At 40.5% G+C, this 71903-nt stretch overlaps 3 protein-coding genes across 9 annotated transcripts in view; 2 read left to right on the top strand and 1 right to left on the bottom strand.

The window, feature by feature from the left end:
- Window positions 1-5928, bottom strand: part of LOC130163839 (bestrophin-3-like) — a 10012-nt gene extending 4084 nt beyond the window's left edge. Inside the window, exons 1-6 of the mRNA XM_056368268.1 lie at window positions 5777-5928; window positions 4889-4983; window positions 3006-3093; window positions 2464-2609; window positions 1757-1911; window positions 156-233 (exon numbers count right to left, since the gene is read on the bottom strand). Coding sequence (XP_056224243.1) covers window positions 156-233; window positions 1757-1911; window positions 2464-2609; window positions 3006-3093; window positions 4889-4983; window positions 5777-5928 — 714 coding nt within the window. The remainder of the gene's footprint in view (window positions 1-155; window positions 234-1756; window positions 1912-2463; window positions 2610-3005; window positions 3094-4888; window positions 4984-5776) is intronic.
- An 8775-nt stretch (window positions 5929-14703) lies between these two features.
- Window positions 14704-60335, top strand: shank3b (SH3 and multiple ankyrin repeat domains 3b). 5 transcript variants are annotated; one of them, XM_056368267.1, is made up of 28 exons: window positions 14704-15080; window positions 23636-24117; window positions 35343-35514; window positions 35681-35884; window positions 36589-36660; window positions 36896-37004; window positions 38440-38591; window positions 39178-39307; window positions 39545-39582; window positions 39813-39929; window positions 40053-40130; window positions 40503-40569; window positions 40697-40919; window positions 41893-42068; window positions 42188-42301; window positions 42427-42502; window positions 43513-43595; window positions 44063-44187; window positions 44330-44462; window positions 45601-45681; window positions 45767-45784; window positions 47101-47231; window positions 47672-47765; window positions 48097-48711; window positions 49157-49450; window positions 49803-51108; window positions 51274-51317; window positions 52223-52359. In XM_056368267.1, the coding sequence occupies exons 3-27, from the start codon at window positions 35347-35349 to the stop codon at window positions 51302-51304; spliced, it is 4635 nt and encodes a 1544-aa protein (XP_056224242.1). In that variant the 5' UTR covers window positions 14704-15080; window positions 23636-24117; window positions 35343-35346; the 3' UTR covers window positions 51305-51317; window positions 52223-52359. The 5 variants fall into 5 exon arrangements, with proteins under 5 accessions (XP_056224242.1, XP_056224241.1, XP_056224240.1 ...); XM_056368266.1 differs by lacking the exon at window positions 51274-51317 and having other exon boundaries at window positions 14706-15080; window positions 35789-35884; window positions 52223-60335; XM_056368262.1 differs by lacking the exon at window positions 51274-51317 and having other exon boundaries at window positions 14708-15080; window positions 52223-60335.
- A 729-nt stretch (window positions 60336-61064) lies between these two features.
- On the top strand, window positions 61065-67697 carry tymp (thymidine phosphorylase). Of its 3 annotated transcripts, none has more exons than XM_056367027.1 (10): window positions 61065-61090; window positions 61903-62026; window positions 62243-62445; window positions 62707-62805; window positions 63306-63435; window positions 63519-63637; window positions 64463-64625; window positions 64870-65097; window positions 66160-66300; window positions 66464-67697. In XM_056367027.1, exons 2-10 carry the CDS (start codon window positions 61909-61911, stop codon window positions 66619-66621), a joined length of 1359 nt encoding a protein of 452 aa, XP_056223002.1. In that variant the 5' UTR covers window positions 61065-61090; window positions 61903-61908; the 3' UTR covers window positions 66622-67697. The 3 variants fall into 3 exon arrangements, with proteins under 3 accessions (XP_056223002.1, XP_056223001.1, XP_056223003.1); XM_056367026.1 differs by having other exon boundaries at window positions 61083-61106; XM_056367028.1 differs by lacking the exon at window positions 61065-61090 and adding an exon at window positions 61156-61232.
- The last annotated feature ends 4206 nt before the right edge of the window (window positions 67698-71903 follow it).

Here is a 71903-nt window from a genome sequence, read left to right as displayed (position 1 = left end):
TAAGAGAAAGAGAAAATACTGTCCATCCGTCACTCTCTCCCTCCCCTCTCTCTGAGGGAGATTCAGAGCTCTGATTCAGTTACACTAATGATGGAGGATGATTACTGATGTGATTAGATGATCTACATCCGTTTTAAACATGATACAGGGCGGACCTGTGTGTAGACCAGAGGGATGCCGACCCAGTCATAGCCGAAAAGAGTTGCACACCAGGTCCTGAACCGATTCATCTCCTGAACAGAGAGAAGAGATAGAAAATTCAATAGGGTTGGCAGTTTGGCACCAGCTGCCTCCCCCCAGATTTCTGTGATTCAACAGGCTGATTGGAAAAAGAGTCTCACCCTCCCCTTTGGGAGTAAGCTGAGTGTCACATTACCTACATGTCTGGTTTATGCGGTCACAGACTAACAGGGATCGGGCTCTAAATTGGTTTTGAAGGATGGACAAGTGTGTGTTTTGAGTGCTTAAGAGCCTCTTTCTCTCTGACAGGATGTTTGTACCATAATGGGACACTTCACTTTTGCACTAATCTCATGCCAGAGTAGCACTTGGGGACTGAAGCACCTACAGCCAGCCCAGTTATGCCCCTACAGTCGGCCCTTTGGTTGTCCCAAATTACTTTTTTGCACTTAAGGCAAAAGTGAACCCCAACCCTAATGGCATAGCTACAATGCTGACAGACCAGACTACAGATGATTGATACGTGTCATTTCAAACAAAACTCTGGGACCTGTACCTGAGATCTGTACGTTTCCTTCACAACACATTCACATTTATTTTTAATAAAGCATTTGTATTTGCATTTCCAAAGAAATCCAACCTTGAATTGGTGATTGAACTTTAAAAACTGCACCAAAAAAGCTGAGGACTCAAACAGTCTTTTAGTAACCCATCTGGCAGCTGCATCTGCAGCCTGATATCCTGCAAAGTGAAGCAGGTTTAGCAGATAGCGGCGGTGTTTTGTAATACTCATAAGTCCTGTGTGTGTTTGGGTGATAACAGCTGTTCCATATGATCTGCATACAGAGTAAAAATCCTTTGTAGAAACAGCCTGTTTGCAGTTAATAAAATATAATCCAGTTCAGGGTCGGACTCTTTGGCTTTATTTAGAGTTAATTTAGAGTTTTGTGTCTTGGTTTTCTGTTAATAACTTTTTCTTGTGTTACAGTTTTTTAAGGAGCAAGTGTTACTACAGCAAAGTGGACTGTACTTTTGTTAGCCAAGATATTAGCAGTTAGCAGTAACTAGCATTTTGTGCTTTACATTCTGACACTGTTTTTTTCTTCATAGAGAAATAATTTTGATAAACTTTTGTGCGCAGTAGTATGACAGGTAGTAAAGTTTGTTAATTTTTTGGCTATAATTAATGAGCAAGGCGTATTTTCTTTGTGAGGGAAGTCCTACTGCTAGTAAAACTTTGCTAGCATACTGATCTGATGTGGGATGTTTAGTTTATTGATTTAATGTTAATTTAATGAGGAAATAATCTATTTTTGACATTGCCCAAATTATTCAGATAAGAAATGTTAATTGTTAAAAATAATGTTTTATCAACAGAAGTACATTAACTGGTTTTGTTTTGTTCTACTAGTCAAGTTTTATTTCTGTTTTTGGACGCTATACTATTTTAGCTTCGATAAGCTAATTTTGGTAGCAAAGTCTTTTAAGTTATTTTGTTCAACCCTCTAAATGTCTAAACATTCAAACGTTAATATTTTTGACACAGAATATAAAATATTTGATCCCAATTCGTCACATTGAGAATATTCTGCAGGTCGATGCTGTCTTGGATGCGTCCCTCCTGTCGAGCCTTAGACGCCAGGTTGGAAAACCAGACCACCGGGATCCAGTACTTCAGGTGAGGGGAGCGGATGTTGTCAAACACCTTCCTCTCCTCTGGAGTCATAAAACCTACAGGTGAAGAGACAAGCAGGTAGAAACACTGTGATTACAAGAGAACAGCGGGAACAGCAGACTGGAGGAGGAGCTTCGTCAGCGGCGGTTTTCGTCAAACTGAAAAAAGATGGATCAGACCACAGAGCTTTACATTAGAGATATTTTAGAAACAGACAGACTCAAGATTCAGGTTGTGTTGTCTGATGTTCTCAGTCGGGTCATCACCATCGGCTCTGCTCTCCTGCAGCTCTAATCGGCCGATAACGAGACGATCCCTGGGGCCACATCAGACGGTTACGGGAAGGACGAGACGCAGTCGGGAAGGAACTGAACTCCATCTGACTTTCTTCATTTCAGACACACTGACACAGCAGGAAACACGCAGTCACACACAGGTACACACTCAACACACACACACACTGGATACACAACACATCCTGCGCAGGATTGGCTTGGAGGGATTACTGAACTGGTTTGAACATTTCTGTACATGCACAAAACTGAGTCTGTTGTGTCATAACCCGCCCGTCTATATCTGGTTTCAGTCAAACTTTGCTGAACACACACCTGCCTCCACCACGTGGTCCATGGTCGGGAAGCGTTTGCAGACGGCGGTGCTGACGGAGCGGAAGATGAGGAGCGAGGTCAAGTTGACGTAACGCACCATCGTCCTACGCAGCAGGCGGCCATATTCATCTTTACCCTGGACACAGCTGGAGGAAAACGCAGCGACATAAACAACATGGCGTAAATACCGACTCGGTCTATTGATACGTGCTCTTCTCTTCATTTCATAAATGTGACCTAGTGACCGTCTGTGCAGCTTTCAACAGGTGGTCTCTCCAAAGAACGTGATCCTGAGGTGAAGATCATGTGGAATTTGTAGCAACCTCTGATGTCGCTAATGTTAGCCTCATAAGCTACATAACTACCTGATGTTTAAATTAAATTACCCTTGCTCATTCCACACTGTAGATCTTCACCTTCTGAATGTAGTAACATCTGCAGATTTGTTTGCATTTGTTTCACTCGATGCTCTTTTATATCTTAACGGTATTTAAGCCAGTTCACGAACCGTACATCTTATTCTGAGAGTTGTTATAAAATACCTGGAGATGTGGAACATGAGTCTGTCAGGCCAGGGCAGGTTAACAAACTGATTCCACCATCGATTCACCACCAGAGTCACATAAAAACCTGAAACACAAGCAATAAATTCATATTAATTCATTCATTCATACATTTCTTATACTGTAAAACAAGCAAAAAACAATTTAATATTTTATATGTATAATAATATTGTATCTTAAACGAGCACACAGAGACACAGAACAACCACAGAGATGCAACTACTGCAAAACGGCCACAAACAATTCAGCTGCATCGGCCGGGGGGGGGGGGGGCTTTTTCCATGTCTGTGCCCGGGGGACTCATTGTCTCATAATCCGTCCATGTTTGGTAGTTGTTTTGTTTCGGGTTTTTTTTACAGCGTATTATGACTGAACATGTATCATATTATACATTTTGTTTATTACACCGGATGTTTGAAGTTATTTTCCCCTTTGCACTGAGGGAAAATTAGGCTGTTTTCACATGAGGGAACTTACAGATTGTGTGTGTGTGTGTGTGTGTGTGTGTGTGTGTGTGTGTGTGTTCTCTCATCAGCTACACAAGCACTCATCCTGCTTTTAACCCCTCTCTGCTCTGTAATGATCTGTTTCCATTAGCAGGCTGCTAATGAAGCAAACACTCCATCTATCTGTTCCTCTTGCTTCTCAGGCGTAGAGCAGAGTCACAGCTAGATTTTAGTTCTTTCGTAAACCTCTAATTTACATCCATTTTCCTCCACTTATCCGGGTGCGGTCGCGGTGGCAGCGGGCTCAGCAGGGTGTTCCAGACGCCCCTCTCCCCTCCTGGGGGATCGTGAGGCGTTCCCGGGCCGGAAGGCCATCTCCCATCGCCTGTATTTTATGGACTTTTAATTCAGTTCAGTCGTTAGTCTTCAGGTAGTTTTTAATCACCACATCCTGAAGTATCCAAAAACAACACTCATTTGTCAGTGAGTGTGTGGTTGAGTGTTTAGCCCTGGTCTCAGAGGACTAATATTAGCCTTTCTTTTTCTGTGATAATTAATAACAACACATCCAGGATCACCTGGGATCACCTGTGGGACGCTGTGGCCTTGACTTGCGAAGTATTTTAGGATCCTCACATCACTGCGACAGCTGTCAACACTAAATTAGTTCAGACTTGTGGCTCCAAAGTGTTTTCCACACTAAAGCTCCTATTGCAGGCCTTATGTTCCCTTGTTTATTAAACCACAGGTGTTAAGTTAACTACCTGGTCAAAATAACTTCACCAGGGGTTGAACCTACAACCATAATGGAGGATGATTTAAACGCACCCTTCTTGCTCTTCTGGTAAGTGGTGATGGTTGAAGATACACCCAGATGTTTCCACCATTAACATGTTTCTTAATGTTTTACTGCCTCCCATTTTAGATTAGAGTTGAATACTGTGAATTGAGATCCATGTATGTCCAGGGAATTCTTGCCCACACCTGTTCCCTTTTCCTTAATCCATAAATACCTGCGTGAACCCAAGATTTTTGTCAGATTTTGTGTTTGTGTGTGTGTTCACCTCGGACTCAGACTTGTGCAGTTACTGAAACAAAAAGGTCTTTTCCAGTCCTCATTCACACTAGAAAACAGTGGTGGAAATTTACAAACATAAAAATTTTATAGTGCTTGAACTTAGAGTATTTGAATTTTTCTGATACTCAATACTAAGTTCGAACTTTAGTTGTTCAAACCTTCGAAGTTCAAATCATTTTCAACGTATGAACCCTTGTAGTATGAACCATTCCCCGAAGCATGTTATTGCTTCTGATTATTTAACTAACTGTTCAGTAAGAAATGAGGATGACGGTGTAATACAGTCAGTTCTGTGACATACAGAAACATCTCTAGGGAAGTCAGGAAACTGTACGAACCCAGGACGAAGGTGACGGGGATCTGCTCTGCGTATTTGTCACAGTACATGGAAAGTTTCTCAAACAGTCTCTTCTGATTGTCAGAGAGGACGAACCTGGAGGACAGAAGACACAGAGGTAACACCCAACAGTAACTCATGGACAACCAACTGCAAATAAATTTTAAGAGCGCCGGTGATGGAAAGCAACCCCCCTTTTTTTTTGCTGTTTCTATCACTTTTTTTACGTCTACCAGGGTTAGCATGCTAACCAGCTAGCTCTGGTCGGACTGGCACATCTTGTCACTTTCCGATACCGAGTCATTGCAGCGTCCACTCTGTCTTGAAGTAGTAGCTCTGCTCAGACGACGTCTTATAACCTCTTGTCTTGTAAATGCAACAATGGCTGAAGCTCTCGGCTAAACTGGTAAGTTAACAGCTGTGTTATGCTAACGCTAGCTACGTAGCAATAGCAATACTTGCATTTAGCCAAAGCTTACAAAAAGCTTACATAAACAAGAGATTTACCTTTTTCCAGCATTTATTATCATGGTCTTATTTTGTTATAAATATAAACCTACAGCTCTGACAGTGAGGTGATAACAATGAGACAAATTTACATGGATCACATGCTGCGTTGAGTCCTGTGAATCCCTCATGACCTGAGCTCTACAAGTACAAAACTACAAAACTACCAGCCTGTACAGAGAGATAATTACTGAGTTAAAAGTAAAAAATAATGCAGACCCTAGAGGGATCACAAATGGAGTATTATAACTTTAAAGAAAACATTTGTATAATGCACAGATCCGATGTGCTCCCGTTCAGGGGCTTCTCTTGTGTTGTGTACTCTTTGTGTGTGTGTGTGTGTGTGTATGTGTGTGTGTGTGTGTGTGTGTGTGTGTGAGACCTGTATACGAGGCTGAGGATGGTGTAGAGCAGAACAAACAGGGTGAACTCTCGGTACAGCAGCTTGTAGATGCTTCCCTTCCAGCGCAGCAGCAGCCGGTGGAAACTGAAGAAGGTGGCATTGGCAACTTTACTGGAATAGGTGACGGTCATCCTGAGACGACCTGAGACGGACACACAAACAGATGGATCTGAACAGTCTCTCTTTCCTCTGATTTTCCAGTGGCAGCCTGGGTAATTAATTCCTTATTGTAACATTACAACAATTGTTGTGAATCTAATCATTCATTGTTGTTATTCTCCTGGTGTTTTACTCACAGAAAAACTCACAGACGTCTTCGTTTTGCCTCAGCGGTGCTTTTCATCAGGCTTCTTCTTTCCTGATTTGTTTTTGCCAAGTGCCAACTAGCCACTGCCGCCCCCCTCCATCTCTCTCTCTCTCTCTCTGTCTCTCTCTCTCTCTCTCTCCCACTCTCTCGCTGATGCTCTCTCTCTCACTGTTTCTCTCCCCTATGATGCTGTCCAGTTGCCCAGTAATGCCAGGCAGCACACACACACACACACACACACACACACAGGTTCAGAGTTATATTGATGAGCTGGCGAACTAAATGTAGTCATGTTTCAGCTGTGTGCGCGTGTGAGTGTGTTGGCATAGAAAGCAGTTGAGGTAAACATGTATAAACAGAAACAGAAACGCTGTTAGACATGACATGATGTCATACCAGTAAGTTCAGACCAACCAATCAGAGAGAGGCAGCATCATTAATTAATTGTTTTTTTTTTTTTACTTTTCAAAACTAACAAAAGAAGGAACATAATAGTAATCAAAATCAGGAAATAAAACAACGAAGATATAAAGCTTCTGCATCAATAGAGTCAAATAGACATATCCATTGTGTCGCTAACGTACCCGTGCTAACTGTAGGGCAGTGGTGAGCAAACAGCGATCTGCGAGCCAAATCTGGTCCTCCAAAAAATACAAAATATTATCTAATAAAGAAAGTTATAATTTGATGATCAAGTAACACCACTGGTCAGCTCAATGCCATGTGACTTAGTAAAGAGGTTACACCATTGGTCGGCTGGCTGAGTGTTGGAGTTTCCCCACTGGTTGTTGCTCTTTCAAAACGATTTAGTGCAAATTTTCATCTTTGCTGTTAAATTTATTGACTTTTCAGACCTTCCTTTAGAGAGAGAGAGAGAGCGTGTTAAACTTGTTTTCTTCACAATTTTTGAATATAAAATCACATTGAAAAAATATTGGGAAACTTATAAAGATCATAATTGGATATGTGTTGTTTTTTTTTTTTTTACAAAAGTTAAATTCTTGGTTTTTGAATTTCGCTATTGTTAAAATATAATGCAGTATTTTTTTTTATTATTTGCCATTTAACTATGCAAATGCAAATTACATAATAGAAATGATAAAATAAAATAAAATAAAATAAAATAAAATAAAATAAAATAAAATAAGAAAGTCCGTTGTTTGTCCAGAGGTTTCCTTAGCCTCCAGACCAGCAGGTGGCAGACGCCCTCACAACATCAAGAGGAAGGATGACAGACCCCAGTAGGAACGTGGCTCTGCCGTGTTTCAACGCTGTTCTGCGGTCAGTTTCCTCTCCTTCCCCGCCTCCCTCTGAGCGGTGTCGGCTGCTCTCAGATCACCGTAGCTCCGCCCCGGAGGAAAGCTTTTGGCGGTAAAATCGAGCCGTGACGCAGAGTCAGTCAGACTCGGGTCAAATTGCAGAAGCCAAGAGATCAGGTGAGTCAGCCCGGTTTAGTCTTTACATGTTTATGTGTGTCGCTTGTTCGTGTTGTCATAAACGTGTCTGCCATTGTTAATTCACCGTTAGCTGTGTGGAAACACTGGCACTGCAGAGTTATTGTGTTAGCAAACAATCAATGACGCGTTAGGTTAGAAAACACGTTCCCACAATCTTAAAACTAACATGTGACTTATCCGCATTAAAATGTCTCGAAACGACAAGTCTTGTGTTAAATATTTTTTTGAATTTTATTTACATTTTCCCCGTTATTTTAATCACTATAACGGTCCAGTTTGATTTGGTCGCCTATCAATGACGTCATATTCCCTTTACGGAGACGTCAGTGCTGTGTTTGTGTGCTAGGAGCGTCAAAATTGACTTTTTATCCCGTTTTAAGTCACATTTCTAAAGATACACATTTAAGAAAATGGTTGTTTTTAACTTTTTATTTTAACAAGATTAAGGATTTTAGTTGTCAAACGTTTGGATCTTAAGTTATCAGAGAAACAAGCTGAGTAAACACTCGGCTCCACCTAACAGCATTGGAAAAATAAGTAAATAGATAGATAGATAGATAGATAGATAGATAGATAGATAGATAGGTACTTTATTATAATTACTGATTTTTAACATGAAGCTGTTTTATTCAGTGTTTTTACTTTTAATTTAATTACCAGGTCTGCTTGTTCAGGAGAGGAGGAGAACTCTGAGTAATTCAGCTCCTGGTAAAAAAACCTCCTGAACATTTGGATCATAACTTATGAGAGAAATAAGCTACGCAAACATCAGCAGCAGCAGCTCAGCTCGCAGCCCCTACAAGACAATTTTTAACATCAAACTATTTTATTTATAGTTTCTTTTACCGATAAAAACCTGAACGATTGGCACTGAAAGAATCCTAACCGGGAGTAGCTGGCTACAGTGACAGTAATAGTGGTAAAGACAACAACTCCCATGATGCCACGCTACTTCACAACATCACCAAACCAAATGATTCTGGAAAAAGTGGCCCTCAATTAAACTGAACTGTTGACCTCTGCTGTAATAACTCAAACTGAGGTTGATGAAAATGTACTTAAATGACTGAGTCACCTGCTTAAATTTTAATATTTGTATTTTTCACCTCATCACTTCTTCTGTTTTTTCTGTCCTGCTGTTTTGTCTTGTTCTTCTACCAACAAAACAAATTTTGCCAGACTTCAGTTTATTCAAATGAACAAATAAAAATGTGAAGGATCAGTAAACACCTGTCTGACGACCTGTTCTTCCTCTGTTACACAGAGTGTATGTTGCGCATACTCAGAAGAGCCATGCTGTCCAATGTGGAGATCAAAGCGAAAGTGAGTGACATGACGCAGTTTGCTGAGAAAGCGTCCAAGCTCAGCCAATCGGAGGGCACGATCATCAGGCAGCATGACACCTTCTTCAACTGCAGCCAAGGACGACTGAAGCTACGAGACTTTATGGTAGTTTTAATGATCTGCTGGTTAGGCAGAACATTTTAAAAATGAATTAAAAGTAAAAATTAAGGAAAATTAAGAAAACAAACAACTAAAACAAAACAAAAAAATTAATGAAATAAAATTATGAAATGCTTATACATAAAGATGAGAAATTTAAAACAATTACATAAAATAAATACAAAATAATAATAGATTAAAAAAACATACAAAGTCATTAGTCTAGGTATAATACTGACTAATTTGTTTGTTTGTTTGTTAGAACGGCTCAGGTCAGCTGATCTTCTACGAGCGTCCGGACATTGATGGACCCAAACTGTCTCGTTACTCCATCAGTCCGACCAATGACCCACAGAGTCTGCAGGTAAAACGCCAACCTGTGTGTGTTTCAGCAATAATATGTGGATAATCATTCAGGTTACTGAGTGTGTGTGTGTGCACGCGTGTGTATGTGTGTGTAGAACGTTTTGTCAGATGCCCTCGGGGTTAAAGGCGAAGTGCGGAAGGAGCGTCGACTGTTTCTGATTGGTCAGACCAGAGTTCACCTGGACACAGTGGAGGGACTGGGACACTACATGGAGATGGAGGTCAACACACACACACACACACACACACACAAACGCTAAAAACAAGTTTGATAGTGATCGCCATCTTGGCAGTGCCCGACTCCGCCCCTAACTCCCAGCTAATCCAAATATGGGCAAAGAGGAGGGGCATGTGTTAAGCCAAGACTTCGGTGCATGTCAGCATGTCAGTTTGTGCTCACCCACCTCACACTCAAAGAGGCCACGCCCTCAATTCTCCATAACTTTAGTCCTGAATAAAATGTAAACAGGTGAGTTATATAAACAGGTGTCATGAAGGAGGAAATTAGCTCTAGAGTCCAAAACCGTTTTTGTACCAGGCTGTAAACATGTTTATTTCTGCTGTAAAGTTGGACATTTTAACATGGGAGTCTATGGGGACTGACTCACTGTTGGAGCCAGACTCTAGTGGTCGTTAGAGGAACTTTGACTTTAAGCTGAAATTGTGTGAGATTTCCCAGTGGAGGCGAGAACACAGGGAGCAGCAAGTTACAGAGGCGAGTCAACCAGAAAGACAAAGCAGGTGCGGAGAAACTGTGTGAACCTGAATGCAGCAGACTGTAAACTGACCGACCACCTCGGTATAACCTGTGTGTGTTTGTGTGTTCAGGTGGTGATGCGACCGGAGCAGACTGTTGAAGAGGGACAGCGGGTGAGTTCAGACTGTGCGTTAAAGAGTCTGTGGCGATGAAATATGAACCAGGAAGAAGGTTTGATCAGTGTGTTTCATTTGGTGGTGTGTGTGTTTTTTTTTGTTTTTTTTAGGTGGCTGAGGATCTGATGCAGCAGCTGGGTGTGTCTCAGCAGAGTCTGGTTACTGGAGCGTACATGGATCTGTTACTGAAGGGACAAACAGAGACATGAAACAAACACTCACCTGAACTGAAGACGGCGTACAGCAACGACTGAACAGTATGTAGAGTAAACTCATCAGAGTACAGTATTCATACAGTTACCTACAAGCTGCGTCCCAATTCGGGGGCCGCATCCTTCGGTCGCTGCATTTGAGACCCATTAAGTCACAGCAGCGCGACACATTTCAAAGGCTCCTTCAAAGAGTTGGGTTGTCAAGGTTGCTAGGTGACAGGAACTGCGCTTTGTGATGTAATGGGAAGGGCGGGCCACAGCTGGTGACACAAACCGATGATCCTCCGTAGGCTAGAACGTTTCATTTCGCTTCGGCCGCCGTGGACCGCGTCCCCCGAAGGATGCGGCGCCCGAACCGGGACGCAGCTACAGTAATCGCACTGTAACCACAGCAATGATTATAGTAGAGTTTATACATTCTCTAAATGTTTTCTGACATCTTTAAGTTTGGAGATAAAGTCCTGAAAAAAAATTTTTTCTAAATAAATGAGCTCAGTGTTCAAACAAAGATCTGTTTGTGTTTGAATTTATTCAACTTGAGCAGCTTTCTTGAACCCTCCCACCAAGAAGTAAAAGGAGTCTCTAACATGTTATTTTCATGTGTCACCGGATGAAGGTGTTGTTTAAAAGCCCTCTTCACACTGTCAGGAATAATATTCTAATATTTTCTGTTGATGTAAAAGTCAAAATGTAAATGTGTTGCATTTGGAAATAGTGGAATCATCTAATACAATATTCACAATGTTCATTTTTATTTATGGAAAAAATAACTAAATAAATAGTTTGTTAAATCTTGTATCCGGTGACGTGTTTAAGTCTGACTCTGCTGTACGAGCCGAACAGCACCTGAACACACCTCAGATATGTACACGCACGTCAAACAGGTCTTTAATCTCCTGCAGGTGGGCGGTTGCCACGGTAACCATACAGTGAGGCTATCAGTCGGTGTGTTCAGCCTGAAATTAAAAATGTAAATCCCCCCCGAAAAATCCAGATCTGCAGCTTGGTGGGAAACTTTGATCCAGCAGAGCTGAAATCTCGCCCGGAGAGGAGAGGAGAAACAGGTTTGTGGTTTTAATCTGAAAGTCATATCCTGTTTGGTTTATCCTGTAAACACAAACGTCTCACCTGCAGGTTGTAGACGAAAACACTGACTGATGATCAACCTGTGAAGTTTGCTCTTTCTTTGTTGTATTTAACTCACAAACCAAACTTTTAGGAACCAAATATTGAGCTGCTTCAATCCACCAGAGGGCGCTGTAACTATGCAACAGGCAAACAGCACTACAGCCGAACAGGCTGTTTGTAGTGTGTGTGTGTGTGCATGTGTGTGTGTGTGTGTGCAGGTCTTGATCTGAGTTTCATCAGGAAAAAAATTAAATTTTCTGTTTCTTCAAGCGTGCTGAATAATTGATAATTGATTGAGATTGATAATTAATCGGTTATTTTTAAAGTGATTAATCCATCCATCCATTTTCTGCTGTTAAACCAGAGCCATGTCATGTTAAATGATTAATTCATGATATTATTATGGGTTATTGTTGGGTACGGCAGCTGAGGAGTGACAAAAATGTGATATAAATGTTAATATGTTCATAGTCCTTAAAGTTCCTGTTGGTTTTCAGTGATAACGCTCATACTTCAGATGGTTAAACTGGGATTAAAGTGCATTGTATGATATTAAAATGTCACTCTTCAGTGTCAGCCGGTCCACTTTAAAGAATGAATGCATTTCTGTTAGTGCAAGGCAAACTGCATTGTGGGTTTTGTGGTTTATTTTCTCTGGGTAAATCTACTGCAGGTCAAGTTACAGTTAATGAACCTTTTCATGTGTATAACACCTTTCGATAATACTTGAGTAGAAATTATTAAAACAATGGAACAAAGTTGCAAATCAATAAGTTTGAAGGGAAACTAAAAGCTGATGGACATGTTAGTAGCTGCGTTTCCGTTCGGTTTTGTGCAAAACAGAAGCGATATTAAGAAAATACAACTGCGAATGTTCTTTATTTCTGTTGGATGATGTTATGTGGATTCTCTTGCAATATCATTCCAATTAAACATGGCGACAGCATCTGCTAAGTTTTGGGACGATTGCGTCCACCGCAGTTGGTGTTGTAGTATTTAATGAAAGGCGGCGAGGGCGTCCGTTGCACCTAACGACCAAAAGACAAACAGGGATCAGGGATTTTCAGTCTGCAATGATTTTGAATGTCGTGAATACTCATGACATTTGTTGAATAATCTGTTTGCAACTTCAAATTGCGCATTAAGCAGGTTAACGAAACACTGGTAGTAATAAGAGTCTGAAGTCGTGTAGCCAATATCATCAGGCTACAGTGTCGTTGGTCGATGCTGCGCACGTGTTGTCAAATTGCTGAACGTGCGTCTTCATTTGTTCCCGCTTTATTTAGTTTTGAGTTTACGTTCGTGGCGTAATGTCAAAGAGGTTTTCTTAAGCTTCAGTTCACTGAGCTCTCGCAGCCACTTACACGTCGCTGTGTCACAAACCTGTTGTCTGTTGTCATTGAGAACATTTAGCCTCCATCTTCTCTCTCTGTTGTCTCAGTCCATTCAGGAATAAATGGATTTTACTTTAACTGTCACTTCCTCTCAGTCACAGCTGATGTCAGCAGTAGATCTGTGGCGGAGGGAAGCCAGAGATTAGAGGTTTATTGCTGCTGATGCTTCACTTGTGCAGATGCACTGACATGAGTCCTTGAAACAGGAAAATGAGAATTATCTGATGTTTATTTCACCTTTTTTTTTTTTTTTGTGATCACAACACAGAAAAACTGTCAAAGAGTTTTCCTATGATCACAGTAAAATTACTTCATCATCAAATCAAAGCTGAAGTCAGTATTAATGCATGAAATGTCCCAATCACAACAACTTTCCATAAAATGTGCTGTGGATATTCAGCTTAATAATTTTGACCTTTCTCGTAACGCCACCATTGGGAGAACTTAAATTAGGTTTAAATAGACTTGAGTGCTGACATGCCTGTTTACGATGCAAATTTGAAGCACTCCAAGGAAAATAGTCCCGGGGGGGGGGGCTCGTTGGCTGAGGGGTTAAAGAGCTTAAAGAGGTGCATCTTATTTGGTGATTTTTAAATGTATAAATGCTTTTTTTTGTCCGTTTTGTTGGTTTACAAGTAAGAAAATGGTTCGCAACCTACAGAGCGCATTGTACTACAGCTGCAGGTCAGCTGAGTGGATCAGAAAGCGGCGTAATACAGTGAACTTGTGCGTAGGAATACGGTAGTTAGAGTGCCAAAGGAAAGTGCTGTTTTCACGGGAAGATAAACCACTAAAAAAAATATACATGAAGCGACCATTGACACGGATATTGGATTGTTTCGATGGGCGTTTTTACCTCAGTACCTCACACAACCCTACTTCAAATGAGCCGAACTATCCCTTTTAATGCTAACGTTAGCTACATAGCTTTAGCGAAACTTACAAACAGCTCCTTTAACGGTGACTCTGAGAACTGCTTGGAGCTGCATTTCATCTCGGTGTCTCCTGCCCTCTTGTGGCCTGAAAGGAGCACAACACCCAGCAAGACACCTGGAGGTGGGAGACCTGCAGGTTAAACCCGGGGCGACGCACCTCGCAGCCCTGGTTCTGTCGGGTCTGCATGGATCTGTGAGGAACACGAGTGTCTAACAGGTGAACCACGTCACGTGCTGCCCGTGTGCAGAGGGCTCAGCGCCATGAATGAGGAGTTGTATAAGGCTGATTATCACGGTCGGCGTAAACAACAGCCAGTGATCCTCAGCCTCCAACGTCTCTCAACGCCTGAGTGACGGGTGAGAGAGGTTCAACATGTGGAGAACGCTCGGTGTGTCATGTGACCGCTGCCACGTGCGCTCCGAGTGGTCGACCTGCGACTTTAGAAGAATTTCATTAAATCGAGTCTTTTATGAGATACGATCAAAATCAGTTTTGTTTTGTTTTTTTTTTCTTCCTCTTAAGCACCAACGCTCATCATCATTGGCCGACGATGATGATGATGCTGACACTTGGATGCTGAGCCCCCCTTTTTTTTTTTTTTTTTGCTATTGCATCGTTGCCATGGTGACGGGGCCGCTCCTCCACACCCACGCTGCTTACCCCCTCTCTCTCTCTCTCTTGCTCCCTCTCTCTCGCTCGCAAGAGAGGGAGAAAGGGAGAGAGTGAGAGAGAGTGGTGTGTTTTCTAACCCACGCATTGGAGTGGGAGACAACGTGCGCACTCACATGTGCACGCACGCACACACACACACACACTCACACACACTCACACACACGTATGCACAGAGTGTGTGTCATGCTTGCAGTGTGTGGGCTGAACCGACCAGCCTTCCACTCATCCTGCCTCTCCCTCTCTCTCCTCATCTCTCTTCATCTCTCTCTCTCTCTCTCTTCTTCTTCCCTCTGTCTTTTCGTCTCCGGATACACCTCCTCCTCCTCCTCCTCCTCCTCTTCTTCTTCTTCCTCTTCTTTTTTTTCCCATCTTCCATCATCTCTTCCTCTCTCTCTCTCTCTCTCTCTCTCTCTCTCTCTCTCTCTCTCTCCCTCCATCAGTCCTTCCTTTTCTTTTCAGTTTATCATCATGGAGAACGAGTCGGTGATCTTCTGGGTGAGTCTCTCTGCAGCTCTGTGTTTGAGAGTGTGTGTGTGTGTGTGTGTGTGTGTGTTTGAGTGTGTGTGTTAAAGGGAATGCATGTGTGTTTGACTAATGTTGTTTTTGCTGCTATGTGCAGCTGTGTGTGTGTGTGTGTGTGTGTGTGTGTGTGTGTCACTTGCTGCTGGTCTAACTTTAAAAGTCGTGACTTAATTTTCATTATACTTTACCTTTTTTTTTTACCTCCTTTCATCTTTTCCTTCCTTCCTTTGCTCTTCATCTTCCATCTCTTCGTGTCCTTTTACTTCTCTCCTTACTTCCTTTCCTTTTCTCCGCTCCTCATTCATTTACATTCCTTCTCTCATATCTTCCTTTCCTCTAATTTTCTTGCCGCCTCTCTTCCTTTCTCTCCTCCACTTTCCTTTACTCCTCATTTCCTTTCCTCATGTGCACATCAGTGTCCTTTTCATTCCTTATCTATCCTTGCCTTTTTATTTCCTTTCCTTTTATTCTCGCTTTCCTTTCCTAGTATCGTCTCTTCTCTTCTTTTCCTTCCTGTTTTCACCCTCTTCCTTTTCTTTCTTTTCCTCCCCCTCTTTCATCCCTGCCTTTCCCTTCCTCCACTCATTATTGCCCTCCCTCCTGCCCTCATTTGGCTCCTTTCCTCACCTTCCCATGCCTTATCTCCTCCTTTCCTTTCCTTCCTGTTTTGATTATTTCATTTTATTTCCTTTCCTGTCTTTTCCATTCCTTTTCCTCTCCTCCTTACTTCCTTTCCTTCTCCCCTTCTCTACCTTTCTTTTCTCTCTCTCTTTTCCTCTTCCTTTCTTTGCCTCCTGTCTTGTCTTCCTTTCATCTCTTCATTTACTTCTTTTTCATTCCTCCTCTCTGCCTGTCTTCACTTTCTCACCTTTCCTAGTCTCCTCACTTCCTCTCCTCTCTTTGATCCTTCCTTGATTACCCTAAATCTCTTATTCTCTGTCTCTCCATTCATTCATTTTGTCCTTTCTTCATCTCCTCTCTTCCTTTCCTTCATGTCCTGTCCTCTCTCCTTTATTTCCTCTGTTTCCTTTCTTCTCTTCTCCTCTCCCTCGTTTCTTCCTCCTTTCCTTCCCCCCTTTTCCCCTATTCGCTCGCCACTTCCTCTCCTTGCTTTTTTCCCCCCTTTTATTAGTTTTATCCTCTCTTCCTTTCTTTTCCTCTCTTTTTCGTTTTCCTCCTTTCTCCCCCTCTCTCCCTCGTTCTCATCTTTTTATTTCCTGTTTCTGTTTCCTCGAGCATCACTTTACCGTCCTCTGTGTGTTAGTTATGTAAGAACAGCAGAGAGTGTGTAGGCCGTAATCTCAGACCGTCTATCTAAAGAGATGATCTGCCCAAAAAAAAAAAAATCAATCAATCAAACACTTCAAACATCACGTGGTTGTCACGGCAACACGTTAAGCCTCGGCTGAGTGACTTTACCTCTGCGTTGATGGTCAGAGGTTAAACTGCTGCGTTAGCGAAAGCTGGGAGTGTTTTTTTTTTCTCTCTCTCTCTCTTTTTTTTAAAAGCAGTTAAACGGTGGGTTCACAGTTTTTTCACGTCTGCTTTAAAAACCACAGTCACGTGTCCAGGTGAAGGTTTTTTTTTTTCTCGCTGTGATCGTTCGCTTCCTCTTCACGCTGGACATTCGCAGATCTGTCTCTGATGTGCTTCGAGTGTAAGCGATAAGGGACAAAAATCCAACAGTCCTTGATTCCTTCAAAAGTTTATCTGGAGCTGATGTGAGTCTTCACCTGTTTAAATTAAACAAATCCAGGATAAAACTCCCTCTTGTGTTTCCGTGGACAGTTCGTCCTTGTTGAGCTGCAGAGGAAGGATACAAACAAATGAGGCGAGGTTGTACTAAAAATACTCCAGAGTTTTTACAGAAATACGTAATTTATTTAACATTTTGACACCAGAACGTTGTATAAGAGAATCAGGGAGTTCAGTGCTGAATTAAGTGAAATGAGAGAATTAGACAGGATGTAATTTAGTCCTGGGGGTTACTGAGGACCCATGGCGTTTTAAGGGTGAAAACGCAGTCAACCGGATTTCACCATAGTGCTGCGCTCATGTCCCAACTCAGTGCAGATTCATTCTAGCATGAAGACCTGCAGCCACCATTTTCCCTTCATGTCATGCTCAGATAGTCATCACCCGAGCGTACGGGCCGATTCATCCGTCAGGGCTACAGTGCTGTGCAGAAGCTTTAGACACCAACAGTAAAGTGAGGACGTGTTCAAATGTGACGCCTTTAGCAGTTTTTAAATACCTAAATCAGATCAGTATTTGCTTTGACTTTCCTTTGCTTTTAAACCAGCACCAGTTCTCCTTGGTGCACCTGCACAGTTCTTCAGGTACCTGGCAGGTAGGTTGTAGGGGAACCTGTTGTGGATTCAGGCTGTCCCGGTGTCTTCTGTCTCCCAGACTGACTCCATGATGTCGGTTCTGTGAGGGTCAAACCATCTGTTGCAGGACTCCTTGTTCCGGCTCGTCGTCCTGCTGCAGAATGAACCTGTGACCCTTCAGACACCTACTGAAGGTGTCGCTGATGGAGAAGAGTCTAAACATGTTAAGTTCCTAAAACATCTGCACTGAGCTGTAGTTCGTAAGACGCGTCGAACAGCGTCGGAAATAAAAAAGTGTTTCCAAGCGTCCTCGCTGCAGGGCGGAGTGAAAAATCCCGCCGTCAGAGAGAGATTGTTTAAAGACGGGTAACTGCGTCTCTCCCGGGACACATTCATAGTGCTGTAATGGTGAAAGGTGACAGAAATCCTTGTTTCCTCATGGCGTGAATGGAGCGTCAGATCGCTTCAGGTTTCAGAAAGTAGAAGCAGAGAAATGGTCGGACGCAGCCCAGATGTTGGACAGGTGTTAGGAAAGGTTGTTTCTGACGCAGTTTGTATTGGGTATACTGGCCCTTTAAATGAAATGTGACTGTTCTTCTGATTGCCTTATCCTGAGCATCGCCCCTTTCCCTCCTTGCTGTAACTTCGACCGTCTTTCAGCTCTAAAGGCCACTGACACCAGCTTCTTCTTTTTTTTTTTTTTTTAGATTTGTTTGCCGGCGTGAAGCAAATCTGTCTAAATCTTTCATGTTGAGTTCAGCTTGTTGAACTCTTGACACACAAATTTTCTGCGTTTTGGTCGTATCATCTTGACAGCGCTGAACACTGAGGGGGAACGGAGAGAGAAGCTGCTCCACAGTGCAGAGATTTTTTATGAGACAAGAGCTGATAGATCGAATAAATCTCCAGAGTAAACTTAGAGAACCTGTTATCACAGCCGTCTTTGAGAGAATCAGAAAATTGAGAACTGGATCAATTCGAACATATTGAATGTTTTGAATCACAGTATATATAGATTGACTCCAGAATGTTCCCTTGCCTCATGGTAGCTGTGATTGATTGGTCCAGATCGTCACGTCCAGAACTAGACTCTGCATCTCAACATCTGCTGGTCATATATCAGTGGAAGTTGTATTTACACTTGAAGACTACCTCAGATGAAGTTCAAGTGTTAAACCTTGTTATATGTGACATACTGAAATAATCATCAACATCATGACTGAGTGTTTCTGCAGTGAACCAATGACAGTCTCATAAAAACAGATTCAGGGTTTCATACTTCACAAACTTAAGGAACCTTGCAGGGACGGCGGTCGGGGCTAAATAAACCTGAAACCTTGTAAGTACACAGAGACAGAGTTAGCATTAGCACAAGCGCTAACACCGTGTCAGCCGCTGCCAGTTACAAGCTAGCAAACAACATAAGCAAATAACTAGCTTACTGTTCCGATAAATCTTCTCAAACATGTGGCTGAGTCTCTCTGATGTTTCCTCCTCTAACCAGCTTGACACTCGCTGCTCTTTCACCTGTGCACCTGGAGCAAGCAGGTTGTGGGCGGGGCTCAAGGCCTGATCCAGATTTCTAATGAGGAAGAAGGAGTAGATGAGCTTCAGACCCAGTTTTCCATGTTAAATAATCATAGCAGAGTATTTTTACATATAGTTTAAAACATGTCTGGAGAGGAACTTTAAATGTCGTTGGGTGTAATGAACTTCTCAGCCTCTAGGGGGCGCTTCCAGAGCTTTCGGGTTTATTTTCTTCTTCAAATGTGAAGAGAGAACTGAACAGATTTCACCTCAGTTTTTCTTTCCCTTTTTTTTTTTTTTTTTTTTTGGTTCCCAGTGATGTGAGAAACTTGACAAGAGAAAGTGTGTGTGTCAGAAAGAGAGAAAAAACTGTGTGTATTATCAGATCCTGCCATTGGTTACCATGGTAATGGCCAAGGGAGCTACATATCCAGGACACACACACACACACACACACACACACACAAACACACAAACACACTCTCTAACACGCCATGTTCACACCTAACAATGAAATGCATCTTCGGTGATCTGACCACAACTGTGCAGCTGAAATGTACTGAGGGTCGTGTCTGGATTTTTGGATTCTGGGAGACACATGAGAACGAAGTGTGGATACATGATGAATGCAAATGCAGTCAGATGCTTTCTCAACTTTACTGCATGATAGAAACTCAAAATTATATTTAAATGGTCAGTGTGACACCGAAATTAGACCCCAGTTATACCTGGTAGTATGCAATTTGGATCTGAATGAGGATAAATGTAATAGAGGTAAAAATCATTACTCATATTTCTCCAAATATAATCTCTCAATATATTATACCTCGATTGATTTAGAGTCTTAGTTTGACATGTTTCAACTTGATTAAATTTAAATCCTAAAAGTTCAAATGTCATTATCAATATTGAAGAATTTTTTATTAACCTCGATTTAAAAGCCTAACCAAGTGTTCAGACCCCTTCACTTAATTGTGTTGTAGACTTTTATTTTAAATAGATTAAATTGCCGTTTTTCTCATTAGTTTACACTTAATAATCAATAATGATAGGAGTGAAAACATGTGTTTAATAAAACTGAAATCTCTCATTTACAGAAGTATTCAGACCCTTAATTCAATATTTTGTTGAAGCCTGTTTGGCAATTACAGCTTTGAGCCTCCTTGGGTAAATCTCTACAAGTCTGAACACCTGGATTTGGGCGATTTATCTCGTTCTTTCTGGCAGATCCTCTCAGACTCTGTCAGACTGACGTGAAGTGTCTGCGAACTGCCGTCTTTAGGTCTCTCCACAGATGTTTTAAACAAATTGAAATCTCCGATTTACAAAAGTATTCATATCCTTTACTGTGACACTCCCAAGTTGTAGTCAGGTGCATCTTCTTTGCTTTAATTATCCTTGAGATGTGTCTAGAATTTAAATGGAGCCCACTTGTGTAGTTTAAAAAGACTCACACCTGTGTATACAAGGTCCTACGAGTCCAGTGGTTTCTCTGTAGACATCTGTGATAACTGTGGCGAGACACAGATCAGGGGCAAAGGTTTAAACCATTTCTAAAGCTCTGAGTGTTCCCAGGATAAACCTCAGTAATAGGGAAAATGGAGGCGGTTTGGAACCAGCAGGACTCTTCTCAGGGCGTATTCACACCTTCATTCGGTTTGCCCTGGTCCGATTTAGTTGATGACCTTGTTAACTTGAAGCATTTTCCCCTCGGTTCGCTTTCACACAAAGGAAAAATCAAGTGAACCAAAATGCATCATTACAAACCATGTGAGAACAATCCATTGACTGGTCAGATTGTCTGACTAGAGCAGGAAAGTGAACACAGGAAGAAGGTTACGGGAACCATCGAGCTCAAACTTGAGAGAGTTTACCTGCTCGTCGGGTCGAATGGAGTTGCCGACCGGGCCGAGACCACCTCTTCGAAAGGGTGCGATTGAAGGGGAATCGTATCGAGGGAGAAAATGAACTAGGGTTCAGATTAACCGGACTAAAAAGCGCAGGTGTGAAAGCAGCCTTAGAGACTGAGTAACCAGGCAAGAAAGGTCCCAACAGAGTTTCTGAAGTACTTTTGAAGAAATGGAGAAGCTGCCGGAAGGATGATCAATCAGGCCTTTATGGCAGAGACACTATATAAAAGCTACTTAAAGTAAAAGTCATATGACTCATATTCTGGAGTTTGTCAAACAGCCTTTAAAGAACTATCTCGTCTGAAGAGATAGAAAACGAACCCATTGTGCAGAACTCCAGGTATTGCTCATCACCTGGTTCAAACATCCCTACAGTGAAGTCTGGTGGCGGGGCGGCATCATGCTATAGGACGTGGGGAGGCGGCTTCTCAGCAGTAGGGACGGGGAGACGTGTCACAATACAAAGATGTCCTTGAGGAAAAGGAAACCTGCTCCAGGGCGCACGTGAGCCGAGACCGGGGCGACACTTCAACCTTCGAATCAACGAATCATTTCAGCTGCAGAACAGAGCAACATATTGAAACTGAAACAATGATGCGATAATTAGTCAGTGCCGCCCACTCCTGACTCTAAATGCAGAATAATATGTGGGTACTTTGCACCTCTAACCACTGATGGATGGGGAAAAGTAAAATCCAGTTGAAACACATTTTAGTTTTTTGACATCCTCCGTGAGTCAGTTGAACTGGATCTATAGAAAGTCTGGATCTGTAACACACATTACGTGTGTGTGTGTGTGTGTGTGTGTGTGTGTGTGTGTGTGTGTGTGTGTTTTATCAGTGCTGTCCAGCTTCTCAGCCTTTTCCTGCCAAACATCCGTTTCCTTGGCAACCCAGACTGGAAACAGGAAGTGTGAGTGACGGGAAGTGCTTCTAATCTTTGTCAAGTCTTTGAATTGTTTTGGACATGTCCTCCTGCTGTCTGTGTTGCCATGGAAACATACCGGTTACACACACACACACACACACACACACACACACACACACACCAGCTGGCTGTTAGCTATTAGCAGGCTACCAGCTGGTTACCAGTATGCTACAGGCTCACTAGCCTAGTGAGCTAACAGCAGAGGCTAAGGTCAACAGCTGGTTACTAAGAGGCGGTCTGTGTGTGAAATCACTCATTCACTGTTTCCTACAATAATAATGATAACAAACTCAGTAGTTTATTCTGCAGTGAGCAGTGATTTGGGGCCGGCTATGAGCCTCTCTTCTGATTGGCTCACTGTTTTCTGAGTGATCCAATCAAAAAATGGCAGATTTCAGGTGAACAGAGTGAGCAGAGTAATCAGAGAAACCAAATCCTTGGTCCAAGGTTGGATGGTGGGTCCAGGTGGGCGGGGCTTGGTGACTGCTTTGTTGTGACATCACAAAATTCCAGAAGTCCTGACGGCTTGTTTTAAGGCTCAGTTTCTGAATACAGGCTGTGTGCATTTCTCTGTGGACTGAGGCTTTGATACTTTCACAGTATTAATATATAAGCTAGAGCTGATCTATAATCACACTACACATGGACACAGACCTTTATTACAATATGAGACCTTTAACTTTTGGCATAGATAGCAAAATTAAACCTCTGGCCCAACATATGCCTTGGTCCTAGGCCCATATACTTCCACATCTGGGCAGAGTCCGGCTTTTATCCTCCAGTATTGACTGACAGCTGCAAGATTTTTGTGTGAATTGGCCCAGATGTGATTGTAGCATCTGACAGTCATGCCGGGCGTATTCTGGGTCAGGATTTATTTTGCTATCTGGGTGTTTTATGGTTCTGTTCAGGCTTGCAGCTCTTGGTTCTGTTTTAACACAGTTCACAGTAACTTCAGACTCAACCACCTTCTTTCACCGACCTAAACCAAAGAGCCGTTGTTGCCTAAACCACAGACAGGATGTGAACTCTGGTCTCTGGTCTGACTGTCCTGAACTTTCTACGTCCTCCATTCATCCGAACTTCCTCTTGGTGACGCTGCGTCTGTTAATGTAACACTTGAGTCATTTTAAAAAAAAAAAATGTTATCTCTAAACATAATCTAGATAATGATTATGTTGCCCCCAGGATGTAAGAGGGAACACAGCCCGACAGAAACATTAATGGTATCATTTACTCTACAGGAAGGATAGTTTAGTTTCTTTCTGACGGTAGAGTCTGTAGTTGAGGATTATATCTGTCTACATCTGGGTATTTGGTGGCACATCTGGTCGGGAATGTGCGCACATTATCAAACATAAGAAAGAAACTGATTCTCTGCGTAGAAATTACCGTAGCTGTTGATAAATGAAGCCCCTGGTCTGCTGCCCGGGCTCCCACCATCACTCCACCATCTTTTTTATTCCCCTCTGAGAATAGACACAGAAAAGTAAATCGATACTCAAAACTTTACATAATACTACCAGTTATAAACGAGGTTTACCGCTCCTTCAGTTGCCAGGCAAACCAATACGACAGCTTCGTATTGTGTAACAGACTGAACCTGAAATGGCCCCCACAGAATGCACCTGTGTCTGACCCAGTTTAAACTAAAACACTGCACGCTCCGTCGTCTCCGTATATACCCTCCACTCTTCTCCTCTTCTGACATGTATTTTTTTTTCTCTCCCCCCCGCCCCCCCTTTCCTTCATATCCTGGCCTCCCTCTCCTTTACCTCCCACCCGCCTCCTCCCCTATCTTCCTCTTCCTCCCTCTTTTCCTCCCTCTCTACAGGATGGGCAGGGCAGCTCCCAGAATACAATCTGAAACTCTGAGACCTCTCACTCTGCTGCAGGAATACTACACAATACCACCACATAAACTACTTAACTGTTTACTGTAGAAGTACTTCAACCACTCCGGATCCTGCTCATTGTACAAGAGGAACTACAACATCTACGGAAACTACTTCATCTACTGCAGAAAGTTCTCCGACGTCAACCGCAGGATTACAACAATCCTCCAAAAAACTCCTCCGGAATCCGTTCTGCTGAGATCCCAACCAATCGAAACCCAACCCAGAGAAACTAGAACCTGGCGCCTCAAGCTGGACCACAACCAGAAACCAGAAGCCAGAACCAGGCTAAAGCCAGTACCACACCAGTAAGCCAGTTAAACGATCTAGACAGGACCAAACCAGGCCAAGACAGACCAGAAGAGACCAGTAGAAAACAGTAAAGGCCATTGGAAAAGTTTGATGGGACTGCTGACGATAGGTAGGCCTGAGTGTGTGGTGTGACTGCAGTGTGTTTTATCATTGTCATGGTTTAATATTGTATTCATATCCTGAGCACATGGGGCCCAGCCCGGGTAAAAACTAGACTAAACTAGCTAACTGTGTATAAAGTAGTTAAAACTAGTTCCTAAATTTTTTGACATTACTAAGGCTCAGAACATCCCAGGAACATTGGTTCTCATAATCCCGGATTATTCACACTCTCATCTTTCCATTCATGTGCACACGTTTTCTCTCTGTTGAAAACATTTTGCAATTAGAAGCAAAAATAGAGAAAAATTTCAGATTGCATAAAGCCCTTATTATGTAACAGCTGTCCTACAATCCATTTAATACCTCTCACATGCAAATTAGTGGCGTTCCTGCCTGGCCTGGCTAAGACAAGTGGAGACAACGGGAAAAAGCCTTTAATTAAAGGTCCCAATGTTTTACACTTTTCCTGTGTGTTGATCCATGAGAAGATATATTTGTGGTTTTAAGAACCAAAAACCGTCTCAGTGTAGTTTTACATCTCCTCTCTCAGGCTTCTCTCTGGAGCTCTAGTAACAACAGGTCGGTGAACCAATAATATAGAACCAAGACTTGCTTTATAATTAAAGAACACATGGGCATCTATCTTTATAAAATATGGGACCTTTAAAGCGATGTATTTAACCTGAAAAAACATCAGTATGGTCCTTTAAGCTTCCAGACAATAATACTGTAAGCTCATCCATTTTATGCTCATGGTCTAATTTAGGGACGAGGTTCTGTTGGTTCCTCCACCTCTTCATCTGGGCCCTCAATGTGTTCCAGGGATATTTAAGGTCTCTGAAGTCTTTTTATATCTCAGTCTTTAAAGAGTACAATTGACTCCTTGCTGGCTGACATGCACACCACAACACAGAGACCTTGAATCATTTCAGCTGGAACATCATTAAATAGCTCTCACATCCTCTCCTCACGGTTTGCACAGCGAAAGCAGCTGAAGTGCTACGTCACTGTCTGGCTCCTATGAAAATCGTGACAGCCAGTGGATGAAATCTTAACGACTCTAGTCATCCGCCGAATTTTCACGGTCTTCGTCACCGGTGGTCGTCCGTTCAAATGCCTAAAACGACATATGTTTACCCGAAAATACCGTCTTGAGGCTGTGAGAGTTATCTCTGTAAAGCAAAAGTGGAAGCAGCATCGTAGAGAGCGGAGAGGTGGGAGACCTTATGACCTTTGTCCGACACTGACCACAATCATTCCCAAACCTTACGGATTTAGTTGTTTTTTTATATATATAATCCAGTTCATCAGCTTTCTCCAACTCATTTTTGAGCCTAAATGACCAGATCAGAAAACGCTCACACAGGTAAAGACTCAACATATTTAGTGTTTCTGAAGCTTTCCGCGACAGTTCGTCTTCCCTCGCTCGTCGCCAAGATACACGGTGTAGTCTGTTTTGTAGTGAACCCGGGTTAGTGGTGGTAAATCTTGTATCTGCTCAAGGTGGTTGACCTCCTTGGATTCTCTCCTTCTGAACAACATGAGTCCACTTGATTCATGTGGGTGAAGACTTGAACAATATCTCAGGTCTCGACAAAATCCGTCAAAAACTAATAACGTTGACACGCTGTCGTGCTAAACTTTACGATGACAAAGAGTTTGACAAAGTAAATCGCTAACTAATAAAATTTTAGCTACATCAGTCAATGTAAAGCTACAAGATGAGTCTGAGGCGTCCTCAAGCAGCGACAATGCTGCGTTCATTTTCTTGTATCAACCAGTTTCTGACTCATCAATAGTGTTATCGTCAACACCCAGGTCGTAATTACAACGAGGACACTCTAATTTTTCTGAAGATATATGTGAGTTAGGGTTTAATTATACGAAACTGCTTTAAAACAAAATAAATATGAATGTTTCATATACATTATTCAAACCTAAAACGATATTTTTTTAACCATTACAAACTTTGTCGACATACAACTGTTTCAAGGGGTCAGACGACATTAATACTTGTAAATGTAAACATGAAAATCGTTTCCATTCCCCGACCGTCAAACATCATATCGTTCCTCCTCTTTCTTCCTCTTCCTTCGCTAGGGCCTCTCTCTCTCTCTCTCTCTCTCTCTCTCTCTCTCTCTCTCTCTCTCTCTCTCTCTCTCTACTGTCTACTGCATAAAACACAGAATTTGCATTTCATGAGGTGAAGCTGGTTTTTCCCTCTGATCACCTCTCGAGTACGACGTTCAGACTGTGATCATTGACGCTCTCCTCGCTACAAACCAACAGTGTCTCTGAATTATGAAGGAGGGCTGTGGAGCGAGGTCTGGGCTTTTTCATCTGTTTTTCTATTGTCAAGAAAAGTTATAGTTAAAAAATATTGTACTTTTCTGAACATTTCTTTAAACGTAAACTGTTCACATGCAGTAACTAACTGAAAGTAGTTTGTACAGAGTATTTATTATAACCTCTCCCATTCTTCTAAATGGCCCGTGGAATTTTTGAAGTCAAGAACTGAATTCGACCAGAAACATAAAAATAAAAAGATAAAAATCATCTCTCAAGGTCTACTTACAAATTTTTTTCCAGAGCTTTCAACAGTACCTTATGGTCTTCCTCTGGGGGAAAAAGTTCACTCAGCTGTTTTCATATTATCTTCATTACAATTTAGTGGAATCCTCCAATGAAGACCAGATGTGGTTGAAGGCTCATGAAACAAGCGAGTAAGTTGACCTTTAGAGATGATTTTTTTCTATTATTGAAATCACTGTTTTCAAAGTTTTTAAGCAAATCTTACTTTTAAACTGGAAGTTTTTATTTTAAACATTTGTTCGTTGACTGGTAGGAATGGGGTCCGACAGCTGGGTCCATTATGGATCCAGTTTCTGGTCACACATCTCGTTTTCCCGCCAAACGGCTTTTAGACATTCCCGAGTTGTTGTTGTTTTAGTCTCAGTAATTTGCTGATGTTGAAAGGGAAACCTAATAAGATTTGATGAGTGGATTCAGGGCTGGATTTGACTTTGATGAAATGCTGAAGCCCTCCCCAATGACAGGACACTCACTGCTCAGACGAAGGTTTAGAAAATGCTCAATTTATTTCTTTAAATTGTTGATTGAGCACTTTGGCCTTGGTATGGTTCAGATGTTATTTGAGGGGTCTTTTATCGGTTAAAACATTCTTTATATCAAGAGATATTTGAATTTTATCCAATTACAACTGAATCATTAATGTGATTTAAAGCTGAAACTACTTCCCCCAGTCCCTCAGAGCCATGTGGGCGATCGTCCTCTAGTTTGGTGAAACCACGGCCGTTTGAGCTTGAGTCTTATTTGCAGATAAACGTAGCTGCAGTGTTGTGCAGGCTGTGTGGGAGGACGAGCGGCTCTGCTCAGGACAAAAACGGGAAATGATCGAACGGTGACCCCAAGTTATTTCAGGACGAAGCCGCTCGCTGCTCTAATCGAAGAAGAATTTCACCTTTTTCCACAAGACAATGATCTGGAGCCAAAACCGGACCAGCGCTGAACATCCTGGATCAGATCAGTCCTGGAGGAAACCTGAGGACCGACCCGAGGAGACGTTACATAACAGAGATTTCTGCAAAGAAGAAGAATGGAGGAAAACCACCGCTGTGAGCCACACAAAAAAAGCTGCCTCCGCTCCCACTGAGTGTTACCTGGAGGACCCATTCACATTTACAGCAGCGAGCATAAAGATAACTAGAGACATTTTCCAGGGAAAATATGATATGATTGCTACCAGCAGAAATGTTTTGATTACTGAGGTGTGAAAGTAGTTTGAACTGCGTGAGGAGAAGTGAGTGGATTCAGAGAAATGAAGTGAGGAAGAAGAGAGGAATGAGGAGAGGAAGGCAGCAAAGAAAAAGATGAGAAGAGAGACGGAGAAAGAGAGAATGAGCCCACAAATGGTTGAAAGAAGAAGATAAACACTTATGAAAAGACAGTGAAACAACCATGATGTGACAAAGGGGGAATTTCTACTCTACTCCAGCGCCTTTTGAACTGTGTCACCTGGGTTTTGCCTCTCAGGCTACTAAAGGTCTGTCCTCCTTCATATATTAGATGGACTCTCCTGGATGATTATTTAGTTTTAATTATTTAAAGCTCCATATTTTCCTCTTCTCCTGTGTTTTATTTTGAAGTGTTGATCCATCAGAAGATATAAAAACCATCTCAGTGTAGTTTTACATCTCCTCTCTCAGGCTTCTCTCTGGAGCTCTGGTGACAACAGGTCGGTGAGCCAATCAGAAGAGAGGAGGCTGTGCGTCGCTCTTTCCACACGAGCTTGCACCTTTGAGTTTGACCGCATATTTTGTTTGTGGTTAATGTTTGTTGCTGATGATTTAACCCGATCCAAGCTGTAGAAGTGCTTCAAACTGTGAGTCACTAATATTTTCTACAGGATAATTAAACAAGGCTTTTGCTTTAGCTTCTCTCACTTCGTAATGCTGTTACATTTTCTTCAAAAACTTTCATGCTGTTGCAAATTAGGAATTTCTAAACCTAATTTGAAGCTGCAGGACAGTGGTTCGACTAAAATCATCTGTGTTTTTTTCTCTGTGATTGACTGTAAAGGACGAGAGTCATGATATAGAAACTCCTGAGTAATGGAGCTCTTTGACAACAGCGTGTCAGGTTTACGTTTGAACAGCTGTCAGAGACTTGGCTTGCCTTTTGTCTTTACATTCATTTTGAAGGTTAATCCATCAAACAGCAGTGAAAAGCTCAGATTTAATGAGCTTTGATTCGTGGCACTGATGCATGAAAAGCCCTAAAATAAAAAAAAAAAGGTGGCTGTGGTTTGTTTTGTTACAAGTAGAGAAAGTGTCTCACCTCCGAACAGGTGAAGATTAAACGAAACCCACACAAGAGGGGAAAACCTCCGACAGGTTCAGAAGTGCTTCGTCAGGTTTACAGTGTTGTTAAAGGCACAGCGGGGGATTCTGGGCGATGAACCTCGTCGCTCGTCAGGTTCATTAAGGACAGAGAAAATATTAGCATTACTCAGAGATAAGTTGGAGATTCGTGTTGCTGGACTTCCCCAGGAAAGGTTTTGTTTCGGGGGTTTTAAATGACAGGAAGGTGATTCACGGCCTCGGGTGGATCTCAAGTGTTTTCTGAAGTGAAGGAGGCAGGAAATCAAACCCCGACGACTGATTACAGAGGCAGCGCTGGAGGCAGGAAGCGTACAGAGACGTGTCAGCTGGACGTTTACACAGACTGTATTGTTTTAATAGTTAGAGTACAGTTATATTACATGACCTTCGTCTCTGTTGTTTGGGCTCAGTGTTTACTGTTGGAGTTGGACGAAACAGAGAGTTCGTGAACCCTCAAAGAACAAATGTACGATAATGAAAAAGCTCAGTGATTCAGCTCTCAGCCTTGTTTCTGGAGAACAAACAAACAGCTGATTAAAAATTCCAACCAGTCGTAAAAAGTTTAACAGTTCAAAATAAAGATAATAATATAACTGATTATGCAACTCAGTTATACTCAGGTTCCAGTTTATTAGGAACACCGAGGTAAAACTAATGCAGTAACTCCTCCTTCATGAAGGTTCGGTTTGTCTTGAAACTGTCATGTTCTCCTCCATTGCATCAATCCCGAGGTTAATGGTAGAAATACAACATCTGTGTAAGTAGCTGTGCCCGCATGTATTTGATTGGTAAACGCAGCACCTTGCGTTTCATCGCATTCAGAATTGAATCTGTTTTAACAGCCATTGCGTCGATAACCCACTAAAGCCTTATGAACCTTTTTACCTCATGACCGCAAAGTGTTGAATTATTTACCTTTTTACTTGTTAAAGGCCTGAAGATGTAAAAAGCTTCTTGTTTTCCCGTAAGAGAACAAGACAATACTCGCGTTTCCATCGCAGCTTTATTATAAAAACATAGAAGCAATTTTTCTTTTTTTTGGTGTAAAGTCGACAAAACAAAGACGTGAAGAGTCTAATTTTGTGTAGTGGATGAATGTTTTGTCTTTGTCTCAGATTTATATTGTGACTCTTTAGAGGAAACACTGACTGAAATAACTGTGCTCTTACATATTGTATATTAAATAATTAATCAGTTATAACAGTTCACATTCTGGGAGTTAATGAGACAGAATTACTCAACATGAAACAAACACAGTCGAGTTAAAACAAAAAGACATTTGGGCTGAGAGCCACAGAAAAGGTGTTAATATGGAAGTGTTTACAGGTGTTACATCTGTGGCCTCCGCCCAGTGCATGCTGGGATACTCAGCAGCCGGCCGTGACCCTGAAAGGCAGTGAATGGTGGTGGAAAAAGAAATGAATGAGTCTGTGATTTCTTTGAAAGTGACATTTCAGAGATTGACATGTCGAGGATTCCTCCACAAGGTGAAATGTTAGCGTTAAATATCGCCGCAATTACCGGGCTTTTACTGTAGTAAAACGAAAAGGAAGTGATTCAGTTCAGTGACCTGCTTCTCTCTGTGTGCCTGGTTACAGTCAGTGGCTGTGAAAATTAAATGTGATTTGAAATTAAATTATCGTTGCGGGTTAATGCAGCTGAGAGCAGGGACAGTTTAGAAAACTCTCCCAGTTGGTGCCTTCAAGGGCAATCAGACATCTGAGAATTGAGAGTAGACATATTTAAATGCAGAAAAAAAAAACAACCACATGATCCTGTTGTTGTTAATATTTAATTTTTTTTTGTTATTTTTATATTGATTGAAAGAAAAAGTAAATAAAAAATCTGGATGGTATTACACTTCCTACAAAACATATTTGCTTTTGTAAGTTGGTTGTATATGAACATTGGGCTGCAACTAATAATTATATTCACGATCTAATAATCTGCTCATTATTTTCTTTATTAACTGATGAATCATTTTGTCTGCAAATGTTACAAAGTCGTGGAAAACTGCTGTTTACAATTGTTCAGAGAACAAGATGTTGCCTTCAGTTTTCAGTTTTTGTCCGACCAACAGTCAATAACCCAGAGGTATTTAAGTTATTGTCATATATCACGCATTATATGTCTCATGCACTTGCTATTTTTATTGATATTGAATAATTATTGTAGTTCATAGTTATAGTTAATTATAGTCATTAGAGTTAGAGCTGGAATACAAGGTAGAAAATTAAATTAAATGTCCATTTTTGGATTAGCTGAGAGTTAGGGGCGGAGTCAGAAACTGCCAAGATTGCAACGTCGGATCAGCTCGCTCTGAGCTTCAACACCGCTCTGCAGAAACCTGTGGGTGATTTGTCCAAACCACTTTTGTTCAGTCACAAGCTTGGAGCCTGGTATGATGGATTCTCACTTGTGAGAAATGAAGCTTCCTTGTAAGGAGAGACTGAAACATGCCAAAATAAAAACCAGTGGTCTAGTCCTTTAAACGTGAGTGGTTCCTGCTGATCCTGATTCAGTGCAGCTCTGCAGACAAAATCCTCTTCAAACATCTGAGACGCCCTCCAACTGTCTCTGAACTCAGACTGCAGCCCATCTGCTCTTCCTCCTGTCACTTTGTACTGATCTTCTATTGGAAATCAATAACTGATCAATGCTTCTTTTCTTTTTCCTTTTTTCTTTTTTTTTTTAACCACTGATCGTAAAGCCGCCAGGTGGTTCCAGATGTGTGAGTGGTACAGTGTGGATGTACAGGAAGACAGCGAGGGCTGAGCGAGGTTGAAAGAAAGACAGACAGAAAAAGAGAGAGAGAGAGAGAGAGAGAGAGAGAGAGTCAGCAGGTAGGTCGGTAGTTTTAAACGGGAACTGCGAAAATTGTTCAACAGCGTTGCCATAGCAACAGTGAGGATGTAGATCAAGGGGCTTTTTTTAAAACACACACACACACACACACACAGAGTGACACAGTGAGGTTAGCACAGGATTCCCTGCTATTCCAGTTTCTATGACAACTCACAACTCATCCTCCTCTCGCTGTCTGTCTCTCTTTTATCTTCAGCTGTAATGGAAGCAGCCATTAAGTCCTGACTTCAGCTCTGCTCTGCTTTATTGGCATGAATGGTAATCAACTGCTAATTAGCACCAATGATGATTAACACAAACGATAATTAAACACATAATAAGGTCTTGTATTGAACGGAGAGTAACATCAGCAGTAGTATAGATGGTATCAGTGATGAAGGGACCGCATGAAAATTACATCTGACTTTTTCAAATAACACAATACAGTTTATAATAATGTGTCAGTGAAGGCAACACTTGTATCTCAGAATAATATGCTACGGCACTAACATTACTTTCAGTGACTTTCAGTCCTCCAAACTGAATCTGGCAGCAAATAGAGCCGGAACGATTAGTCGATTAATCAATTAATCAATTCTGAGATCAACAGAAAAATTATTTTGATAATTATTTTAAAAAAAACAAGTATTTTGATAATCGATTAGTCATTTAAGTCATTTTCAAGCAAAAACAGTGAAAAAAACGACGTATTTGCAGATTTCAAAATCTCAAGAAGGAAATTTTCTGCTTCTCTTGGTTTTTATTTAGAATTATAAACTGAATATTTGGGGTTTTTTGGACTTTGGGTCAAACAAAACAACACATTGGAAATTGTCATTTTCAGCTCAGCCAATTTTCTTGACATTTTTTTAATCTTTCATAGACTAAAAAAATTAACCAATTAATAAAAAAAAATATCAGCAGATTAATCAACATTGAAAGAAAAAGTTTCCTGACCAGCCAGATAGCAAAATTATTCTGGTGAATACTTATACACCATGACTGTCTGGGCCACTTTTAGTGCACACACAGATAATCCGTCCTTCTGTCAGCCGACACTGCCGGATAACAGCCAGAATCGGCCCAGACGCGGCTCTGTAAGGCTGTACCTAGGAACAGTAGTGCTTTGCGCTAAATGCTAACACTAGCAGATCTGCATCCGTTTTCACATCTCACACTCAGCAAGAGAAACAATAACTATAATTCCCAAAATGCCAAATGCATTTGTTAACAATTTTCATGTAGCAACTAAATCATTTTAAGGGAAATAAGGAATGGTTATTAAAATTAGCATTTTGGCTAATTCAGTAAAATCCTGTCATGTTACCAAATAGTCCAGCAATTTTTATATTTTTGAAGCAAAACTTAAAAATGATCAATTACTACCAAACATTACTGATGAAACAGTTTCCTCTGGAAACTCAGTTTTTAAATATTAAATATAATATATGATATAATAGTGAAACCCTCACGTTTTTTCAGACAGGCCTTGATTCAAAAGTGGTGATTCAACTATTTTCTGAAACAGTGTGATATTTCCCTGTGTGAGTGTGTGTGTGGACATGGAGCTGAGGGTGAAAAACAGGAAGTGATGTAACATCCCGAGGCCATTATTAGCGCTGCAGAAGGTGGAGGTCAGACCAGAGTCAGCCGACAATCTGAATAAGATGTCGTCCCACCGTCAGAGAGGGATCCAGCAGAGAAGATGTCTGGACTTAATTACATTAACATGTCTGTGTAACGTTCTGGTCTGCAGCCTTTATTACTGTTTTCACTTAGACCTGGATTTTAAAATGCAGAAATGTCTGCGGCTGTGAGAAGTGTCTGTGGGAGGCTGTGAGATTCACGCTAATGTCTCATACAGCTGTTAATGTTATTGTAATAAACAGACACAGTTTCCGAGACGTGTTTCAGCCAAAACAAAATAATGTCAAATTATAAGATGGAGAAAAGCTGCAGTTAAAAGTTTAGTTTTTAACCTTTACCATGCTCCTACTAAACTCCAGACCTTTACAAATAAGTAAAGATGTATTTATATAGCACCTTACACAGATAAAAAAAATCACAAAGTGCTTTACATTATAAAAAATATAAAAGTTCAGGAGATAGGACAATAAATACAAATACTGTGCATTGACAATATAAAACTATATCTGTTGACTGTGGCTTTAATTACACTGAACGATCCTGTTTGTTTGATACGAAGCATCATCATTTTGGCGCTAACGTATTAGTAAGTGTCGGAGGCCGGAAAAAAACTTTCCCAGTTTTAATTGAGACTTAATTTAAACTCATGATTTCAGTTGAATATGTCATGAGCGCAACTTGGTGCTAAACATGGCGTACAGCTGAGGATGATGGGAATGTCATGACCCCGTGGTGGCGCCAAAGGAAAAGAAAAATTCAGTTTACAGTGATTTATCTTCTCATCTTCTCATTTCAGTGGCTGAAATCTGCAGATATTTATATTGTTTCACTATTTTAATAATGATAATAATAATAGTGATAAAAATAATTTATACCTAGATAACAAGATATTATCAGGAGGAAACGATTTTGACTGGACCTCATACACTAAGTCACAGTAACTCTCCTCCTTAGCAACAGTCCTTAGTAACTCGTTAGCTGACGAGGTCTGATCTTGTAAGAAAAGATTTCTGCCCTTGATTAAAATATTCTCTGATGCGTTGATCAGTGCGTCGTCCTGACATTTTCAGTTTCCATCTGCATCTGATTAACAAGGTAATTACAACGAGAAAACAAGCTTTGTTATCTCGAGATAACGGGGTAATTATCTCGTTATCTCGGCGCCTCTCTCCTGATGATATCTTGTTATCTTGAGATAAAGGGATAAAAAAATATTTGCGAGTATTGCATTTCTCTGCTTCCGTATAAAACAACATCATTGTAACTCACAAACAGTAAATACAATAATAAATTAGCACAACGTGCACAGACGACAACAACGAGTTCAACAAAATGTTTGTACTTAAAATTTCTGATACAATAAATTAATCATCAAAACAGTTGCAGATAATTTTTCTGTCGTTCGACTAATCGATTAATCAATAACCCAGATGGAGATTTTGGATTCAAAAATCTTAATTTGTAAAGTAACTGAAGCAGTTGGATCCATTTAAAGGCAGTAAAAAGAAGAAATTTCCGCTCTGACATGTTCAGCACTGATGGAGAGATGAAGGGAAAGATAATTAAAACAGCTTTAATTACTTTGAGAACAGTTTCCACCTGATGATGAGTCAGTGTTTGTCCTCAGACCATGATCATAATGTGTGTGTGTGTGTGTGTGTGTGTGTGTGTGTGTGTGTGTGTGTGTGTGTGTGTGTGTGTGTGTGTGTGTGTGTGTGTGTGTGTGTGTGTGTGTGTGTGTGTGTGTGTGTGTGTGTGTGTGTGTGTGTGTGTGTGTGTGTGTGTGTGTGTGTGTGTGTGTGTGTGTGTGTGTGTGTGTGTGTGTGTGTGTGTGTTGCAGCCACATGCCTCTGAGTCCGGCTGCTGACACCAAACATGATCGCCCGCGACAACAGGCGGTTACTAACGGCAACCCGACAGGCTCTGCTGTTGCCAGGGACGACGACGCGGATGACACGCCCCCTGGAAACAGCATTGTCGTCCGCATTGGCATCCCGGACCTGCAGCAGACGGTAACACATGTGCACACACACACACACACATATATATGTAAAAACCTGGAGTACACAGGATGAAATGAATGAATCAGCAGCACAAACCTGTCTGTCTGTCTGTCTGTCTGTCTGCCTGTGTGTCTCTTTCTCTGTCTGTCTGTCTCTCTGTCTCTGGCTCCCTCAGAAGTGTTTGCGGTTGGACCCAGAGTTACCAGTTTGGACCAGTAAGCAGAGGGTTCTGGTGACGTTGACTCAGTCTCTGTCGGATGTTTTGAACTATGGTCTCTTCCAGCCGGCGTTCAACGGCCGAGCCGGAAAGTTTCTGGACGAGGAGCGCCTGCTGAAGGAGTATCCTCTGCCCCCCATCACACCCATCCCCTACCTGGAGGTGAGTGGACGGTTCAACCAATCACGAGTCGCCGGCGACGGTCAGAGCGGGAGCCATATTGTTTTCAGGTTGTCTGTCCGTCTCATTCTCGTGGACATGATATCTCGGTAACGCCTCGGTGGAACTTCTTCAAATCTGGCGCAAACATTCAGTAGAACTCACGGATGGACTGGTTAGATTTTGGTGGTCAAAGGTCAAAGGTCAAGGGTGTGATGACCGCACTAAATGTGGTTTTTGGTCTTGTGAACACGATATCTCCGTACCGCCTTGAGGGAATTTCTTCAAATTTGGTAAAAAATGTTCACCTGAGCTCAAGGACAAACTGATTTTGGTGGCTAAAGGTTCAGAGTTAAAAGGTCAAGGTCACAGTGACCTCAAAACATGATTTTGGCCTTGTGAACACAAATCTCCAGGACTCAAGGGGATCCCTTCAAGTTTTGCACGAACATTCACTTGGACTCAAGGATGGACTTATTAGATTCTGGTGGCCAAAGATCAAGGTCAAGTTTAGTCAAGGCGTTACTGAGATATCGTGTCCACGAGAATGTGACGGATGTACGGGCGAAAACAAAATGGCTCCCGCTCTGACTGTCTGCTATTATAACTGGCATTAACTAGTCTTCACTCCCATAAACTACCACTAACCATAACTAGTGAACTGTACGACCCCCAGTAACCTTTCATCCTTGATTTTATCCTCACAGTTTCGTTATAAGAGGAGAGTTTACACACAGAGCTACGTGGACGATAAACAGCTGGCCAAGTTACACACCAAGGTACACACACACACACACACACACACACACACAAACCAAAGTGGCTTTTGATGAATTACTTTATGTGCAGCAATAAAGAAAAGTTTTATTTTGTATGAAACTTCGTTATCTTTCCTAACAGTATGAACAATGACACGTGTTTAATAAGAAACCTGCTGCGGTCACGTCTCCACCGAGGAGACTCGTCTGGAGGATTACTACTGTTTTCTTCAGGTGTGACCTTGTCGTTTTTCAGGCCAACCTGAAGCGGTTCATGGAGCACGTTCATCAGAAGAACGTGGAGAAAGTTTCCAAATGGCTGGAGAAAGGCCTGGACCCCAACTTCCACGACTCTGACAGTGGGGGTGCGTACAAAACACACACAGCTGAAACACACACACAGCTCTCACATTATGTTATGTTTGTTTCATTAAACACAAACACTAACAAGTCTGACGTTTGTTTGTTGTCATATCCTGCTACATGTTTGACATGTGTTTAGCCTAGCATAGCACAAGAGGAAACTGCTAGCATAGCTCCATCAAAAGGTAACATACTTTCTGATTATAAAGAGTTTATAAGCTGTAATTAATGACTTTATTAATGTTAAATCATTTGATGATGCTTATAAGCCCTTTATAAGAACAGCTTTTGTGTTGCCAGGTTGTGGTAAAGCCTCCTCCAGCCAATACTTCTTACCTCTTGAATTCATAAGGGAGATTTCAGATTTTTAATTATATGCTTAAAGGAGCTATATGTAAGTTTTTGCTAAGGCTACATAGCTAATGTTAGTATTAACAGCTGTTTACTCTCCAGGCTAGAAGAAACTTTGTGAGTTCAGCATCAAACTCACCAACAGCTGTCCCCAGAGGTGGAAAGCAGCGGTGATATTAACTTGTTTTGCTTTTAGTTCAATCACCATTTTCTTCTACTGAATTTAGCATGCTAACCAGCTAACCCCGCTCTGGCTGCACTGTCTCGTCCAGTCTGAAGAAGTAGCTCCTCAGAGGACACATTATAACCTCTTGTCTTGTAAATACGATGGCTGAATTGGCAGCAGAGAAAACTTACATAAGGCACCTTTAATTATATTTTCTGTGAGTTTAATCTTGTTGTATATGAAGATTTTATTCTCTCAGATACATGATCCTGATGGAAACGTAGTAAATCCCTGTTGTAAGAGTTTAAAGGTCCTATATTTTATATTTTTCAAATGTTTTATTTATAGCATAGATATAAATATATAGAAGATATAAAAACCACCTCAGTGTAGTTTTACATCTCCTCTCTCAGGCTTCTCTCTGGAGCTCTAGTAACAACAGGTCTGTGAGCCAATCAGAAGAGAGGAGGCTCTGAGCATCTCTTCTGATTGGCTGACTGTTTTTCTGAATGATCTAATGAAAATAAAGCAGATTTCAGGTAAAAACACTCAGAGAAACCAAATCCTGCAAGGTTTGGATGGTGGGTCCAGGTGGGCGGGGCTTGGTGGCTGCTTTGTTGTGACATCACAAAGTTCCAGAAGTCCTGACGGCTGGTTTTCAGGCTCAGTTTCTGAATACAGGCTGTGTGCATTTCTCTGTGGACTGAGGCTTTGATACTTTCACAGTATTAATATAGAAGCTAGAGCTGATCTATAATCACACTACACATGGACAGAGACCTTTAGACCGGATGGAGCTTTAAATATGATGTAAAACAACAATACTGAGGACATGAACTCATGTCCTCGAGGAGAATGTGTGTTTATTTTGCTCTGATTGTGTAACAGTAATAACTGAAGTTTGTCTCTTTCTGACTCAGAGTGTCCTCTGACTCTGGCCGTGCAGTTGGAGGAGAGTTGCGAGCTGATTAAAGTCCTTCGCAGCGGTGGAGCTCACCTGGACTTCAGGACCAGAGATGGCATCACAGCCCTGCACCGAGCCGTCCTCTGCAGGAACAGCGCTGCTCTGACTGTGAGGAAACACCAGCCTCTCGCTGTGTTTGTCCCATTTTTTATTATCGGGGCCTGAGGGCAGGTTCAGATGGAGGCTGAGCAAAATCTCGAAAGGATGAGTCAAAATGCAAATAAAGCAAAGAGAAAAATTGTCTAAACACACCCTCAGGACCCTTATAGCCTCAGTGTTCAGGAACAGCTAAATCATCAGTGTGTTCTCTGGTCCATCACTGTCACATTATAGGATGTAATGGAAGATGCAGCCTCTGAAGCCTGAACATGTCGAGTCTAGCTTTGCTCAGACGCTGGGGATCTCGTGGCAGCTCCTCTCAGCTGCACCGACACCTTCTCCAACACCCGGGGCCAGAATTACTGAGGCTTCGTACTCTGGTTTTTCAGACGCAGATGTGACTCATTCTGTCTCCGAATGTATTTATCAGTCGCAACTGTCAGCAAGTGTCTGCAAGGTGCATTTCTACATCTCTGCGGTTTAGGCAGGATCAGGATCAGGATCAGGATCAGGATCAGGATCAGGATCAGGACTTAGGTGGTGAGTTTTGTGGGGAAAACACAGTTTAACTTGTGAGTGCTGTCCTGGTCCTCAGACCCTGCTGGACCTGGGCGCGTCTCCGGACTACAAGGACAGCAGAGGTCTCACTCCTCTCTATCACTCTGCCATGGTGGGTGGTGCCCCCTACTGCTGTGAGCTGCTGCTGCAGGACCACGCCAGCATCGGTACGGAGGCTCCACAGTGTCAATCCTGTGTGTGTGTGTGTGTGTGTGTGTGTGTGTGTGTGTGCGTGTGTGTGTGCGTGCGTGTGTGTGTGTGTGATGGCGTCGCTGCTGACCTTTAAACATGGCTGTTCAACTACTTTTAATAACCAATAATTTAGATTGTGTTTTTTCAGAAAGAAAAAAAAACACTTCACTTTTGAAACACTGCTGAAAGACTTCTTGTTGTCATGGTTGCAGGGATGACTGATGAGAATGGGTGGCAGGAAATCCACCAGGTGACACACACACACACACACACACACACACACACACACACACAGACACACACACAATCAGTTAAATTACTTGTACTGATGAAAAGTTCAAACTCTGTACAATTATGATTGTGTGTGTGTGTGTGTGTGTGTGTGTGTGTGTGTGTGTGTGTGTGTGCGTGCGTGCGTGCGTGCGTGCGTGCGTGCGTGCGTGCGTGCGTGTGTGTATATATGCGTGTGTGTGAGTTCAGGCATGTCGCTATGGTAACGTGCAGCACTTGGAGCACCTGCTGTTCTATGGCGCTGACATGAGTTCCCAGAATGCATCGGGAAACACCGCACTGCACCTCTGTGCACTCTACAACCAGGTAACTCAAACCAAATGTGAATAGTATATATTTTTACACCTCAGTCATGTTATTAACAAACTCTGTGTTTTTATGTCAATATTTATTCTGTAGTAAATAAAATAATCGTTGATGGTTTTGCAGGACAGCTGTGCCAGAGTGCTGCTGTTCAGAGGAGCAAACAAGGACATCAAGAACTACAACAACCAGACTGCCTTTCAGGTAAAATGAAAATAAAACTACAATAACCAGACTGCCTGTCAGGTAAAATAGAAACTGAACTACATTTGGTAACCATAGTTAGAAACATGAAGGTTTTATATTTGTGTCTAGAAAAGTTCTTTTTTCTTAAGTGTGATCTCATCAAATTGTAAAGTCTAATAGAAAGACAAACAACAAATGTTAATTAATCTGCTGCTGAAAATAGTCCCCAACAAATTCTCAAAAGTTTGTTTGATAAAAACTGAAAAAGTATTGAAATTTTTTTTCACGCCGAAAAAATGAACCCAGAACTTTGCTGATCCAGTTGCTGTTGTTATGATAATGCTTGTGTGTGTGTGTGTGTTGTGTGTGTGTGTGTGTGTGTGTGTGTAGGTGGCGATCATTGCTGGGAACTTTGAACTTGCAGAAATCATTAAGATCCACAAAACCTCTGATGTTGGTGAGTTGGCTTAGAGTTTAAACATGTTTACATCATGTGTGTATTATTTGCACATATTACAGTAGCTGGTTACGTTAACTCTGTGTGTGTGTGTTTGTGTGTGTATATATGTGTATATGTGCCCAAGTAGTTCCCTTCAGAGAAACTCCCTCCTATACCAAACGACGCCGGGGCGGCGTGACCAGGCCGTCGGCTGGAAATGGTCTTTCATCTCCACGTTCTCTGATTCGCTCAGCAAGTGACAATGCTCTGGAAAGCCCCGCCTCCTCTCCTGGCCCCTCCCTCCAAAGCCTGGAGACACACCACGACACTCACACACACTCGCTACGACGACACACACGCCGACTCAGGTACACACATATAAGACACTCGTGTGTACGGGTGTAGTTGACATTAGTATGAGTGTAGTTGACATTAGTACGGGTGTAGTTGACTGGTGTAGTTGACATTAGTACTGGGGTAGTTGACAGTAGTAATGGTTTAGTTGACTGGTGTAGTTGATATTATTACGGGTGTAGTTGACAGTTGTACTGGTGTAATTGACATTAGTATGAGTGTAGTTGACATTAGTACTGGTTTAGTTGACATTAGTACTGGTTTAGTTGACAATAGTAATGGTGTAGTTGACTGGTGTAGTTGACAGTTGTACTGGTGTAGTTGACATTATTACGGGTGTAGTTGACAGTAGTACGGGTGTAGTTGACAGTTGTACTGGTGTAGTTGACATTAGTACGGGTGTAGTTGATAGTTGTACTGGTGTAGTTGACATTAGTACGGGTGTAGTTGATAGTAGTACTGCTGTAGTTGACATTAGTACTGGTGTAGTTGACATTAGTACGGGTGTAGTTGACATTAGTACGGGTGTAGTTGACATTAGTACGGGTGTAGTTGACATTAGTACTGGTGTAGTTGACATTAGTACGGGTGTAGTTGACAGTAGTACTGGTGTAGTTGATAGTAGTACTGCTGTAGTTGACATTAGTACTGGTGTAGTTGACATTAGTACGGGTGTAGTTGACAGTAGTACTGGTGTAGTTGATAGTAGTACTGGTGTAGTTGACATTAGTACTGGTGTAGTTGACAGTAGTACTGGTGTAGTTGATAGTAGTACTGGTGTAGTTGACATTAGTACTGGTGTAGTTGACATTAGTACGGGTGTAGTTTGCTTCAGTAGCAGTTGACAACAGTATTATTGTAGCTACTAAAGCACACTTACAGTAAACTACAGCACTCGGTTATCACTGAGTAACCATGACGACTGTATCTTTGGATGCTGCTGGGCCTTTAAGCATCCGGTTTAAAGTCTGACCTGCCTGTCCGCAGCCCGAGCGGTGGAGGTCATGTGGAGACCAGTCCCCCGTCCTCCCCTCCCCTGACCCCACAGATGAGGAAGAGGAGGCTGTATAGTGCCGTACCGGGACGCACCTTCATCGCCACCCGATCCCACGTCCCCCAGGGGCCCGGCGAGATCCAGCTGCACCGAGGCGAGAGAGTGAAAGGTCAGACAGAAAAGACGATGTTGCATTAGACGTGTGTCGTTCTGCATGTCGTGAAAATACCACCATGTTTTGAGTCCTGACAGTGACTAACGATGAGCGTGTGTGTTGTGGATCTTCAGTGCTGTCTATAGGTGAGGGAGGATTCTGGGAAGGAAGTGTTAAAGGAAGAACTGGTTGGTTTCCTGCTGAGTGTGTTGAAGAAGTCCAGATGAGACAATACGACCCCAGACTGGGTAAAAACTATAAATATAAATGTATTAAATATGTAATATACACACCTACTGTATAGTGAACATTTAGATATGATGTAAGACGGATGTAAACTGTGGTTCATTTTAAATGCTCATGTATGTTTCAGAGACGAGGGAGGACCGCACTAAAAGACTGTTCAGACATTATACTGTAGGATCCTATGACAACTACACCTCCTACAGGTAAAACACCAGTACTACACCACCTGCACCAACACTACACCACTCACAGATACAGTGGTTTTAGGTGGATACAATTATTAACCATTACTTTACTATTTATTATGAAGTTAACTTTACATAGTCAGGTAAAAATATTACATCCAAACAATAGAATTATGATAAAATAATATAAAATAAGTAAATGTTTTATGCCAAATCATAAATAAATATAATTTATTATTTATCATCATTTATTAATAACTCCTGATAGTTATTTTAAAGTTTAACTAAATAAAATGATAATGTCTATTCATTATTTATATGTAATTTATCAAATATGATTTATTTACTTTATTAATTCATCATTTTAATGAAATAGAATAATGAACTGCCACATCCAATGAATATGTTATTTTATTATTGCATTTTGAATGTGTACATCTACATTGCTTAGTGTAACATCGATTATAAAAGTAATCAGTTCAAATGAAGTAATGGAAAAGGTCAGTGATGGCTATGAATAATAATAAGAAATTATATTTACCTAACACTTTTCATAATGTGCTATTTTCACAAAGTCCTTGAGAAATCAATACAAAAAAGTGGAATCAGTTTTATTTACATCCGCCAGTTTTACAAATCACAACAGAGAGGGAAATAACAGTCAAGTTAAACTAATTAAAAACACAATGACAATATTAGGTGGATAAACATTTATTAAGAATATGGACACAGGAGTGGACACAAGCTGGAGGTCAAACTGTAAAACTGAAATGTTTTAATGTTTGATTCTAGATTTTTTTAGGCAGATTATTTTACACATCATGGACCTGTGCATCTGCTGTAACCCTAACACTAATGTTAACGTAATGCATCTTTTAATCCAGTTTAACTCTCCCGATACTATTAATATTCATATTTAAATCAATATAACACATTTATTTACGATTTAATATATTGACGTATGTAATTTTAAATCTCCAATCTCTGAATTTAAGATGAGGTGAAAATGTTTGTGTCTCTTCTGTCAGTGACTACGTGATCGAGGAGAAGACGGCCGTGCTGCAGAAGAGAGAGAGCGAGGGATTCGGCTTCGTCCTCAGAGGAGCTAAAGGTAGAAACAGAGGGATGAGCGGATGGATGGACGGATGGAGGAGTGGTGGGTGTTTGGAGGTGTTGAAAAAAGAGGAAGATATTTAAAACAGAGTGAAGTCTTCAGAGGAAGAGCAGAGAGCTTTAAAACTCCTCGCTGTGTTGTTTCATAATAACGACACAGTCCGCTGAGTCTCTGGTATCCATGGAAACCATGAAGACCACATCCTTCGTCCTGACGTGATTATTACAGCGACAGCGAGCAGTGATTTAAAAAACGGAAGCAGACTGAGAGTTAATTTATTCTATTATCTCTGCTGTAAATTCAGTTTTCTTTTTTTTTCTTTTACTGATCTCCTCCATGTTTCACAACATAGAAGTCTAAATACTACGATTCCCATGAGCCTCAGCTGTAAACTTGACCAGCCCCGTAGCGTCAGAATCAAAATACCAAAATAAAACCTTATTTCTGTCTCTGCCTGTTTCAAGCTGAGACGCCCATCGAGGAGTTTGCCCCCACCCCGGCCTTTCCCGCTCTTCAGTACCTGGAGTCAGTGGACCAGGGGGGTGTGGCTTGGAGGGCGGGGCTACGGACTGGAGACTTTCTCATAGAGGTAACACCTGTCCTCTCACCTGTGGCATCATAATTAAAGCATTTCAGTGTAATCTAAAACAGTGTGTGTGTGTGTGTGTGTGTGTGTGTGTGTGTGTGTGTGTGTGTGTGTGTGTGTGTGTGTGTGTGTGTGTGTGATCCAGGTGAATGGCAGCGACGTGGTGAAGGTGGGTCACCGGCAGGTAGTCAGTCTGATCCGACAGGGAGGAAGTCGCCTGCTGATGAAAGTCGTGTCTGTTTCCAGAAAATCTGAGTCCAACCTGATCAGGAAGAAAGGTCCCGCCGTCATTATTCATTATTATTTATTTATTCATCAATATTCATTATTATTTATTTATTTATTCATTATTATTAATTATTATTTATATAGTTAATTCACCTCGTGAAGCAACCAGCTTATTTTTAAGGAATAATTCTTGTGTCATTTCTTTTATTTTCTTATATTGAAACTTATTTTTGATTTAAATTGTAAAATTGAGGTTTATTAAACAAGTTTTACATATAAACTATGAACTGAAATTCAGTTGTAAGGAGCAACAGCCAATGGAAGAACTCCAACTCAGTCACATTACATTCAGCTGACCAATGGTGGAACTATGATCACTCAGTCAGTCAGCGACTTCATGATTATTGAGCTAGCTCTGCTGTTGCGTTCCAGATTAAAATGACATCAATACAATATAATAATTAGAGCTGAAATGATAAAGTCGCTCAACAAAATCAATAATCTGCGATCATTTTGATGATGACATGAATCATTTCAGTTTTGGAGCAAAAAAGTGAAAAACAAAAAACATCCTCAGATTTAAACTTTAACTTTAAACAAAGAGACTTTGCTGTTTTTTTGTTTCATATCATAGAATTTCTTTTGGTTTTGGACCGAAAGGTCTAATGTCCTGTCATTGTTGACTTTTTCACACCTTTGTCAAGCAGGTTTCATCCTTTATGTCGGCCACTGAAACAAGATTTTGGAGAGAATAAATGTAGGAGGGGCACCTCGGGGCGACGGCCTGGATTTGAGTCCGACCCGAGGGCATTTGCTGCATCTCATCTCCTCTCTCTCTCTCTCTTTTCCTGACTTTCCTGTCTCTCTCTGTCTGTGACTGTCAGAATAAAGGCAAAAAATCTCCAAAAAATAACTAAAAAAAAAAAAATGAAATGTAGGAAACACTCTGCCCCAGCAATTAGTCATAAAACTAAAAATAGGCCTACGTCTCTCAACAAGAGAGGCGGTGATCGCTTAAACAAGTCTCTCTGAAGCTGCTGGTTCTGGTTTATTATGACAGATTTGTCGACTCTACCACAGAGGATCTGAAATCACATCTGAATTTCGATATAATACTGTAATGATATTTAACTCAAAGGCCAAAAAGCCAAGTTATTTTCACTTATTTTTACTTATTTCTGTTTTCAGCTCCACCCCCTCCGAAACGAGCCCCCAGCACCTCGCTCACACTTCGATCCAAGTCCATGACCGCTGACCTGGAGGAGATAGGTAAAACAAACACACACACACACACATGCACAGTGTTAAATCAAACTGTAGGAGTGCGTGTTGTTGACCTTTGCTCTGTCTGCAGCCAGGAGGAGACGTTTTGGTGAGTGAGTCACGTGGATCTGACGGTGCAGCTGTTGTTGTGTTTGTGGCTTTAGTATTAATGTGTGTGACGGTGTTGTAGAACTGGCATGAAGTTGGACTGATGTTGGACTGATGTTGGACTGATGTTGGAAAGATGGCATGGTGTTTCAGTCCGGGCTGTATCCGAACACGTCCTCGGTCTAAATATGTTTCAGGGAATTTGGAGGTTTAATGACTTAAAAACAAGTTTACAGTCCATTAGCGTTTTTCCATCGGATGGTAGGAACTCGACTCGACTTTTTCCACTGCAGATAGAACCTCCTCAATGCAACGTCTTCGCCTCCTCAGTTGACCACAGCGTGGTTGTGCAGGTTGCTGTACCAACAGTATAGAACAATAACTAACAGAAATGTAAGAGGCCACAGGGAGCGGTGCACCGTCGCTCCGTTGTTTTAAAAATGGTGGGTTTGTTCAGAACAGTGATGACACAATAGTGACGCTTATTCTCTGTCCAATCAGCAGTCATCAGCTCACCTGGAACCTCTGTGGAGGTGATACCAACAAAAGTACAAAGTACCAGGTTCTATTCACAACTTTTACCTGATGGAGAAATTAAAAAGTCAAGTTGAGTCAGTACCATGCAGTGTATGGAGGAAAAAATGACATAAGTATGAATAAATAAATAAATAAATAAATAAATACATGTAGAAATAAATAATTAATATATGCGAGCTATTTCTGAAATTTTACATTTATTTATTTATTTCTGCATTCTACATTCATTCATTCATTTATTGATTTATACATTTAAGATTTTGTTTATTTATGCATTTCAAGATTTATTTATGTATTTATGTACTTATTTATTTCTGTCATTCTACATTCATCCATTCATTTATACATTTAAACATTTATTTATTTATTGGTACATTTATTTATTTGTGTATTTCAAAATGTATTAATGTATTTATTTCTGTATTTCAATATGTATTTATTTATTTATACTTAAGTCATTTTTTGTCCTATACATGGGCTATACCATTACACATATTGATTATTGTCACGACCAAGTCCAGACAATGGTCGTCAATTGAAGCTGTAACAGAGTCAGCTCCTCGTTACTTTATTCTAAAGTCATGGCGAGATAAACAAGACCTCAGTGTTTCTAAGATCCTGCTACGACCCTGGTCACTGATAGTAACTGATGACTTTGTTGTGGTGTCATGTTGTTGTTGCTGTTGTTGTTGTTTTTGTGGTCATGCTATGATGTGATGAGGCTGTGTTTGAGTATGTTTTGTTTTTGTTTAAGTTGTGCTCTGTGTTTCTTCCCTCCAGAGAAACTGGACGAGATGTTGGCCAGCGGCCAGCAGGAAGTCGTTCTGAGGGGCCGTCCGTCAGACGACTTCAGAGCGGCGACGGTCAAACAGCGACCGACGAGCCGACGAATCACGCAGGCCGAGATTAATGTAAGACGAGGTTCAATTTAGGGAAACATGGTCCTGATGTTGCGTTTATGTGAAATCATAAATACCGGCTTCCAGCTTGTAAACAGTTTTCTCATCAACCTCCCAAGTTGTAATTTCGACTGGGTGAGTCAGATTTTTCTCAAAGCTTAAACACAGACATGCCTGAACACCAAACAACCACGGACAAGTCTGTATTCAAGGTAATTGAACCCGAACTTGATGACAATAGCATCTTTAGTTAATCTTCATTTTACCAACACTGTAATCATACAAACATGTTGAGTTCTCCCAGGATGTGAACGCCTGCATCATAAGAGTGACTGTTAGAGCCTGACACCAGCAGCTCTGTTTGTCTCAATGAGCTCAGGTTACATGAGGACAGTGCTGAGTTTGGATCTTATGGCAAAAGTCCAATATCTTTGTTTTGTGTGTGTGTACAGTCGCTGTTTGAGCGGCAGGGTCTGGTGCCTCCCTCCGCCCCAGAGAAGAGCACCATGGCTTTACCCAGGGGAATGTCAAGAACAAAGAGTTTTGGTGAGACATACACACACACACGCACACACACACACACACCACACACCACACACCACACACCACACACACACACGGTATTGCACAATCACTTACGGGAATAGTTTTACTGTTTGGGAAATAGGCTGGGAAGATTAAGACAGGAAGCAGATGGCCTCGCTCTGTTCACTGTTGGACATTTTGGAGTATGGGTGTGAGCGTTCCTGTAATTGTGGGTAACAAATTAATAATACCTGGAGAGAGCATGTGAAGGACTTCAATCAATCATGAACCATTTGGATCAATGTGTTCGTTGGGTGTTTTTATTTTAACATCTCCATGGTTACCACGACAGGCACACCTGAGGACGACAGGATCACCGCTCTGATCAATGAGAGTCGGTTTCCACGGAGCTCCTCGCTGACGGACAGCTTCATCCCTCCTCCTCCTCAGACAGCCCCGCCTCCTCCTCCCTCCGCCGCCTCCTCCACCTCCTCGCTCTTCCTCCTCGACTCCGGCCCGCCTCCCTCCTTCCTGCCCCCTCCACCCCCAGCCCGAGGGGAGGGGCTGACCCGCTCCAGCTTCAAGCCGGGAGCAGAGCCGCGGCTGCAGGAGCTCTCCGATTCGCCGACGAGGAGCCACGCCCACGCCGAGCGGCAGAGGAAGGCGAGGTCGATGATCATCCTGCAGGACACGCCGCCGCCGCTGCAGCCTGACGCGCATGCCGCCGCTGCAACGCACACGCTGCACACTGCCACACACACTGCCACACACACGCTTCACACCGCCACGCATACCTCCACACTGTCTCTCCACAGCACCAGCCCCGCCCTTGGCCACTCACCACTGTCACGCCGTCGGGGTCGACCAATAGAAAACCCTTATGCTAATGTGGGACAGCAAGCACCACCCACCAAACCACAGAGGAGGAAGTCACCTTTGTTGAAACAGCTTCCTGTAGAGGAGCAGGGTTAGCAACGGTCACACTTGTTGTCTTTCTGATGTGTCTTATTTCCTGAGTGCATCATGGGAAGTTTTGTAGCACCTGCAGTTCCAGGTTTTTAAAAATGAAAATGCTAGCATACTTGACCAATAGGGATGATCTTTCTAAGCCCCGCTCCAAAAGTTCCTTCAGAAGGTACTACCCCCCTGAGCAAGTACGTTTTTTGTGTCTTCCCGGAACTAGTCAGTTGTTCCTCTGGTGGAAACACACCTATTGTGTACTAACATGGAAAACAGCGAACATGCAAAGAAATAGATTGTGCGATTGATTTTTGTTGGCTCAAATTAAATTACTTTAATAAAGGAGGTCTCTTTATTCACAGTGCCCTATTATGTGCTCAGGATTGAGAAACAAATAAAATGACATTGCTCCTTAATCATCAGTCTGACTGCTTGTATTGTTGTTCTTCTAGGACTTGGAATCAAAGATCATGATCCATCCAAATTAGACGGAGGCGGGCCTGGCAGCCCCAGCAGGGCGGAGTTGTACCAGCAGCAGGTTCTTTCAGAGCGCGCTCGGGTTCAGGGGCGCAGGTCGTCTCTCTTCCTGTCTGTTGAGGGGGCGGGATCAGAAAACCAGGTGCCGCCACTCCTGACACAGAGCCATTCAATGGATGACCTCGGCGAGCTTCCTCCTCCAGCCCCGGTCCTATCACCTTCACCGACACCTCACACCTTCCTCCACCCACTGACAGGGAAACCGCTGGGTAAGTCCGACAACATAACCTTATATTATCTCTTTTGCTTGAGTTAATGACAATAGTCAAGTAACACTAATCACTAATGTTCCCTAAGGACATCCGGTTGCTGGTGTAATGTATTTTTTGTCCAAGTAGAAGCATTCTAGTTTGTAGATCCAACACAGAACCTCGAGGTAGTCCACAAAATAAAAGGGGAACTAGGACAGTACTGTGAGGTATTCCACAAAATAGAAGAGGACCAAGGACAGATCCTTGAGGTACTCCACAGCTCAGAAGAGAGTAGATAATAGGTAATCAGTACCTTGAGTCATAGTAAACTGTCTTTTGTACACCTTTTATTCTCCTTTTCTCTCTTCAGACCCCTCCTCTCCACTCGCTCTGGCACTTGCTGCACGAGAACGAGCGCTCACCGCCCGAACACCAAGCCCCGAGCCTCGGACTAAACATGCATCAGCCTCCACTACGCCCATACCCACCCCAGCCGCCAGCCCCGAGGGCAGACACAAGCGCACCCCTATGGCCACCCCGCAGAGCAGCCCTGAGCCCCGATCCAAGCGCACCACCCCACAGACGAGCCCAGAGCAGCGAATCAAGCGCACTACTCCTCAAACCAGCCCTGAGCTGAGGCATAAACGCATAACCCCACCCCTGTTCCCTGATGGACAGGTGGAGCGTCCAGAAACAGAGGGAGGAGTGACGTCACCTGCCGGCCCCTCACCTGAACGTTGGAGACCTTCCCCTTTGCCACCGCTGGCCAGTGAGAGTCACTCTGCTCTGATTGACAGGCGCAGAAGTCTCACAGTGGGCAGCTCAGAAGAGGAGGGCGGGGCTTACACAGTGACACTCCCACCAGCATTGTTGTCATCCAGTGATGAGGAAACTAGGGAGGAGCTGCGGAGGATCGGTCTGGTGACTCCTCCTCCTGCCTTTGCCACTACTCCTGCTCCTCCTCCCCCATCCTCCCTCACCCTATTGCCACGACGAGGTGGGGAGGGAGGGGGAGTAGAGAGTGGTCCTGACTCCCTGGGTAGACGAGGAGAGGAGGATGAAGGAGGTGATGAACGGCTCCATGACAGCTCCTCCTCTCCCAGCTCACTCCCTCCCTCCATCACTTTGGCCTCTCCTCCTGCTCCATCCTCCCCCTCCTCCCCACCTGCTGCTCACCCATCTCCTTCATCCGCCGCCACTTCCCCATCAGGCCTAAAGCCTCGCCTTCGTTCGCCAATTGGCCGGGGCCGCTCGGCGCTTCGAGACCCGCTGCTGAAGCAATCTTCAGACAGTGAACTCCTCCCCTCTGCTGCATCCTCCTCCTCGCCCTCCTCGCCACTGTGTTCATCTCCCACAGGTGGCGGCAGCCGGCAGCCACGCTACCTATTTCAGAGGAGGTCCAAGCTGTGGGGTGGTGGGGACGACCGCGGGGACGAACGCCGGGGCCTGAGCCCGGAGGAAGGAGGCGGCCGTCCGGCAGCGTTGGGAGGTCAGGGGTCAGGGTCAGCTATGGATCTGAGCAGCCGGTCGGCTTCAGCCCTGGAGCTGAGCGGCAGGGCAGGGTCTGGACTGGATCTGGCTAATCGGCTACAGCTGCTCAACAAAGACAGTCACTCTCTGGGGGAGGAGCCAAGCCCCCTCGACCCGGGCCGGAGGTCACCAGTAGGAGGTGCCAGGTAAGTTGAACTGCCTCACATTGTAAATACTGCAGTACCACTCACCTGATAGTACTACTGTGTGTGTGCAAGTGTGTGTGTGTGTGTGTATGTGTGTGTGTGTGTGTGTGTGTGTGTGTGTGTGTGTGTGTGTGTTGTAACTTAAATCTATTTGTGTTGTTCCAGATATGTGGACAGTGGAGAGAGTAAATCGTAGGTTTTTATCTCTGGTAAACATTTCTTGTTATCGCTAAGAGATGATTTTCATTAGCTAACAACTAACTAACATTCATCTCCTTTGCAGACGACTAACTACTAAAAATCTAAAATTACTCTCCCAACTGACTTTGGGATAAACCCTCAGAATTGACTGTTCGCTAAACACCTCCGCTGAAAAATAATATCTTAGCACAAACGTAACAAGTCATGGCAGACCTGTCAAGCTTTGTGTTTAACAGTGTGTTTGAATGGTAGCATTGGTCTTTCATAAGAACTCATATGCTTTCAAAAACCAAAAACACAGGATCAAGAGCACAAGGAATAAATTAAACAGTGTGTTCATCCACTCAAATAAGCTTCAAACATTAGCATGTACGATTTACTAGCTCGCTAGTAAATTCTAGCATCTACGGTAATACCTTAATGTTACTTTGAAGGCAAGAGTTAGCATATATAGCATACATATCAATGTCTTCGTTGCTTGTCCAAGTGTGTTCTATAGGAAGTTAATCATGCAGAACAGTTGAACGGTGTGTAGCTGTGTGAGATTTATATGGTTTCTGCCTGTGTTATATTAGCATATTAGCATAGCATAGTAGCCTCAGTCATTTAGTATATTATTGTGTTTGTAACCATATTTAAGGCGTTTCTCATAAATTTCTCATTTTAAAATGAGTCAGCTGGACAGTGTTTCAACCCTTATATTTAACACTAGCATTAATTAGCTAGCTGATAAAAATATGCTTATGACAGTTGTAAATTAGGCAGTTAAAGTTGACATCATCTAGAAATGAGAGGATGCTACACTAATTAAGGGGCTTAGGAAAGGATCAGTTACTAACTCCATGTAAACTCAGCTGATAACTGAGGTATTAATGATCTTTGTGTCATAAGTATCCTGTTTATTGTGTTGCAGGTTGTTCTCCAGCCTCGGTGAACTTCACACCATCTCCCAGCGAGGATATGGCGCCAGCTATACAGTCCGTCCAGGAAGTCGCTACCCGGTTACCCGCCGGAGCCCCTCCCCCTCTCCCTCCCCCTCTGATAGGTCAATAGGGCTCACCTCCTCCCCCGCGCCCTGCTCTGAAAGGCCAGATCTGAGCTCGGGTCGCGGTCTGACCATCCTGAAGTCGTCCAGTCTCAGTCTCCCCTCCGAACCAAAGGAGGTTCGGTTTGTGATGCGAAGCGCAAGCGCACGAACCAGGTCCCGTTCCCCTTCACCTTCACCTCACGCCTCACCTTGTCCCTCCCCAGTCCTCAGTGGCCCCCTGTTGGCCCTTCGGCCATGGAGGCAGCGGCCCCTCAACCTGTGGAATAAATATGACGTGGGTGACTGGCTGGAAAGCGTGGGCCTGGCCGAACACCGCCAGCGCTTCCAGGAGCACGAGATCGAAGGCTCCCATCTCCCCGCCCTCACCAAGGAGGACTATGTGGAGCTGGGTGTCACCAGACTGGGACACCGTATCAACATCGAGAGGGCACTCAGACAGCTGCTGGATGGTTCCACTTGACCCCTCACCTCTGACCACTAACCTCTAGACATCCTGAATTGTGACCTCATAACCCCTGACTTCTGGTCAGACACTAGGCCATGTCTTTGACTAGGATATCTTTGCAGTGACTGAATCTTTAGACCTTTTTACCAACGTGGAACCCAGCTCTCTGAGTGATCTCAGTGGCATTTTGTCTCATCAGCTCTTTGATCAACTCAGTGTTGTGAAGAGTGTTAGCACCACAGCTCTGTGTCCGGCGTTCAACTTTGGTTTGACGTCTGTTAACATCTAGTGCCTACTAGTGCTACATCTCAGGTTTCATCAGATCTGTGGACAATAGAATTTATCAGCAGCACAACAGCTGACAGATTCTTATCAGTGAAAACTAGTCAAATGAATTCACATAGAGACGACAACACTCTCCATTATGGCTACAAACAATTGATTTCTCAATTAATCATTTGGTCCAGTGGTTCCCAAACTTTTCATGTCATCCAGATAATTTCATTTTAAGACATTTAAAAACATTTATATTCAATTTATATATATATATATATATATTAAAATTTTTAATAAAATAGATTTTTTTCACCAAAACTGTACTGTTTTCCAATGATTTGTCAGCCCACTCGCAATACCTTCACTGCCCACCAGTGGGCCCCAACCCACAGGTTGGGAACCACCCATTTCGTCTATAAAATGCCAGAAAACAATTATAAATCTTCCTATAGCTGACGTAGAATCAAGTTGCTCGTTGTGTTCGATCAACCGTCCACAACCCAAAGATATTAATTTTTCTATCATAGAAAACACAGGAAGCATATTTTTGTCTAAAGCGATAACATAAACATAGACTTTTAAGAAATTATTAAAATTGCTGTTGATTTATTTTGTCGACCAACTAATCAATTAATCCACTAATTGTGTCAGCTCTATTCTTCGTCTAATTTATGTCCATCGTGATGGATCTGAGTGGCTGCGCCGTAACAGCTAACATTTTACACCAGCTAGAGCTAGTGTTTCCAAAAATTGATGTAATGTAGGACAACAGATTTATTTTTATGTGTTTTCTCTGTATTCTGATCTGATGTACGGAAAATATGATCAAATTTATCAGAAATTTCTCAGAAAATTTCTCTGAAAATTTCTCATAAAATTCCGAAAATTTCTCAGATAATTCCAAAATTTCTCTGAAAATTTCTCTGAAAATTTCTCTGAAAATTTCTCTGAAAATTTCTCTGAAAATTTCTGACTTTGCATTAGAAATTCTCCTGAAGGTAGTTCACTGTAATCCATTAATTTATTGATCGATTGGTTTAAAAATGTCAGAAAATGTCTAGGTCCAAGGTGACGTCTTCAAATGTTTTGTTCGATTAAAAGTATAAAACCTGAAATATATTTATTTTACAGATAGCAAACTAGCAAGCATTTACATTTCAGATCTCAACAGAAGCTGTAGCCAGGGAATTTTAGCCATTTTTGCTATCATAAATTGATTGATTAATTCATTAAAAATAATTGGTGAATAATTTTCTGCCGATTTACTAATTGATTAATCTACTAAACGGTTCAGCTCTACCATCCACACACAGTTTTGTTAACATACGACAGACCAAGCGATCTGGACACAGAGCTCTTCTGCCAGTTTGAGCGGGTGAAGACGCGTTGATCAAAGAGCTGATCTGACAAATACAGCACAGACATGATGAGACGGGTTCTTTTCTTTGTGCCATTCTGCTTCCCCAGACGAGATTAGCTGGACTTCTGCTAGCGGAGCTGGAGGATTAGCGAGCGTACTGGGAGTCTCTACCTTAACAACGGGAGATTAAAGCTGAGGATACGTCTCCGTTCCTTTTTCAGAAAGTTCTTGTGACTTAGCTTTTTTGTTTTTCCAAATATCACTCATGAAGAATTTGTGTTCATTTTGATTTCATATCTTAATGCAGATCATTTAGAATTTATGAATAACAAGTAATAATAATGTGGTGGTGATGACTTACAGAGTTTATAATAGTTTGGAAAATGATTTTGAGTTCCTTATGATTTGACAATGAGTTGAATTTCAAGGTCGTTTCGGTGATGTTTTGGAATTCATGATGATTTGTCAATGAGTGTGACTTTGTGCTGATGTGCTGTGTGTTTCAGGGAGAGCTGCAGCAGAGCTCCAACTGTAAACCTCTCTGGTTTCTAACCTGCTTATTGAGGGCTTTACTGTACATGGTGCTATCTGTTTAAAGCCATCTGTACAGAAAATACTCCTTCTCCTTCCCCTCCTACACTTCCCTCACACTGACACCTGAAGCTCTTCGGTTAACCCCCTTAACTCTAGTGTGTAATTCTGAATTAAATCAATCACTTACGGCTGTACCTGCCGTGACCCTCTTGCAGTAAATGGTAACTCGTAAGAAACAGGCCATAAATGGAGTTTCCTCCCTGCCATATTGGGGATTTCTTCCCTGCCATATGTGGAGTTTCCTCCGGACCATATATAGAGTTTCCCAGAGGCCATAAGTGGAGTTGCCCAATTAGAGTTAACCATGCATTCATTTTAGAGCTGCAACTAACGATTAATCCAAAGATTTATTTTCTTGATTAATCGTTTGGTCGATAAAACATCAAAAAACCATCATAATATTCTAGAGCAGAACATTAAACGTCTTGTTTAGTCAACCCAACAGCCCCACATTCTTCAAAATTAACCACCGCGCACTGAAATTATTTGATGGTTAATTAGATTCAGTTCATTTTGAAGATGTTGATGTTCATGTGACCAACTGGCACCTGATCACTAATACTGACTTTGCATTGAGACTTCTGTTCTTCGCTCCCCAAATTATTCAATTTACGATCATGTAAGACCAAGAAACTTTCACATTTGAGAACCTCAAACCATCTTATATTGAGTTTAACAAAATTTCTCCACATAAAAAGACGTGATGTCACGTTTCTGATGTGGGTAATAATTAAACACTTATCACAGACTATAAATTGTGGGAGCAATGCTACATTTTGTCGTGAATATTGATAATATATTATCAGAAATTTAATGCGACCATTCCTCAAGACATATTTGCTTATGATCTCTCTTTCCTAGAACCCGTGGTGACCTCATTGAATTTCAGTCCAAAGCCCAAAAATATTATATTAAAGAAAAGGAAAAGCAGGAAATTCTGACGTTTGAGATCCTGAAACCATCAAATGTTTGCATGAAAAATGACAATCGATTAACTGATTATTAATATAGTTAATCGACGATCGGTTTATCGACTAATTGTTGCAGCTCTGAAGGGCACAGCTCTCAAAAACCCTCTTGTAGGTCAGACCAGAAGAGTGGGATCCGTGAGTGCAGTAACTGAGGTAGGTCCAGAGCATGTTTAGCCTAGCTTAGCACAAAGACTGGAAGCTGGGGGAAACTTAGCTTAGCTCTATCAAAATTGAAAAAAATACACCTTCCAACAACAAAGTGGTCCGATTTACACGTTGTATCTTGTTAGCTAAGAAGCTAGTCACCAATCCAGAGACAGAAACAAGCTCAGACCTTGGACCATAAGGAAAACATTAACTGCTGCTAAAAACCACAATATGTCATTTTTTTATTTTTACTGTCATTCTAAACCTGCACAAAAAACAAGATACATCAAATGAATGAGACCTCTCTCAAGTGGCTGGAAGGTGAATTTCTTTCACTTTTCTTCCTTAGAATTAACATAAGGGAGGAAAGTTGAACATGTACCATGAACTGTCGCTTTAAGTGATTTTCTTTTTACTGCTTGCCATCGCATCGTTACAGCCTCTCCTCTTGATTCCCTTGTAAAGCACAATCAACATTATAGTGCCTGTTTCCACTACAAACAAATCTACTGCGTGTATCTTCTTTTTTTCCAACTGAAGAACCTGAACACGTGCCAAGCTACAATCATTATTTCCCAAAGTTGTACAAGTTTACCACAAGGCCCTTTGTATGGGAAATGTATTATCAGAGGTATAGAATGTATAGTCTGTGTACAGCACATTACAGTAGACTATATCGTCTCTATAATATATATTATGTTAGAATAATGTAGCTATAGTGTAATATATAGAGTATAATATTAAATCAAATTTATACAGTAATATTTTGTTAGACTGTAGTCTATGAAGTCTCTATCCAAATGTGATATTCAGATTTTGTAAACAGCTACACATCAGCTGTTAGCCTAATGCTAACTTCACGCTAACAATCTACTCTAAAGGAAGATGACCAGTTCAGTTTCAAAACATCAACACTGAGCTCGGAGAAGATTCTGAGATTAAGGGGGCGTGTCTTCAAGGATCAACTTAACCCCTTCACATATTCAAAAATCTACCATGGCCCCTCCCCTTTCTGCTGACACTTCCACCCCTTTGCATTTGTGACCAAACATGGTTCCAATGTCCCGTTTGCCCCTGTGGCCAACTGCGGTACTGTTGGGGACACCTCAAACTCCAGCCATAGTCAATTATTACCTTTTGCATTGTGAATTTTTAAACAATGAAAGTTTTGCATTTCCCACTTTTTCACACGCAAAAGAAAAGCAGGAAAACAAAAATCTTTTTTCGTTAACGTGCTCGATGAAAGAATAGGTGACATCTTGTAGTCCAGTGGTCAGTCTGCGATCCAGCTACTGTTCGTAACCATAGTTAAATATGTAACTATGGTTCTATGAATTCTGGATGACCACTTGAGTCAGTCATGATAGGAGAATGAGTTACAGCTCTGCACAGAGCTAAAAGAGAGGGAACACTGGACTGAGTTTCTGCGCTCGTTGCTCTGTGACTGCCGGATGTAGAGATAAGAAACTGTTTGCTAACAAGTTCATCACATCAACTTCAGTATTATATTCACAGCTTGTTTCTACTGCCCCCAAGTGGCCAAAAGAGGTCTGACTACCCACAAACGTCACGTATAATTTACCAGCTCAAGAAAGTGAATTTATTATTAAGTCACAGCCCAGTTAACTTACAGGTTTGAGGCCTTCTACACTGGACTGTCCACATGAAAACCAGCAGGACAGTCCCTGTTGTGTAGCTGTTTACACTCACTGACACCACACCGAACAGATATATACTGTATATCTGTAGTATATATTATAATGGACTAGAGTCTACTGTACAGAGTCATCTACAGAACGAGCTGTCGCTTTTTCTGCTGCGTAACAGTGAAAATCAGGTTGGATGTAGATCAGTGATGACGAGATCATGTGACCTCTTGACCTCTGACCTCAGGTCCCCGCTGAAAACCACTAACCTGGCATGAGGTCATTCACCCTATCGCAGGATTTCTCAGCCAATCACAAACACAACCAGCAAACCTGCTGCATAAAATCTCATCAGTAACCTGGTGATGAAGTGAAGTCAGTGGTGTCCCTCCGCTGGGGAAAAAAGTAGTTCCTTCTCCATTTTTTCCCTAAAGTTCTGCTTCCTGTTTGTCACCAATCAAAGTGGCGTCAGCTGATGAAGCTGATATTGACAGATTTAATAGAAAACACAGTCCCTGTTCCTGGTTTAGACTCAGATCCGTGAGTCGCCTCGACCATTTTTCAACTTCAGTCTAGTGATTTAGAAAAACTCACTACTGAATATTTTTCTGCCGTCTTCCCTGGTCCTGATCTATTTTCTCCTGTTCCAACTTGATTGTCCTGATCAATTTTACTCCCGCTGACAAATCTGTGCCTCTTGTTTTCTATGTGATGTTGAAACACAATCACACTGGCACATCCAGGCTGCCGTACCAGGCCTACTCCCATCTATGCCACTGTAGTTATTTTTAATTCAATTCTGTTTTATTTGTGTCAGCGGGGAGAAAAGTAAAATTCCTGTGTTTTATCTCATTGACAAAAACATTTCCTGGTTATAAAACTGTGGGTCAGGGATTTATTTTTATTTTATTTTAACAACTAAAACATGACAGATCTACATTGCCATTGGCCTTCATGTGAAAAGTGGTCACACACACGTGGACTGTCAGCTGCAGATGATGACACTGTGAGCACAGACACGGATTCATCCGCTCTGTTTGCGTTGACACCAGCCTCACATCTGCAGACAGATGTTGGCCGGTTGGCTCCACTTCCACGGTGCCAGAGATAAAATCCCCTCAACAAACACAACCTGAGCTCAGATTTAGTCTGCAGAGGCCTTTTCCACTCTGTCCCTCTGGTAGAGTCACACACACTGACTCTTGTTATTCACTTCACTGTTTATGAGACTGTCGTGACTCATGCATCTAAAATAACCTTTGTGTGGAGGCTATAATAACTTGATTTCCAAAAAGGCAGAGATTTTTTTCAACAAGTTGCCACTGAAAACATGAAACATTTAGCTCAGACATGTTTCATGAGAAAAGACACAAATACAAATATAGATATCGGATCATTCAAATCAAAATTGATAAATCTATTTGTTATCAAGCCCTATTAACTTTTTTTGAAGAATTCTTCTTAGGACTTTAGAGCTCCATCTTTTCTTCTTCTCCTGTGTTTTATTAAGATTGTTGATCCTTAAGAAGATATATTTGTGGTTTTAAAAACCAAAAACCATCTCAATGTAGTTTTACATCTCCTTTAGTAACAACAGGTCAGTGAGCCAATCAGAAGAGAGGAGGTTCTGAGCCTCTTCTCTTCTGATTGGCTCACTGATCTGATAAAAAAAAATATATATAGGAAATTTCAGGTAAAAACACTCAGAGAAAACAAATCCTGCAAGGTTTGGATGGTGGGTCCAGGTGGGCGGGGCTTGGTGACTGCTTTGTTGTGACATCACAAAGTTCCAGAAATCCTGACGGCTGGTTTTAAGGCTCAGTTTCTGAATACAGGCTGTGTGCATTTCTCTGTGGACTGAGGCTTTGATACTTTCACAGTATTAATATAGAAGCTAGAGCTGATCTATAATCACACTACACATGGACACAGACCTTTATATGAGACTATATGGGACTTTTAAGTCCCTGATATATCTTTAATGTCCAAATGTCTTAGTTTAACTTAAGCTAAATGAAAGCTAGCTAACACAACAGATGAAAATAACGTTATTACAAATCCCAAGCAGCTGCTTCATGTAAAGTTAAATTCTCCCTTAACAAAAAAGAGAGAAATCAGTTATAGACCAAAATCCTCCAACATGGCGACCGGAGAGAACCAGAACAGTCGTGTAAAAACACTCAAACTTGCCGCCACAGTAGATCTGACCATGGTAACGCCTCAGCTTCCTGCTGATTGGCTGAGAATCCTGGCTTTCTAACCTGTGTGTGAAACCTTCCTCCTCCTGATATTCACATGGTTATAATGGTTAAATGGTTACCCTCCTCCTCTTCCTCCTCCTCCTCCTCCTCCTCCTCTCCGGCTTCCTCTTTTTACAGTATGTTTGTAGTTTCTTCTGGAGTGAGTGGTGTGTGTGTACTTGTAGTTTTTTTTTCTTCCCTTTTCTAAAAAACTCAAAGAGCACACGATGACAACTGATGAGCTCTGCAACGCAACAGATTGTAATCTTTATAATAAACTGTCATTTAGTACAAAGATATCGCTCGGCCTTCATGCGTGGTTCTTTTAAATTAAGAGTCAACAGGTTTATGACCTCTGCCCTTGCTTGTCCAATAAATCTTGAAGTTGAGTTAATGACTAATGAGTTTCACCTCAACGTAGGAGATAAAAAACACCTTCACACCCTTCAGTGACAGACATAGTGTAATATACTGTAAGTACAAGGATGGACATCCAGACCTCCAGGTTTACTCTAAATTTGTTATAAATTTACACCACTGAAGAAGAATATCGAATAAATATAGTTTCTTGTCTAATCTAGTTATTGTTTGTTAGTTTTATAATTAATAATTTTATAATTTATTTTATAAAATGTCAGGTTACAGTAAAAGCTTCATAAAGTTAACATGTTCAGATTCCTTTTTTGTGTGATCAGAAATAAAAAAATGTAATTATGAAATTAGCAAAGTTCAATTTTAGAGATATGTAGATGTGTATATATTACTAAAGCAACACTCTGTCTCTCTCTCTCTATCACACACACACACACACACACACACACAGACTCAGAGTGTGTGAGAGAGCAGCAGCTCATAAACTCCAACTTGACTGCAAAGTTAAACATGATGGTTTTTTGTGGACAATAAGTAAACCCGAGCTGAAACCTGATTGGCCCTTTGAGCCCTTCAGTTCCTCCTCCCTTCTCTCCTATTGGTTGGCAGACTCGACCTGCAGCTGCTTTCTTATGAGCTGCAGAGTTGCTGTCACTTCACAGACTGCAAACACCAGGACCAGGTACAGTGCTCTGAAAGTATGTGTGTGTGTTTTATGTGAAGTCATTATATTTGAATGTGCGGAGTTGATTTTGGTTGATGTTGTTGTAACAGTGAGGGTTGGTGTCGTGGTCACAGTCTTCAGGGAGTTTGTCCAACTTTGGGTGTGTTTGAATCTCAAATCTTTTGTGCAGTTAGTTTCTGTTTGTTGTTTGTTCTGTTTTTGAAGTGTTTATCTTGAACCAGGTTTCAGGTTTTAATGTGAGATATTGAAGGTTTCGAGTTATAACAAAAAAGGTTCTTGTAACCAAATCAAAGAAAAACAGCAACAACAGGAGAAAATGAAACTAAACTGTGCAGAAAATCAAAAGCCATTTTTTTGTTATGGCACCAAATCAGATGAAAATTGGCAGTTACTTTCATGACTCATCGATTTATTTTTTTGGCCAGTGATGTCATTTGGAAAAATATCTGAACAAGTTTTGAGTCATGAATCTGTTCATTGTTCAAAGTGATTATATAAAGTTTTCTCAAACCAGACAGTAACTGGACAAAAACAGATGCTTGGTTTCTGTTGAGTGTGTTAGCATGCTAACGTTTCCTCATTATCACTAAACACAAAATACAGCAGAGGATGATGGGAAGGTTGAATATCATTCTCTCAAGACAACAAATTTAATGACGATCGTCCCAAGGCCTGCTGATCTGTCAGTCTGGATCAAAGTGGTGTACACAAAGAGGGAAGCCCAAGAAAGGCGATTATCTCTCAATTGATCAATTAATCAATTTATTGACTAATCATTGCAGATTTGATCGGATTCATTTTTTTTTCAGGCCAACATGCTGTCGATTCCAGATCTGATCAAGAAGAAGAGAGATGGAGGAGTGCTGACTGATGAGCAGGTCACAACCTTCATCCGGGCTGTTACAGACAAAACCATCCAGGATTGTCAGACAGGTACGAACAATAGGTCCAACAGGTACAACAGGTACGACAGGTACGACAGGTCCGACAGGTCCGACAGGTCCGACAGGTACAGCAGGTCCGACAGGTACGACAGGTAGGACAGGTACGACAGGTCCAACAGGTACAACAGGTCCGACAGGTCCGACAGGTACGACAGGTACGACAGGTACGACAGGTACAACCTCTCTTATGTCTCTTTCTGTTAAGGGGCGATGCTGATGGCTATCTGGCAGAAGGGGATGGTTGTCAAGGAGACCGAGACCCTGACCAGAGAGATGATGAAATCGGGGGAAGTGATGTCATGGCCAAAGGAGTGGGCGGGGCTGATGGTTGACAAACACTCGACAGGTGGAGTGGGAGATAAAGTCAGCCTGGTGTTAGCACCTGCGCTAGCCGCCTGTGGCTGTAAGGTAGACCTGTTTAAACCCTATAATTTATCAAATATTATCTTGCCTAGAATCAGATGAGGACATCAATAAATAATCTGTTTTCTGTCCTGATTTGTCCTAATTTTAACCGAATTTCCAGTGGCACCGCCGCTGAATGCTGATATTCTCTGAAGATGAAGTTCCTCTAATGACCACTAGATGGTGTTCAAAGAAAAATGTTGAAAATGTTAAAATTAAAACAGCACTCTTATGATGTCGTAACCTCAGGTGTGTCTTTGGCAGGTACCAATGATCAGTGGGCGGGGCTTGGCTCATACTGGTGGAACTCTGGATAAACTGGAGTCAATACCAGGATTCACCATTCAGCAATCAACAGCGCAGGTGCAACAAAACATTAATTTGCGGCCGGTCTACGCGACCTCTATTGTCATGGTTACAATGATAAACACGTGGACTGTACCGAGAGCAGCGTACTTACCTTTGTCACCATGGTTACTACAATAATGGTCATAGCTTGGTTAGGTTTAGGAAAAGACTGTGACTTGTGTACAAACACTTTGTGCTGGTTATCATTGGAAATGTTTTGATACTAAGCCAATATCCTATCACAGTTTACAATAACGTAAATGTTTCTCTACAAACACCTTTTTTTTCCCCATTTAACAAACGCAAAACTGACATTCTCAACTATTAAAATACTAAACTCTGGAACTAGCTGACCAAATAATAAGAAAAGAAAAACAGCAACCTTTTGCTACTTGGACAGTTTACTCCAGACTTGATTTTCAGTTTCAGTTGTCACCAAAAAAAGTACTGTGGTGTGATACTGTGTGTATTTACATACCACAGTAACTGACAGTATTTAAATGCACTGGCTGCAGATTCAGAAGATTCTGGGCTCTGTGGGCTGTTGCATTGTGGGACAGACGGAGAGGTTGGTTCCTGCAGATCGAGTCCTGTACGCTCTGCGGGACGCCACCAGCACCGTGGACAGCTTACCCCTCATTACCGGTACTGGACTTGAACCTTACACTATTAACAGCAGTTCTACCTGTTGAATATGAATCTAAATCTGTGGTTGATTTATTTTTCAGGTTCTATTATCTCAAAGAAAGGTGCTGAGTCTCTGAATGCTCTGGTGCTGGATGTGAAGTTTGGTCGAGCAGCCCTGTATAAAGATCTGGACAGTGCTAAAGAACTGGCACAGTCAATGGTACATACATTAATATTAAAAAGCACCAACTAGTTAATAAAGGTTTTACCATTTAAATCAATATTAAATAAATAAATACAGCTATGAATCCTGAAATAAATAATTGAGGTAATAAATGTAGAAATATATATGAATGTAAATATAAATATATAAGGGAGTCGATAAATAAATAGTAATACAAATTAATGAATAAATAAATAAATGACTAGCTTTTTATTTTAAAATGACCTTTTTATTTATTTCAGGGGACTTTTATTTTATAATGCCAAATTTATTTTTTTATTTATGGAGACTTTTATTTCCTAATGCTACATTTATATCCCAGCTCTTTTTATTTCCATCTGTTATATTCAAATGAGAGGCGTGGTTATCTCACAGTTTCAGACCAAAGCAACAGCACCAGAACAGATAATAATAAATAAATAATAATGAATAAAAATTAAAATTTTTAAATAATAAGCAGTTTATTTATTTATTCATTCATTCATTCATTTATATAGCTATTTATATTTTTATTGACTCATATACTTAAATATGCATTTATTCATATAATTCTACATGTATTTCCTAATTTATTTATGTCAGTATTTATTTCATATCTGTATTTATTCATGAACTTATTTATTTTAGATGGTATTCCATAGGCTGTACATTGTACCTTTACCTGTTTGTGCCAGACTCCAGCTATAAGTTGAGTGTACAGGATATCAAAACATTTGTCTAGCGCCGCTCCTAACCACCAAGTAAATCATTGGTAAATATTTCTTTAAGTTTAACAATTTTAGGTTCATATAAAAACAAAACATGTATTAATTATGATTTTAGGTGAACGTAGGAAACGGCCTGGGCATGCGCACAGGTGCAGTCCTCAGCTGCATGGATGCTACGATTGGTCGATGTGTTGGCAACAGTCTGGAGGTGATTGAATCTCTGGAGACGCTGAAGGGAAAGGGACCTGAAGACCTGATGGAGCTGGTTATTACTCTGGGTACTGCACATTACTCTGAACCCAATGCAAACAGGAGCCGCTAACAGCTAATGTAATATACTTTGCCAAATTATAGTAATTATAGTAAAATGATAGTAAATTAAAGTAATTTTTTTAAATTGTCAAAACACTTGTCTGAAAGCTGTTATTGCAACGTCCATGCATACCACAACCTGTAAAAACAATCTATCCCTTTAAGGTTTTCATCATAATGTAACGTACCACGCTGCCTGTGTTTCTGTAGGCGGTATGCTGCTGATGATGACAGACTTGGTGTCGAACCTATCAGAAGGCAGAAAGAAGATTTCTGATGCTGTGACTGGTGGAGCAGCTCTGTCCAAGTTCCAGGCCATGATGGAGGTTCAGGGTGTCGCCAAGGACGTGGCTCAGTCGCTGTGCTCCCCCAACACAGATTATCACCGTGTCCTGAGAAAAGCTGCCCATCAGACCGAGCTGACCACTCCTGCAGATGGTAAAAAAAAATTTGGCCTGTTGTTGTTTATTAAAATCAGCCTTGCAGAGGCTTGGACATAATAATCCTTCACAATCAACACATACAAATTATACTTTACATTTATTGCAGAGGAACTTTTAATCACAGCACAGTATTCACTAATATTAGCATTAACCTTCGCTCCAATGCCACAGAATAAACGTTTGGGTGTGTTTTGGGAAAATCTTGGACATTTAATATTAGTATTTATGTATATTACTATATTATCATTTATAAATATAAATATATATATATATTTATATTATTTATTTTATTTCTACAATATTAAAATTTAACATATTTATATTTATCTTTATTGCAGAAGTTTCAACAATAGCATTAGCAATAATGCTATTGTTATTAACAATTATATATTTATTTACATATACAATATATTTATTTACTTGTACTTACATATTTATATAGTCACTCAATTAAGTATTTATATCTGTACATTTCTCTCTATATTTATTTTTTACTTAATACACACATATATTTAGTAATATACATTTCTTAAATACTTATATATTACATATGACTTACATACAAATATATACTATTATAATATAATATCTTACAATATCTATATATTTTTATTTTCTTATATATTTACAAACTTACATTTTTAGTTACTAAAGCACTTTTATATTTACCAACTTATATGCTTATTTACATACTATATGTGTGTGAGTGTGTGTGTGTGTATATATACACATATATATTTACTAGCTTGCATACTTATACGTTTACTTATTTGTTCTTACTATTCGATACTTATTGTATTTACTAACGTGTATTTTACTTATGGTCATAAATTTACTTACTTAACATTTTTACTACCATATGCACTTAAACATATATTTTTACATTATCCACTCATATATTTACTTACTTACAATTTCAAAAATTAATAATCTTGGCATTTTGTGACCTGAATAAACTTGATTGTTCATATCATTAACATTAATTAATGTTGATGTGACTGATGGATAATAGACCGCTGATTATTTATGAATGGAAGTTTTCCCTCTCTCTCGGCAGGTGTGGTCGTGGACGTGGACGGTTTAGTTTTAGCTGAAATTCTTCACAAGCTGGGGGCGGGACGATCAATGGTCGGAGAACCTGTCAATCACAGCGTGGGGGCGGAGCTGCTGGTGTCGCTAGGTCAGAAAGTCAAGAAAGGTGAGAGGTCAAAGATGATGATGACGATGATGACGACGATGACGATGACGACGATGTAGATGATGACGATGATGACGATGACGACGATGACGACGATGATGACGATGACGATAATGACGATGATGATGAGAATCCTGACCATGTTTGATGTTTGTATTTTCAGGTGTCCCCTGGATGCGGCTTCATTATGAGGATCCAGCTCCGACTCCAGACCAGATACAGCGACTGCAGAACGCTCTGAGTCTGGGAACAGACAAAAACAAACCAACACAACAAAAACAAACTCTGGTGAAAGAAGTTCTGCTGCCACAAAACAAGTAAATGTATTACTACAAAATTACTAATAAACAAAACAAGAAATGGAGGCACCAGGAGGCAACATTTATATCCTTTATCCTTCCTATGAGGTGGATTTTCAACAACCTGGCAACACAAAAGTTGTTCTTATTAATGCATTAAGAGGCATTATCATCAAATGATTTATTAACCATTAATCAATCCATTAATTAGACAAAAGCAGCTGCTAATTTGAAGCCATAAATTCACGATTTTACAGTAAATTTATTTAAAATGCAAAATAACAAGTGTTTCAGCACATTTTAAAAGTTTGTAATTCACATAACAAATGAATAGATTGTAACATAAAAACAAAATATAAAAAAGAAGTATTCAGATATATATAGTAATACCGCAATGTAGAAAAACTGTTAAGTCCAAAATTTTATCCAAATAAAAGTACAAAAGTATTCTAAATATAAATATAAATTTAAAATATACTAAGCATAAAAGAAGTGATTACGCAGAGTGGCTTATTTCAGAATAATTATCTTCATGTGTTATAATTATTGATACATGTTGCAGCTGGTAAGGACAGGACTTTATAAACAGCTGTTAGCTTTAACCAATAATAAGGCATCATAATGAATACATTTTTTATATGAGTTATTATTGATCTGACATAAATCTGACATTGAAACATTGATCTTAACATAAAAAAAACAACAGCTGTAAAACAAATGTAGTGCAGTAAAAATTTGACTCTAAAATGTGGATTTCATAGAAAGATTTTTTTAAATGTCCAAAGGTTTATTATTTCCATTTCTACAGTTTCATTTACTTCTGACATCCAGTTTCTACATGAACTGAAGCAGGTTATTTGTTTCATCTCTGCAGTTAAATGTCCTGTAAAGATATTTGTTAGACATGTGACCTCAAATGCATATATGACTAAAATATCGCATTTGGTTTAATTTGAAATATTTTCTTATTAAAAATTTTTAATCAATTGCCAGATTGTTTTCAGTGAATGATTCATGTTCTTTTCTCCTGTTCTCAGTCTTTGATTCCATTGATATTGTATATTAACTGTATTTTCAATAAAGAATTAATATTCTCAACTGTTTAGAATTTAGTGTTTTATGTATATTTTCATCATCATCTATTGACTGTCGGATGTTTTGAATAAAGGGCGTAGGTTTTGCATATGGATGGTAGAGACATATCCCTACTAGTATTTAAGTGAAATCATTCGCACTATGTTTGCAGACATATTAGATCATTCCAATGTGCCCTGCAAGAGGCTGCGTCTCCAAGACAACCGATTTAGGCAAACTAGCGTTTGATTGCCTGAAAGGGCTGGGGCTGACTGAAGGCTCACATCATGGGAGAATATCACAGTGATACCTGCTATACTAGGATTTTTCTATGCCTAACTTTAGTATGACATTTTTATGACCTTTAATGCCTTAGTATACTATGAAGTTTTTTTTCACTTTTTATTATTATATTGTGATGTTTTTATGACTGTTCACTTATTTTACTATGATGCTTTTTCAGACAAAGGGAAGCACGAAGACTATATAGACAAGGGAGGCAAGGGTGATTGCACACAGGTGAAACACATCAGGGTGGGGCAGACAATCACCACACAGAAACACGACCAAGACAGGAAGCAAAAACACTGACACACAAGGAAACCAAATTACAAAATAAAACAAGAAATGAGAAAAGTCCAAACAAAACTAACAAAAAGTGTCTGCCACAGCAAACCATGACAATAATTCGACATTTTTATTCCTTTTATGCCTTACTATACTATGGCATTTTTTGAGTTTTATGCTTTACTATACTATGAGGATTTTATGACTTTTAATGCCTTGCTGTACAATTGGGTGTTCATGCTTTACTATATTGTGACGTTTTTATGACTTTTTATGCCTTATTATACTATGTCGTTTTTTTTTATTTTTCATGCCTTGCTGTACTATAGCGTTTTTATGATTTTTTTTCTTTACTATACTGTGGCGTTTTAATGCCTTACTATTCCATGTCGTTTTTATGACTTTTTATGACTAACTGTACTACGTTGTTTTTTGGAGTTTTTATGCCTTACTATACTATGACTTTTTTATGACTCACTATACCATGTCATTTTTATGACTTTTTATGCCTTATTATACTACGTTGTTTTTTGGAGTTTTTATGCCATGCTATACTATGTCGTTTTTATGCCTTACCATACTATGTCCTTTTTTGGAGTTATAATGCCATACTGTACTATGGCGTTTTTATGCCTTACTATACTATGTCATTTTTATGACTTTTTATGACTTACTATATTATGTCGTTTATTTTTACTTTTTATGCCTTAGTATACTATGTACTTTTTTGGAGTTTTTATGCCTTACAATACCATGGATTTTTTTATACCTTTGTATACTGTCGTTTTTATGACTCTTTATGCCTTACTATACTATGTCGTTTTTTTTACTTTTTATGCCTTACTATACTATGACTTTTTTATGACTTACTATACCATGTCATTTTTATGCCTTACTATACTATGTCATTTTTATGACTTTTTATGACTTACTATATTATGTCGTTTTTTTTTTACTTTTTATGCCTTAGTATACTATGTACTTTTTTGTAGTTTTTATGCCTTACAATACAATGGATTTTTTTATACCTTTCTATACTGTCGTTTTTATGACTTTTTATGCCTTATTATACTATATCGTTTTTATTACTTTTCATGCCTTACTATACTACGTTGTTTTTTGGAGTTTTTATGCCATGCTATACTATGTCATTTTTATGACTTTTTATGACTTACTATACTATGTCGTTTTTTTAACTTTTTATGCCTTACTATACTATGTCATTTTTATGACTTTTTATGCCTTACTATACGATGTCATTTTTATGACTTTTTATGCCTTATTATACTATATAGTTTTTATGACTTTTTATGACTTACTATACTATGTCGTTTTTTTTACTTTTTATGACTTACTATACCATGTCATTTTTATGCCTTACTATACTATGTCATTTTTATGACTTTTTATGACTTACTATATTATGTCGTTTTTTTTTTACTTTTTATGCCTTAGTATACTATGTACTTTTTTGTAGTTTTTATGCCTTACAATACAATGGATTTTTTTATACCTTTCTATACTGTCGTTTTTATGACTTTTTATGCCTTATTATACTATATCGTTTTTATTACTTTTCATGCCTTACTATACTACGTTGTTTTTTGGAGTTTTTATGCCATGCTATACTATGTCATTTTTATGACTTTTTATGACTTACTATACTATGTCGTTTTTTTAACTTTTTATGCCTTACTATACTATGTCATTTTTATGACTTTTTATGCCTTACTATACGATGTCATTTTTATGACTTTTTATGCCTTATTATACTATATAGTTTTTATGACTTTTTATGACTTACTATACTATGTCGTTTTTTTTACTTTTTATGACTTACTATACCATGTCATTTTTATGCCTTACTATACTATGTTGTTTTTATAACTTTTTATGACTTACTATATTATGTCGTTTTTTTTTTACTTTTTATGCCTTAGTATACTATGTACTTTTTTGTAGTTTTTATGCCTTACAATACAATGGATTTTTTTATACCTTTCTATACTGTCGTTTTTATGACTTTTTATGCCTTATTATACTATATCGTTTTTATTACTTTTCATGCCTTACTATACTACGTTGTTTTTTGGAGTTTTTATGCCATGCTATACTATGTCGTTTTTATGCCATACTATACTATGTCGTTTTTATGACTTTTTATGACTTACTATACTATGTTGTTTTTTTGAGTTTTTATGCCATACTATACTATGGCATTTTTATACTTTACTACACAATGGCGTTTTTTTGCCTGATTATACTATGTCATTTTTATGACTTTTTATGAGTAACAATACTATGTCGTTTTTTTTTTACTTTTCATGCCATACTTTTATACTATGGTGTTTTTATGCCTTACTATACTGTCATTTTTTTTTTAGTTTTTATGCCATGGTATACTATGGTTCTTTATACCTTACTATACTATGTCATTTTTATGCCTTATTATACTATGTTGTTTTTATTACTTTTTATGCCTTAGTTTTTTTTTTTTCGTTTTTTTAGCATACTATACTATGTCGTTTTTTGGAGTTTTAATGCCATACTATACTATGGTGCTTTATACCTTACTATACCATGTCATTTTTATGCCTTATTATACTATGTTGTTTTTATTACTTTTCATGCCTTACTATACTACGTTGTTTTTTGGAGTTTTTATGCCATACTATACTATGGTGTTTTTATGACTTTTTATGCCTTACTATACTATGTCGTTTTTCAAGTTTTTCGGCCATACTGTACTATGGCGTTTTTATGCCTTACTATACTATGTCATTTTTATGACTTTTTATGACTTACTATATTATGTCGTATTTTTTTACTTTTTATGCCTTAGTATACTATGTACTTTTTTGGAGTTTTTATGCCTTACAATACAATGGATTTTTTTTATACCTTTCTATACTGTCATTTTTATGACTTTTTATGCGTTACAATACTATGTTGTTTTTTTTACTTTTTATACCTAACTATGCCATGTGGTTTTTTATGCCTTACTATACTATGTCATTGTTATGACTGTTTTTATGAGTTTTATGCCTTTTTAAGGTTTTTTCACTTTACCCTTTAAATGACTCTGAAAATTGTAACGTGACACATTTATGCACTGCTCAGCACTTCTTTTAACTGTCTACCGATTTAATGATTTATTATTTTATTGATTAATTCATCTAATTTTGCAGCAATGTTTTTAATGTTTTTCATTTAAGATCAATGGTTTCAACGTTGTTTTATGTTCATTTTATGTCATATCTTTGTTGTAAAGCACCTTGTTCTGCATTTCTTGTGTGAAAATTGCTACACAAATAAAGTTTATTATTATTATGCCTTGCTATATACCGTGTCGTTTTTGTGACTATTTACGCCTAACTTTAATATGACATTTTTATGCCTTACTGTACAATGTTTTTATCATTTTTTATGACATTCATACCTTACTATACTATGAGGTCTTTGTGACTTTTTACACCATATTTTATTATGATCCTTTTATGCATTACTATACTATGTATTTTTAATGGCGTTTGTATGCCTGACTATACTATGTTGTTTTTATGACTGACTGCATTATGTCGTTTTCATGACTTTTTATGCCTTACTATACTATGGCGTTTTTATGACTTTTTAGGCCTTACTATACGGCTGTGTTTTTATGCC

The sequence above is a fragment of the Seriola aureovittata genome, chromosome 22 (genome assembly GCF_021018895.1).
Source record: "Seriola aureovittata isolate HTS-2021-v1 ecotype China chromosome 22, ASM2101889v1, whole genome shotgun sequence".
Classification (NCBI taxonomy): domain Eukaryota; kingdom Metazoa; phylum Chordata; class Actinopteri; order Carangiformes; family Carangidae; genus Seriola; species Seriola aureovittata.
Note: the sequence above shows the minus strand (reverse complement) of the source record. Positions and strands in the feature narration are given on the sequence as shown.

Coding starts and splice junctions, on each gene's coding strand:
- shank3b (XM_056368262.1), top strand. CDS start 35,347: ATGCCTCTGAGTCCGGCTGCTGACACCAAACATGATCGCCCGCGACAA. Junction 42,302..42,426: donor ACAATACGACCCCAGACTGG/GTAAAAACTATA, acceptor TGTATGTTTCAG/AGACGAGGGAGGACCGCACT. Junction 43,596..44,062: donor CGTCCTCAGAGGAGCTAAAG/GTAGAAACAGAG, acceptor GCCTGTTTCAAG/CTGAGACGCCCATCGAGGAG.
- tymp (XM_056367027.1), top strand. CDS start 61,909: ATGCTGTCGATTCCAGATCTGATCAAGAAGAAGAGAGATGGAGGAGTG. Junction 62,446..62,706: donor TAGCCGCCTGTGGCTGTAAG/GTAGACCTGTTT, acceptor TGTCTTTGGCAG/GTACCAATGATCAGTGGGCG. Junction 64,626..64,869: donor GGAGCTGGTTATTACTCTGG/GTACTGCACATT, acceptor GTGTTTCTGTAG/GCGGTATGCTGCTGATGATG.